We start from the raw sequence: 72,089 nt of genomic DNA, 5'->3' as shown, positions 1-72,089 counted from the left end.
AATCAACATGTCGAACATCATGATTACGGAAGTTTAAATAAGCATAATTCCTTTATTTTGTATCTTATAGCATTTTTTATTATCGTACTTTTAATTATCGCAAATTTATTTACCGTCATTTTAATTATCACACTTTTAATTATTGCATTTTTATTTTATCATCCTTTACTTTACGCTTTAAATTAAGTTGTATTTATATTTAATATTTTACATTAGGTTTTAATTGCGACTTAAGACATAAAATCGACAAACCGGTCATTAAACGGTAAAAACCCCCTTTTATAATAATAATACTACTTATATATATATATATATATATATATATATATATATATATATATATATATATATATATATATATATATATACAAATATAGTTTTAAAAATATAGCGTTAAACTTGGCTAGCTCTCTGCGGAACGAACCGAACTTACAAAAAACTACACTACTGTACGATTAGGTACACTGCCTATTGTAACATCCTGCCTTTTTCCATTTATTTTTCCGTTATACTAATATAAAGTCCGTTATATGTTTATAACATCTCCCGTTGATACGCGTTTTAAATTATCTCGTTTAGGTAATTCCCGCACCCGAGCGAAAGTTGAGGGACTAAACTTGACAAGGGATCAAACCCTTGACTAGGTCAAAGGGTCAAACCCCTTTCACCCATTCATTTCCACCTCCATCTCTCTCTCTTTCTCTCTAGCAAGAACACACACACCCAATTTCCTTTCTCATTCATTCATCATCTAAATCCGGATTAGGGAGCTAGCAACCAAATAAATTACATATTCGTGATCCTCTCTTCATCCTCTTCATTTTGGTACCAACTTCATCTCATTTGGGTAACTTTCTAAAATCACTAGATTTTGTGTTCTTGATGATTTTAACTTATAAAAGTGTTAATTAGTGTCTATGGCTCAAGTCTAACATGAATATATGATTTATATGCTCGATCTCGTTGTTTTAGTGTAACTAGCATGAACTTGAATTTTGGTGTGTTATTCTTGAATTTTGGATGATCATATGTTGTTAGATGTTAAAAGTTGATGTTTTAATTGTGTTACTAGCATCACTAGCTTCAATTTGATGTGTAGGTTGCCTTAGAAAACTTCATGAACTTGATTATTGATTTTGGTGAATTTGGGTTAGGGTTTGATGAACTTGAAATGGACTTTTGATGCATTGAATGCCATGGATTATTATTGGTAAGTGTTTAGTTGGATTGTATGCTTGATTACCTTCGAAACGGCATATCATTCATGTAAATTGGTTGCCCGAATCATAAAATGCGTTTTTGGAACTTGAACTTTGATTATGAACGTTTAATTACGGTTTTTGGTTGTTGTAAGTGGAAGTTTGGTTGATGAATTGTGTTTAGTTGTGTTCCTTGTCAAATTACCTTTCCAACGATATAAGGTGCGAGTTCTAAATGTTAGCGGTTTGTAATTTATGCTTGAAAGAGTTTTGATTTGGGACTTGAACAATTGAGACTGACCAGGTACCAGCGCACGGCTAATGCCGCGGCGCGGCCAGACCATGTCGCGGCGCGACATAAGCCTTGGTCAGGCTCTGACCACCATGTCCAAATTACGAAAAATGTTTGGCATACTACGGACCTCCGATTCACATGAAACTTGTTCTAACATGTTCATATATGATTAAAAACCTCAGAAAAATAGTTCGGAACCCGACCCGAACGTGTTGACTTTCGTTGACTTTGACCGACCAAAGTTTGACTTTTTGTCAAACTTAACCAAATGATTATGCAACCTTCCTAACTTATTTATATACTTGTATCTTGCATGAAACTTGGCAATTTGATTTCACATGCTAAATAATCGAGTCGTAACGAGCCATAGGACTAATTGAACATCTTTGACCTATCGTGTTTACCGTTATTGATACAACCTATTGTTTAGGTCAAGACTAGCATTGTTCTTTGCACACGTTTACTTGTTGAAGTACTTTACTACTCGTGCACTCAAGGTGAGATCATAGTCCCACTTTTAATCTTTTTGAACTTATATTGGGATGAGAAAACATAAACGATTCTTTTGAACTAAGTGAACACAAGAACGGGAAAACAAACATTCTACATACGAGTTTAGAACAAAAATCCTCAATTCGATTATCATTAGTTACACTTGCCGGGTGTAAGCGAGAACTTATATTATATGGCCATATGGGTTGACAACCCTCATCTTTGACGGTTCGCTACCGTCTACGGATGAAATATATTTTCGAGAATCAGTGTTTGTTCTAGCACTAAGTGATGGGGTATACAATGGAAGGAATGTTAAGCTTTGATAATTGGGTGCTCGTGAAACAAACTTTTGGAATGTATTACTATTATTTCATTGATGCAAATCTTGTGGTTCACTTGTACTTACTTACTTAAACCTATGATTTCACCAACGTTTTCGTTGACAGATTTCTATGTTTTTCTCAGGTCCTTGAACGATACATGATACATGCTTCCGCTCATTATTTGATACTTGCATTGGATGTCGAGTATATGTGCATTTCATGGAGCGTCTTTTAACTTTACTTTAAACCGTGTCGCCTAGATTTCATTCGTATTATAACGTTGTAACTTAACTATTGGTTGAACAATTCTTGTAAACTTTGGGAACAATCTTTATTTTGAAATGAAGGCGACATATTTTGGTCAAACTTTGTCTTAAAGACTTATGGCCACGTAACGGGACCTAAGTAGACGGCGCCGTCAAACATGATTTGGTCGGGTCGCTACAGATGGTATCAGAGCGTTGGTTGTAGGGATTTAGAGTTCATTGGTGTCAACCTCGAGTCATAGGGTACATTGGTGAGTCTAGACTACAACCGGCATATAGACTTGAAGTAGGAATTACTTGACTACTTGTGCATTTATACTCGAACGCTTCTACTCATATCTACTCTTAGTTCCTCTTAATCTCACGTTGTTTAATTTGATTGACACGCCACCTTGACTATATGAAATGATGTCGAATGCACATATGAATCAGGGTAATATAATTTCCGGGATTATATTACGGTGACTCATATGAACGTTCCGACATTATGACATAAAGAATTTAAGGCGAGTTGAAAAAAAAAAAAAAAAAAAAAAAAAAAAAAAAAAAAACTTCTCTTTATCTTTATTCTATATCACGGTTAGTATTATTGAGAATACTAATCAATGATATTCTTGTGTCTTGAAGGAACAATGGCTCCTCGTCGTGTACGCCGCAATGAAACTCCCGAACAAGCTCTCGAACGGATGATAGCTACCGCCGTAGATGCGGCCATGGCCGGTCACTCATCCAACAACAATAATAATAACAACCACAACAACAACAACAACAACAATGGAGCCGGAAACTCAAACGAGGGATGCTCCTATAAAGCTTTCATGGGGTGCAAACCTCACACTTTTGATGGAACCGGGGGACCGGTCGTGCTCACCCGATGGTTTGAGCAAACGGAAGCCGTCTTTAGCATAAGCGGTTGTCGGGACCAAGACAAGGTCAAATACTCCACTCACACTTTCTCCGGAATTGCTCTAACATGGTGGAACACCTATGTTCAATCGGTGGGTACCGATGAAGCTCATGCCCTCTCTTGGGCCGATCTAAAGGAAAAGATGATTGTTGAGTATTTTCCGCGCGAAGAAACCCGAAAGCTTGAGGAAGAACTAAGAGCTTTGAAAGCGGTCGGAAACGATCTTAAAGCTTATAATCAACGCTTCGCCGAACTATCCTTGATGTGTCCTAATCTTGTTAACCCCGAATCTCAAAGGATTGAGCTCTACATGCTCGGTCTTCCAAAAAGCATCAAACAAGGGGTGATGTCATCCAAACCCACTACTCATCAAGCCGCTATGAACATGGCTCGCCAACTAATTGAAACGGTTGACGAAATCGTAGTTCCGGCACCTAAGGCCGAGGATAAATCGGGCGGCAACAAAAGAAAGTGGGAACCCTCCCAATCAAGCAACAACAACTTTGCCAAGAAATCTTTCACTTTCGACGACAAGAAGGGTTATGCCGGGAATCTACCTTTTTGCAACAAATGCAACAAACATCACTTTGGCGAATGTAGTAAGTTAATTTGCCACCGGTGCCAAGGAGTTGGTCATAAGGCCAACGATTGTAAAAGTGCCACTCCCGTCGCTCGAAAGTGGCCCAATGCACCAAAGACGGGCACTTGTTACGAATGTGGCCAAACGGGTCATTATAGAAATGCATGCCCAAAGAAGAAAGATAACCCCAATATGCGCGGCCGAGCTTTCAACATAAACACCGAGGAAGCCCGGGATGACACTGAACTAGTCACGGGTACGTTTCTTCTCAACAATTCTTATGTCTCTTGCTTATTCGATTCAGGTGCCGATAAATGCTTTGTATCCAAGACTTTGACTCCTTCTTTTAACACTCCACCTCTTCCATTAGATACCACTTATACCATTGAAGTGGCTAACGGGAAACTATTAAGTGCCGACACATATTACCGGGGGTGTACGATAAACATTTTGGGTAAGGAATTTGAAATTGACTTGATACCCATGGAACTAGGAAGCTTTGATGTAATAATCGGTATGAATTGGTTAGTCAAAACGAAATCTCACATTCTTTGTGATCTTAACGCAATCCGAATTCCTATCGAGAATGGTGAACCTTTGATCGTCTATGGCGATAAGAGTTGCACCGGACTCAACCTCGTTTCGTGTATTAAAGTTAGAAAACTACTCCGTAAGGGTTGTTTTGCGATCCTTGCCCACGTTAAGAAAGTCGAGTCCGATGAGAAGCATATCGATGATGTGCCAATTGTTAGTGACTTTTCCGATGTATTTCCCGACGAATTGCCGGGTCTTCCACCTCATCGACCGGTTGAATTCCAAATCGATCTTATTCCGGGAGCCGCACCCGTAGCACGTGCACCATATAGACTCGCTCCATCTGAAATGCAAGAATTGCAAAGTCAAATCCAAGAACTACTTGATCGAGGTTTTATCCAACCTAGCCATTCACCTTGGGGCGCTCCGATTTTGTTTGTTAAAAAGAAAGACGGATCCCTACGAATGTGCATTGATTATCGTGAACTAAATAAATTGACGGTTAAGAACCGATATCCTCTTCCTCGCATCGATGACCTCTTTGATCAACTACAAGGGTCTTGTGTATATTCGAAAATCGATCTCCGCTCGGGTTATCATCAATTGAGGGTTAAGGGGGAAGATGTCTCCAAAACCGCTTTCCGGACTCGTTATGGTAGTTATGAATTCCTTGTCATGCCATTTGGTCTCACTAACGCACCGGCGGTGTTCATGGATCTTATGAACCGCGTGTGCAAACCGTATCTCGATAAATTCGTTATTGTGTTCATTGATGATATATTGATCTATTCTAAAAATGAAGAAGAGCACGAACAACATCTCCGACTTGTGCTTGAACTCTTGAGACAAGAACGACTATATGCCAAATTCTCCAAGTGTGAATTTTGGTTGAAGGAAGTTCAATTTCTTGGTCATGTTGTAAGTGATCAAGGTATTAAAGTCGATCCCACGAAGATCGAAGCCATTAGTAAATGGGAGACTCCTACTACTCCTACTCACATTCGTCAATTCTTGGGTCTCGCCGGATACTACCGTAGATTCATCAAGGATTTTTCTTTGGTTGCTCGTCCTCTAACCGCTTTAACTCACAAGGGAAAGAAATTCATTTGGGCGACCGAGCAAGAATCCGCGTTTCAAATCTTGAAGACAAAGCTAACCACCGCTCCTATCTTGTCACTTCCCGAAGGCAATGATGATTTTGTTGTATATTGCGATGCCTCGAAACATGGTTTTGGATGTGTATTGATGCAACGGAAGAAATCATTGCTTATGCCTCTCGACAACTAAAAATTCATGAACGGAATTACACGACTCATGATCTCGAACTTGGAGCCGTTGTCTTTGCACTTAAAATGTGGAGACACTATCTTTATGGAACCAAGAGTACTATCTTCACCGATCACAAAAGCCTTCAACACATTTTCGATCAAAAGCAACTAAACATGAGACAACGAAGGTGGATTGAAACCTTAAACGATTACGATTGCGAGCTTCGTTACCATCCCGGGAAGGCAAATGTAGTAGCCGATGCTTTAAGTCGAAAAGAAAGAGCGGTGCCTCTTCGTGTCCGAGCCTTAAACATCACCATCCACACAAACCTTAATAGCCAAATTCGGGTAGCCCAAGATGAAGCTCTCAAGGATGAAAACCTTTCACACGAGCTCTTGAACATTCTCGTCTCTCGATTCGAAATTAGGGAGACCGGACTCCGATATTACGCCGGAAGGATTTGGGTGCCTAGTTATGGGAACCTACGAAGCCTTATTTTAGATGAAGCCCATAAGTCACGATACTCGATTCACCCCGGTGCCAATAAGATGTACCACGACCTTAAACAACTATATTGGTGGCCGAACATCAAAAGGGACGTAGCTACTTATGTTTCCAAGTGTTTGACATGTTCCAAGGTCAAAGCCGAACACCAAAAACCGTCCGGACTACTTCAACAACCCGAGATCCCGCAATGGAAGTGGGAAAGGATAACGATGGATTTTATCACCAAGCTACCAAAAACGACGGGCGGTTATGATACCATTTGGGTTATTGTTGACCGTCTCACCAAATCCGCACACTTCCTTGCCATGAAAGAAACGGACAAAATGGAGAAACTTGCACAACTTTACATTAAGGAGATCGTAGCCCGACACGGTGTACCTTTATCGATTATCTCCGACCGAGATGGCCGTTTCGTTTCTAGATTTTGGCGTACATTGCAAGAAGCGTTGGGAACGCGTTTAGACATGAGCACCGCATATCATCCTCAAACCGATGGACAAAGCGAACGTACAATTCAAACCTTAGAGGACATGTTACGAGCTTGCGTGGTTGATTTCGGAAAAGCTTGGGACAAGCACTTACCTCTCGCCGAGTTCTCTTACAACAATAGTTATCACGCGAGTATTAAAGCCGCACCTTTTGAAGCGCTATATGGCCGCAAATGTCGTTCACCTCTTTGTTGGGCCGAGGTAGGCGACGTGCAAATCACCGGACCCGAACTCATTCACGAAACCACCGAGAAAATCGTTCAAATCCGAGATAGGCTTAGGACGGCCCGAAGTCGTCAAAAGAGCTATACCGACAAACGACGCAACGATCTTGAATTTCAAGTCGGTGACCGAGTAATGTTAAAAGTCGCACCTTGGAAGGGTGTAATCCGTTTTGGGAAACGCGGGAAGCTAAATCCGCGGTATATTGGTCATTTCGAAATCTTGGAGCGTATTGGAACCGTTGCTTATCGTTTAAATCTTCCGCCTCAATTGAACTCCATTCATCCTACCTTCCATGTATCTAACTTGAAAAAGTGTCTTGCCGAACCCGATATCGTCATCCCTCTTGAGGAACTTACTATTGATGACAAGCTTCATTTTGTGGAGGAACCGGTTGAAATTGTGGACACCTCCGTCAAGACATTGAAACAAAGCCGAATTCCGATTGTCAAGGTTCGTTGGAATGCCAAAAGAGGACCCGAGTTTACTTGGGAAAGACAAGATCAAATGCAAAGGAAGTATCCTCATCTATTCGTGAATTCGGAAACGCGAGATCTCGAGGAAGAAACAACGACTACTACGCCTACTTAAATTTCGGGACGAAATTTCTTTTAAGGAGTAGGTAATGTAACATCCCGCCTTTTTCCATTTATTTTTCCGTTATACTAATATAAAGTCCGTTATATGTTTATAACATCTCCCGTTGATACGCGTTTTAAATTATCTCGTTTAGGTAATTCCCGCACCCGAGCGAAAGTTGAGGGACTAAACTTGACAAGGGATCAAACCCTTGACTAGGTCAAAGGGTCAAACCCCTTTCACCCATTCATTTCCACCTCCATCTCTCTCTCTTTCTCTCTAGCAAGAGCACACACACCCAATTTCCTTTCTCATTCATTCATCATCTAAATCCGGATTAGGGAGCTAGCAACCAAATAAATTACATATTCGTGATCCTCTCTTCATCCTCTTCATTTTGGTACCAACTTCATCTCATTTGGGTAACTTTCTAAAATCACTAGATTTTGTGTTCTTGATGATTTTAACTTATAAAAGTGTTAATTAGTGTCTATGGCTCAAGTCTAACATGAATATATGATTTATATGCTCGATCTCGTTGTTTTAGTGTAACTAGCATGAACTTGAATTTTGGTGTGTTATTCTTGAATTTTGGATGATCATATGTTGTTAGATGTTAAAAGTTGATGTTTTAATTGTGTTACTAGCATCACTAGCTTCAATTTGATGTGTAGGTTGCCTTAGAAAACTTCATGAACTTGATTATTGATTTTGGTGAATTTGGGTTAGGGTTTGATGAACTTGAAATGGACTTTTGATGCATTGAATGCCATGGATTATTATTGGTAAGTGTTTAGTTGGATTGTATGCTTGATTACCTTCGAAACGGCATATCATTCATGTAAATTGGTTGCCCGAATCATAAAATGCGTTTTTGGAACTTGAACTTTGATTATGAACGTTTAATTACGGTTTTTGGTTGTTGTAAGTGGAAGTTTGGTTGATGAATTGTGTTTAGTTGTGTTCCTTGTCAAATTACCTTTCCAACGATATAAGGTGCGAGTTCTAAATGTTAGCGGTTTGTAATTTATGCTTGAAAGAGTTTTGATTTGGGACTTGAACAATTGAGACTGACCAGGTACCAGCGCACGGCTAATGCCGCGGCGCGGCCAGACCATGTCGCGGCGCGACATAAGCCTTGGTCAGGCTCTGACCACCATGTCCAAATTACGAAAAATGTTTGGCATACTACGGACCTCCGATTCACATGAAACTTGTTCTAACATGTTCATATATGATTAAAAACCTCAGAAAAATAGTTCGGAACCCGACCCGAACGTGTTGACTTTCGTTGACTTTGACCGACCAAAGTTTGACTTTTTGTCAAACTTAACCAAATGATTATGCAACCTTCCTAACTTATTTATATACTTGTATCTTGCATGAAACTTGGCAATTTGATTTCACATGCTAAATAATCGAGTCGTAACGAGCCATAGGACTAATTGAACATCTTTGACCTATCGTGTTTACCGTTATTGATACAACCTATTGTTTAGGTCAAGACTAGCATTGTTCTTTGCACACGTTTACTTGTTGAAGTACTTTACTACTCGTGCACTCAAGGTGAGATCATAGTCCCACTTTTACTCTTTTTTAACTTATATTGGGATGAGAAAACATAAACGATTCTTTTGAACTAAGTGAACACAAGAACGGGAAAACAAACATTCTACATACGAGTTTAGAACAAAAATCCTCAATTCGATTATCATTAGTTACACTTGCCGGGTGTAAGCGAGAACTTATGTTATATGGCCATATGGGTTGACAACCCTCATCTTTGACGGTTCGCTACCGTCTACGGATGAAATATATTTTCGAGAATCAGTGTTTGTTCTAGCACTAAGTGATGGGGTATACAATGGAAGGAATGTTAAGCTTTGATAATTGGGTGCTCGTGAAACAAACTTTTGGAATGTATTACTATTATTTCATTGATGCAAATCTTGTGGTTCACTTGTACTTACTTACTTAAACCTATGATTTCACCAACGTTTTCGTTGACAGATTTCTATGTTTTTCTCAGGTCCTTGAACGATACATGATACATGCTTCCGCTCATTATTTGATACTTGCATTGGATGTCGAGTATATGTGCATTTCATGGAGCGTCTTTTAACTTTACTTTAAACCGTGTCGCCTAGATTTCATTCGTATTATAACGTTGTAACTTAACTATTGGTTGAACAATTCTTGTAAACTTTGGGAACAATCTTTATTTTGAAATGAAGGCGACATATTTTGGTCAAACTTTGTCTTAAAGACTTATGGCCACGTAACGGGACCTAAGTAGACGGCGCCGTCAAACATGATTTGGTCGGGTCGCTACACCTATAGTGTTGTAGCAAGGTTTAGGTATATCCACTCTATAAATAAATAAATAACTTGTGTAAAATTGTATCGTATTTAATAGTATTTCATAGTAAAAATATAACTATTTCGTATACACCTCGTATAACATCAGTCACTTCATTAACCACGCTTTTTAAATCATTAATATGCGCCACCAGATGGAGTACCATTTGGCGGCGCATAACCTTGGGTTTTGGATTGTGCAGAAATTCTCGAGATCACCCTAAAACAGTCGAACGAGCAAGTCTCTATGAACGTGCTTGCCATTCGAGGTCATCTAGATTCATAAAAAGACATTTTTCCTCGCAAATTCGCACCACGTGCCAAACACCACCGACGGCTCGTTGTGCTTGGTGTTTTGTGTCTTTGGCCAAAATGAAAGATCTATCGTATCTTTTGACTCGTAGCTCCGATTTAGTCACCATTTTTTCAAATCGTGTATTTTTTCGAGATCTATCCGTTGGAAAACTGCCGTAGGCGGTTTGTCCCAAATATTTTTTGAAACGAGACCTAGAAAGCCTTCAATTTTGCCTTTTTATTTTTGACCGTTTTGAATTTCTTTCATATTATTCCTTTTGTGTATGCATGACTTAGCATGGTACATATTATTTTAAGGCCTATTATTTTACTCACAATGTAATTATGTATAACGCATATAATTCTGAATGTAGTGTCACTTCATTAAATACGCATTTTAAATCACCAATACGCGCCGCCAAATGGACTACCATTTGGCGGCGCATAACCTTTGATTTTAGATTGTGCTAAAATTCTCGAGATCACCCAAAAACGAACCTAACATCAAGACTCTCGGAAAGTTTCTTGCCATTCGAGGTCCTTAGGATGCCGAAAAAGACAGTTTACTTATTTTTAATGTTCTCTTTTCAATTTATATCGTATTATTCCTTTTTGTATGCATGACTTAGCATGGTATATTTACTTTTAAGGCCTATTATTTCACTCGCAATGTAATTATATATAACGCACATAATTTTGAATCTAATGTCACTTCATTCAACACGCTTTTTAAATCATTAATATGCGCCGCCAGATGGAGTACCATTTGGCGGCGCATAACCTTGGGTTTGAGATTGTGCGGAAATTCTCGAGATCACCCTCAAACGGTCGAACGAGCAAGACTCTATGAACGTGCTTGCCATTCGAGGTCATCAAGATTTTAGAAAAGACATTTTTCCTCGCAAATTCGCACCACGCACCAAACACCACGGACGGTTCGTTGTGCTTGGTGTTTTGTGTGTTTGGCCAAAATGATAGATCTATCGTATCTTTTGACTCGTAGCTCCGATTTAGTCACCATTTTTTTTAAATCGTGTATTTATTCGAGATCTATCCGTTGGCAAATTTCCGTAGGCAGTTTGTCCCAAATATTTTTCGAAACGATACCTCGAAAGCCTACAATTTTGTCTTTTTTTTCTATTTTTGACCGTTTTGAATTTCTTTCATATTATTCCTTTTGTGTATGCATGACTTAGCATGATACATATTGTTTTAAGGCCTATTATTTCACTCATAATGTAATTATGTATAGCGTATATAATTTTGAATCTAGTGTCACTTCATTAAATACGCATTTTAAATCACTAATACGCGCCGCCAAATGGATTACCATTTGGCGGCGCATAACCTTTGGTTTCAGATTGTGCTGAAATTCTAGAGATCAAAATAAAATGACCCTAAGATCAAGACTCTCGGAAAGTCTCTTGCCATTCGAGGTCCCCATGATGCCGAAAAAAGACAGTTTACTCATTTTTAATGTTCACTTTGAACGTTTTCAATTTATATCGTATTATTTCTTTTTGTATGCATGATTTTGCATGGTATATATTGTTTTAAGGCCTATTATTTCACTCCCAATGTAATTATGTATAACGCACATAATTTTAAATCTAATGTCACTTCATTAAACACGCTTTTTAAATCATTAATATGCACCGCCAGATGGAGTACCATTTGGCGGCGCATAACCTTGGGTTTCAGATTTTGCGGAAATTCTCTAGATCACCCTAAAACGGTCGAACGAGCAAGACTCTATGAATGTGATTACCATTCGAGGTCATCTAGACTCATAAAAAGATATTTTCCTCGCAAATTCGCACCACGCACCAAACATCACTGACAGTTCGTTGTGCTTGGTGTTTTGTGTGTTTGGCCAAAATGATAGATCTATCGTATCTTTTGACTCGTAACTCCGATTTAGTCACCGTTTTTTTCAAATCTTTTATTTTTTGAGATCTATCTGTTAACAAACTACCGTAGGCGGTTTGTCCCAAATATTTTTCGAAACGAGACATCGAAAGCCTTCAATTCTGCCTTTTTTTTCTACTTTTGACCATTTTGAATTTCTTTCATATTATTCCTTTTGTGTATGTATGACTTAGTATGGTACATATTGTTTTAAGGCCTATTATTTCACTCAAAATGTAATTATGTATAACACATATAATGATGAATCTAGTGTCACTTCATTAAATACACTTTTTCAATCACTAATACGCGCCGCCAAATGCAGTACCATTTGGCCGCGCGTAACATTTGGTTTCAGATTGTGCTGAAATTCTCGAGATCACCCTCAAACGACCCTAACATCAAGACTCTTGAATAGTTTCTTGCCATTCAAGGTCCTCAGGATGCCGAAAAAGACATTTTACTCATTTTTAATGTTCTCTTTGGACGTTTTCAATTTATATCATATTATTCCTTTTTATATGCATGACTTAGCATGATATATATATAGTTAAGGCATATATTTCACTCGCAATGTAATTATGTATAACGCACATAATTTTGAATCTAATGTCACTTCATTAAACACGCTTTTTAAATCATTAATATGCGCTGCCAGATGGAGTACCATTTGGCGGCGCATAACCTTAGGTTTCAGATTGTGCGAAAATTCTCGAGATCACTCTAAAACGGTCGAAAGAGCAAGTCTCTATGAACGTACTTGCCATTCGAGGTCATCTAGATTTCGAAAAAGATATTTTTCCTCGCAAATTCGCACCACGCACCAAACACCACCGACGGTTCGTTGTGCATGGTGTTTTGTGTCTTTGGCCAAAATGATAGATCTATCATATCTTTTGACTCGTAGCTCCGATCTAGTCACCGTTATTTTCAAATCGTGTATTTTTTCGAGATCTATCAGTTGGCAAACTTCCGTAGGTGGTTTGTCCCAAATATTTTTTGAAACGAGACCTCGAAAGCCTTCAATTCTGCCTTTTTTCTACTTTTGACCGTTTTAAATTTCTTTCATATTATTCATTTTGTGTATGCATGACTTAGCATGGTACATATTGTTTTAAGGCCTATTATTTCACTCACAATGTAATTATGTTTAACGCATATAATTTTGAATCTAGTGTCACTCCATTAAATACGCATTTTAAATCACTAATACGCGTCACCAAATGGACTACCATTTTGCGGCTGATGTTATGCGAGGTGTATATAAAATAGCTTATATTTTTACAGGAAAAACTATTAAATACGATACAATTTTACACAAGATATTTATTTATTTAGAGAATGGATATACTTAAACCTTGCTACAACAATTATAGGCAGTGTACCTAATCGTACAGTAGTGTAGTTTTTAGTAAGTCCGGTTCGTTCCACAGGGAATCTTTTAATCAAAGCTTAACTCTATATTAGTTTTATTTTATAAAAATACAAATATATATATAAGTAATATTATTATTATAAAGGGGGGTTTTTACCGTTTAATGACCGGTTTGTCGATTTTAAAAACTTAAGTCGCAGTTAAAACCAAATGTAAAATATTAAAAATAAATACAAGACTTAATTTAAAGCGTAAAGTAAATAACGATAATGAAATTGTGATAAATAAAAGTGCGATAAAATAAACTTGCGATAATTAAAAAGTACGATAATTAAAAGTGCAATTAAATACAATAACAATAAATAAAAGTGCGATAATTAGAAGTGCAATTATATATAAAATAAAGGAAATTAAATATGAAATAAAAGAATTATGCTTATTTAAACTTCCGTAATCATGATGTTTGACGTGTTGATTTTAGTTTTATGCCCATGGGTTAATTGTCCTTTATCCTGGATTATTTAATATATCCATCTGGTTTTTGTCCATAACAGTCCATCAGTCATAAATATAAAGTGCGAGTATCCTCGACAAATTATCCTTATACCCGAAGTTAACTATTCCAACTAATTGGGGACTTAAACTGTAACAAGATTTTAATACTTTGTTTAATAATTACACCAGGTTATCGACTGCGTGTAACCCAAGGTTTTAATACTTTGTTATCAATTATGCCAAGTGTCCTTGTACATAATTTCACCCGTATTTTAATAATTCTAGTGACTATTGATCCATTCCCGTGTCCGATTAAATGAACGATTATTCGTACATATAAATACCCCGCTCATCGTGTCCGATCGAGTGTATATGGTTATTTATAGGAACGTCCAATTGTAAATCTTTATATTAAAATTAACAAATTATCATTTAGTTAAACAAATATAAAGCCCATTAATAGCCCATAGTCTAATTTCCACAAGTGTCGTTCTTTTGTCCAAACCCCAATTATGGTACAAAGCCCAATTACCCAATTTTAATATTTTTAGCCCAACATCATGATTACTTCGGATTAAATAAGCATAATAATAACTTAGCTACGAGACATTAAATTAAAAAGGTTGAACATAACTTACAATGATTAAAAATAGCGTAGCGTTACACGGACAGAATTTCGACTTACACCCTTACAACATTCGCTAACATACCCTTATTATTAGAATTAGAATTAAAATTAAAATTAAAATTATAATATATATATATATATATATATATATATATATATATATATATATATATATATATATATATATATATATATATATATATATGTTTACGAGATAGAGAGAAAGATATGGATATATGGTACACCAGAGCTCGTGTTTTATAGGCCTTGTGAACTGAAAAAGTTGGCCATGCGATCGCATGGTTTTTGTGCCTCCAGGCCATGCGATCGCATGGTGGTAGGTGACAGCTCAAAATTCTTGTTTTCTTGTTTGTCGACGTTTTAATTAAATAAATATAATATATAAATAATTATAAGAATTATTTAAATATTATATTATATTTATGTGCATAGTTGACTTGTAATTTTTAGTCCGTTGCGTCGAGCGTTGAGAGTTGACTCTGGTCCCGGTTCCGGATTTTCGAACGTCCTTGCGTACAATTTAATATTTTGTACTTTGCGTTTTGAATCTTGTACTCTTGTAATTTCGAGACGTTTCTTATCAATAATTGGAACCTCTTTGATTGTATTTTGTACTTTTGAGCTTTTTGGTCGTTTGCTTCTTCAATTCGTCGAATCTGTCTTTAATCTTCACCTTTTTTTATTTAAACGAATATCACTTGTAAATAGAACAGTTACAACTAAAAGCTTGTCTTTCTTGAGGGATAATGCTATGAAATATATGTTCGTTTTTAGCATTATCAAATATTCCCACACTTGAGCGTTGCTTGTCCTCAAGCAATATAGTCTTGAAATACTAGAATCACTTCTTTATTCTTCACACTTTGTACATCAGTGATTTCTTTACGGCGGTATAAACAATGGTAGTAACGATGTGGTTTACAGTCCCACATGACTATAAAATTTAGATCCATTAAGGAAATTGGATCTTTATGAAAACATTTGATCTTTTTGAAAATTAAATCTAGCTTTTACCCTAGATAAGTTTTCCGGAATAACCCTTCACCGGTGTTTGCAAAATATTTTTGTGGGTTTGGTGGGTTTCAGATTTGAAAATTTTAGCTCAAAACTTGTGGTTTTGTGTCACCCACTTGCTAACCTTGTATTAGTAAAGCAACACGTCCAGTATACTTGCTCCGAATATTACCTTTCGATAAACTACCGTCCGGTTGTAAAGGAAAGCGTTGAACAAGCAACTGTTAAGGCAATGTCCCCTGACATGCTTTTAATTATGGTCTATAACGTGTCGGATGCAATTACTATCCTTTGTAGGAGCAATAGTAAAGCTCACCCTTATAATTTTCCGGTCTGGCACAAGGTCCTGTCTTTGACCATGCTATGCAACCACCGTTCTTACGGTTGACACCCGATTTGGTTCAGGTGACCTAATGAATTCCAGGTGAATTTCTAGGATTTTACGTTCAATGGTAATGAACACATTGAAAATAGGTTTTCAGAAAACAAATCGGTTTTAATTTTGATCAAAATATTTTCTCGTTCAAGCTCGAGTTTAGATATCATCGAATTCCATGAGTTTGTAATTATCAATCTTTAAAGTCAATCTCAAGGATTGAGTAATATCAGGCTTAAAAGCTGATTTTTAATCTTTAAGAAGATTATCCTTTCTGGGGGTCTGATTCATTAGTCTTATCAAGCTAATTTGCACGGCGCCCTCCCCATTTTACGAGACAGATCCTCTCATGGTTAGGATAAGTTTGACCACATGGCGACCCTGTTTGATGCTGAGGCCCGTGGATTTCCTGCTGATTTTAGAGATGACTTTTCTAGATTTTTCATCAACCTACAGCTGGTCTGGACGACAACTTCATGACCTAAATCAAGAAGCGCGTTTCTTTTTCGGAAGACTTTACTTCCTTTTAACGATGGAATTGATTCATCGTGTAGATCCATCTTTCTTTCAAATATATTACAGTAAATCGGGTAAAACTGTTTAGTTTAGTCCGAAGCAAAAGTATCTTCAATTATTTGTTACAAAAATATGTAACATATGTTTAAGATAACTTGGTAATTTTTCCCACACTTGGCTTTTATTTTCCTTTTTATTGTCCTCTATTCCATTTTAAATGAATTTTAACATTTTGGTTTGTTTCTTAATTTATGTCCTTTCCGAGGTAACAATAATTTCGGTGTTAACACCTAGTTTTATCGTTCATAAATATGTATAAACATGATTTTGAGTTCATTTAATTGAAAATTTTGAAAATTTTTTCTAGAATTGGGTAGTTAGTATATAAGACTAGGGCTGTTCTTTATTATCAGAGAGCACTAGATTCTAATACAACTACTACTTTACTAGTATTTCTAATGGTAACCAAGTGTATAAAGTAAAAATTTTAAAATTCGAAAGAATTTAACCCCTTCCCACACTTAAGATCTTGCAATGCCCTCATTTGCAAGAAATCAGTAACAATTTAAATTATTGAGGGTGATTAGCGTAGAAATGATTAAATTTTACCAAAGTTTCCAAACATATTGGCGTTTGTTTGATGAATGATAAATGGTGCACATCATTTGTTCATTCCTTCTTACTGTTACATCACATTTGTTTTTTGTTTTGTCGTCAAAACTAGCTTTTGCTGAACTTAATGTCAGTCTTTGAAAATGCGCTGTTTTACCCTGTTTTGTACAATCGACAATATACATACATACAAATATAAACATTCATGGCAATTTGAAATGGGATTTAATATCCCACTTTCAAATCCTAAATGTGAAATATTAGTACACAATAATAATAAAAATGATAAAAATTACACAAATATATCCAATAACATAAGTTTAAAGATGAAAAAGTCAAAAGATAAAAACATAACAATCATAAAAATAACCAAATGGAACCAAATCAGTCTGGATATGGGTTCCAGTTCATCTCGTCAGGTGGGTTCCATTGTTGGTTATAGGTGTTCTGATAGGCTTGGTTATAGTCATACCGGTTAAAGGGTGGTCGGATCTCGGGGCTGTGTGGCGGAAAATGAGCATGTTGAGTAGGCACGTAATTATTTGGTACCTGATATGATAGCTGGCTCATGAGTTGGTGCTGATGAACTAACCAGCTATCGTGTTGGCGTCACCTATAATCCTCGTATACTCGCTCGGAGTTCCACTGCTCATACATACTATGGCTGGCCGCGTTCGTCATTGCTTCCTCATCTATACGAACGTGGACGTCAAGAATAGCATTTTGAAAGACATCCCTAATGTCTTCCGCCTCCTCTATTTCCTCGTCTGAGCCTCTCTCTACCTGAGGATGAGATCCCTCATAGGGTACTGCCTGGTTACGTCTACTTTTCAATACCTTAGCACCCACATAAACTTTCAATCCTAAGGGCTCAACATGTTCTCTACAAAGCTGTAATGGACCTCCTTGGTTCCTATCAACACATAAATACTCTCTTAATGAGAGTAACAAAAATACCTCCTCCTATTATACTCCCGTCCTGCATTCCCTCTACCATTTTAGATAAATAAAAAGCAACACAGTAAGGGATATTGACACAGCTTCTAGGATCCCGAATACACTTTAGGTAGAATAAATCATGTAAGATAATTTTTTCTTTATTGTGACCTCTCTGTGTAATCGAGTTAGCCAAAAATCTATGAATAATACGAAGCTCGGCTCTGTCAATATGTGTATAGGAGTGTCCTCCTGCTCGTGTAAAAACATCAAAATGTGACATACGCCTCCAAATGGTGTCAGCGTCAAAGTTGCTATCTACCCTTTCACCATAATGAATCAAGTTTGTACAATCGGGTAGTAGCAACTCACCAGGAGTATATATCTGTAAAGCCCTGGCCATGTCCAGCATGGACATTCTGTACATCCTACAGCCAAGGATAAACCTAAGAAATCTTCTATCATCTATTCTAACTATATTTGTATCAAGTGATACAGTACTCATCAACTCAACACACCATTCCTTATATACAGGTCTACGAATGGTGAAAAGACGTTCCCAATCTGTAAAAGAAGAACTGCCATACCTTTGAACCAAAAGCTGTCTAACACGGTCAGCTAGATGGACCGTTTCCAAAGGGGCCCAATCGATTACCCTTGGCACCTCTACATTTTTTGTTACCAATTTGAATTTGTTCCTTTGATATGTCTCGTAATCTCTCCATCTTCTATCAAATCTCAGATTAGGATGTAGAGTGTGCTCAGGAATTGTTGGGAATTCTACTGGCGGTCTCATCGGGAATACTATGAATTCATCAACAAACTGTACCAGATCATAATAAGGTATATGCTGATCAGGCTGTTGTTGTGGTTCTTGTTGTGGTTCTTGTTCGTGTTGCATTTCTGGTTCTGGTTCTGGTGCTGGTGCTGGTCGTCAAGATGATGATGCTCCTGAACCTCCAGTATCGGCTTTCTGCAAAACACATTAAACACAAAATTTGTGCATCCAAATATGCATTAGTGTTAGCAAAATAACAACTTAAAACAATCACTATAACATGTTAAATCAAAATTAAACTTATACACATTTTCACAATTTTTCACAATTCTACACTTTTCAAATAAGCACATATGAAAATATATACAAAGTTCATAAGCATTTAACTCAAATAACATGTCAAAATAGTCATTACTAATAATTAAACAAGTCTCAAATGGCAAATATATCAAATTAATCAAGTTCATGAATTTTGGACTGAAAAAGTCCACTTTAATCTCTAAAAATCATGTTTAGGATCAATGTTTGGATCATTTAACTATCTAAACATGTTACACTACTCAATTTAGCAATAATTCATTACAAAAATCGGCCATAACCTGTTTATATCAAAAAGCCCCAAATTGCTCAAGAACACAAACCCTAGATTTCTAAAAATTTTGAAGTTTTTGGCTTCAAATCATGTTAAATAGCATCAATCTAGGTTATACATGCATAAAATACTAACAATTTAACACTAATTACACTAGAAATTAACAAAATTGCATTAGGTAAAATATTGGTAATTATCACAAAAACTAGCAAATTTATGAGTTTAGGGGTGTAATTTTTACCATTTTGCTGAAGAATGAGAATCTAGGCATGATTAGAGCAAGAAAAATGACGAATTACGGTGGAAAAATGATGAAATTTGGTGAAGATTTGAGGTATTTTTCGTGTATGTGTGTGTGAAGTGGTAAAGAACACAGCTCGCTGTCTGTTTTGAGTCTGGCCAGATTTTTGCCTCCATGCGATCGCATGGAGGTATAGGGAGAATCCCATGCGATCGCATGGGTGACCGGCTACAGTGATTTCAGGTTTTTTTTTTTTTTTTTTTTTTTAAACAACCTTATACTTTATAAAACATATAAGAAATTAAATTCTAAAAATTTTGTTTTCCTTTAGGAGCGAGGGTGTTTCGGATCGATGTCCTAGTCTGTCCCTAGACAAAATTTTAAAATTTGTCAATTCAAAGCGCGGTTTTAAAAATAAAGATTTTTGGGTTTTTTTTAATGTTTTTGGCATACTTTAATTCAATAAGATTAAAAATAATGATAATAAAATTTCTCGTCCCTCCCTCGGGTAAAGCAATTTCTGTTCAATGACCTAGTCTACAACTTACGATGAATTTTAAAAATCATATTTTTAACTTAGCAAAATAAAGTAAATTTTTGTTTTTAAATTCACACCAAACTTAAATTTAAAATGCATAAAATAAAAAATTCACACCAAACTTAATTAAAAATTCATATTATAAATTCACACCAAACTTATATTATATTTTTGTTTTTATACATACAAACTTATATTAAAAAGATTAATTTTTTCAAATATTTACAATTTTAAATATATTGATTTAAAAAGTTTACAATTTTAATATTAATATATTTATTTTAAAACATGGTAAAAATAAAATTAAAAATCTTTTTGGCTTTTTATCCCACTTTAATCAATCAAATATTATCAAAAATATGCGACTCTCTTTTCGGTAAAGTAATTTCGGTTCCATGACCTAATTTAACTCATGACGAATTTTTGAAATATTTTGGTTGATTGATTAAAGATATTTATACCTTAAGAATAAACGTTAAATTTCGCAGTGATGTAATAAATTTTTGAATGATATCAATAATTTCGGTCGCCAAACCTAATTTTATTCAATACCAATTTAATACTTTATAGCGAACAAATTAGCGTTTATTATCAAAAGGTTAAAAATAAAAAAAAATAAAAAAAAAATAAAAACTGTACAGACTTACCAGTTAGATAGTATTTTTAGTGATACGATCTATCCCACTCATAAGATAGTCGGTTTAATTGGTTTTCCATAGCTACATAGGCGTAACCTCGAGCATTCAGTGTTTTTTCTTCTAAACATATGAACGGTCCGTCTCTGCATAAAGTAACAAATTCGGTGTTTGAATAGGTTTGATTATTTGAACATTTACCTCCATGTGACCATTTTCCGCATTTGTGACATCTTTCTAGGTGTCGTGCTCTTCTTTTCGCTGCGGATTTTGATTTTCCTTTACCAAATTGTAACTTATTATCTTCGCATCTGGATTCTTTTCTTACTCCTTCCAATCTTTCTCTGTTTACTAATACTAGTTCACTTGGAAGTGTGTCATTATTACGTTTAGTGATCAAAACGTGTAGCATTAGACCATGGTTTAGTTCACAGGAAGTCTTCATTTCCTAAAAAAAATAAAAATTCAGAATGAGAGGAGAAGACTAGTTCTTTAGGGTCTGCTAGGGAAAGACCATTCGGGTTCCATTTTCGAGAACTACACGAAAACAGAAAATCTAACTCTAACAGAAATACATATTATCCTTTAAAGACTTGATTCTCCCCACACTTAGTTAGCTGTGGTATCGAAATTGTGATTAACTTCGTTGTCGACTTCCATCGGACTATCTATGTAATGTTTAACTCTGTGACCATTAACTTTAAATTCAATTCCATTTGAATTTATTAATTCTATCGTTCCGTATGGAAAAACTCTTTTGACTATGAATGGTCCAGACCATCTTGATTTCAATTTTCCAGGAAATAGCTTGAATCGTGAATTGAAAAGAAGAACTCTGTCTCCTTCTTTAAATTCTTTTAAACTTCTGATTCTTTTATCATGCCATTTCTTTGTTCTTTCTTTATAGATTAACGAATTTTCGTATGCTTCATGTCTTAATTCTTCTAATTCATTTAGTTGACTTAACCGTAGACGTCCAGCTTCATGCAAATCAAGATTACATGTCTTCAAAGCCCAAAATGCTTTGTGTTCAATTTCTACTGGAAGATGACATGCTTTTCCATAAACGAGTCTAAAAGGTGTGGTTCCAATTGGAGTTTTGTAGGCTGTTCTAAAAGCCCAAAGTGCATCCTCCAATTTTATGGACCATTCCTTCGGATTTGATCCTACGGTTTTTTCTAGAATACGTTTTAAAGCTCGGTTGGTATTTTCAACTTGTCCACTTGTTTGTGGATGATATGCAGTGGAGATTTTATGAGTTACTCCATATCTTTTGAGAACTTTCTCAAGTTGATTATTACAAAAATGAGTTCCCCGATCACTTATTAAAGCTTTCGGTGTTCCAAACCTTGCAAAAAGACGTTTTAAAAAGTTGACTACAACTCGTGCATCGTTAGTTGGGAGAGCTTGTGCTTCCGCCCATTTAGATACATAATCAATGGCTACGAGAATATATAGATTATTATGAGATTTTGGAAATCGACCCATAAAGTCAATACCCCAAATGTCAAATACTTCACATACTTGAATGATATTTTGTGGCATTACATCACGTTGACTTATTTTTCCGGCCCTTTGACAAGCATCACAGGATTTGCAAAGAAGGTGTGCGTCTTTGTAAATTGTAGGCCAATAGAATCCAACATCATAAACTTTTCTTGCTGTTAGTTGAGGCCCATAATGCCCTCATGTTGGTCCTGTGTGACAATGGTTTAAAATTTTACTAGCTTCATCTTCGAATACACATCAGCGTATTATTCCATCTGGACAACTTTTAAACAAATGTGGATCTTCCCAGAAATAGTGTTTTATATCACTGAAGAATTTCTTTCATTTTTGGTACGATAATCCTTTTTCAAGGAATCCACATACTAAGTAGTTTGCATAGTCTGCAAACCATGGAATTTCATTATAATCTATCTTCAATAGATATTCATCAGGAAAGTTGTCTTGTATGGCCGATTCATTTAGAACTTCTAATCCGGAATTTTCAAGACGAGAAAAATGATCAGCGGCGAGATTTTATGCTCCTCTTTTATCTCGGATTTCAATATCGAACTCTTGTAAGAGTAAGATCCAACGGATTAATCTTAGTTTGGCATCTTGTTTCGAAAATAGGTATCTAAGAGCAGAATGGTCGGTATAGACCACCGTTTTTGCTAGAACGAGATATGAACGAAATTTGTCAAAAGCAAAGACAATAGCAAGGAGTTATTTTTTAGTAGTTGTGTAATTTGTTTGTGCTCCTTGTAACATCTTACTAGCATAATATATAGGTTGAAATCATTTTTCAATCCTTTGTCCTAAAACAGCTCCCATTGCAAAATCATTTGCATCGCACATAAGTTCAAACGGTAGATTCCAATTTGGTGTTATCATGATCGGAGCATTAGTGAGTTTCTCTTTAAGAATATTAAAAGATTTGATACATTCATCTGAAAAGATGAATGGAGCATCCTTTTCTAGGAGTTTATTCATAGGAGTGGCAATTTTAGAAAAATCTTTTATGAAACGTCGGTAAAAACCGGCATGCCCTAGAAAACTCCTAACTCCTCTAACATTGGTGGGATGTGGAAGTTTAGCCATTACATCTACTTTAGCTCTATCCACTTCAATTCCTTCCTTTGAAATTTTATGACCAAGAACGATGCCTTCTTTAACCATGAAATGGCATTTCTCCCAATTAAGTACTAGGTTTGATTGTTCGCATCTAATAAGCACTCGTTCCAGATTAACTAGACATGATTCAAAAGTATCACCGAAGTCTGAAAAGTCATCCATGAAAACTTCCATGCATTCTTCTATCATGTCGTGAAAAAACGCCATCATGCACCTTTGAAAGGTTGCAGGGGCGTTACAAAGTCCAAATGGCATGCGTTTGTAAGCAAAAGTACCATAAGGGCACGTGAACGTGGTTTTCTCTTGGTCCTCGGGTGCTATTGGAATTTGAAAATATCCGGAAAAACCATCAAGAAAACAATAGTAACTATTTTCGGCTAATCTTTCCAACATTTGATCAATGAAAGGTAAGGGAAAGTGATCTTTTCTGGTGGCGTCATTTAATTTTCTATAATCAATGCAAACACGTCATCCTGTTACAGTCCTAGTAGGAATAAGCTCATTTTTTTCATTTGTAATGACAGTCATGCCACCCTTCTTAGGCACGCATTGAACTGGGCTTACCCATGGACTATCAGAAATCGGATAAATTAAACCTGCATCTAGCAGTTTAATAATTTCTTTTTTAACAACATCTTGTATATTAGGATTTAGTCTTCGTTGGCGTTGCACATACGTTTTATGACCTTCTTCCATAAGGATTTTATGTGTGCAATACGAAGGACTTATTCCTTTGATATCATGAATCTTCCATGCAATAGCTGGTTTATGAGCTTTCAACACAGAAATGAGTTGTGATTTCTCATTTTCAGTAAGAGAAGACGATATTATTACAGGTAATTCAGATTCACCATGTAAATAAGCGTATTCCAAATGGTTTGGAAGTGGCTTTAACTCTAATTTCGGAGGTTCTTCTATCGATGATTTATATCGATATCTGTCTTCTTCTTTTAGCATTTGAATTTCTTCTGTTGTTGGTTCATATCCATTAACCATTAGTGTAGCTAACATTTCGGCTTCATCAATTGGTTCAGTTCCTTCTCCTAAAGAACATTCTCCTGTTCCTTGTAATTCTGGAAATTCTTCTAACAATTCTGCATGTGAATCTATAGTTTGAATATAATAGCATGTATCATCTGCAGATTGCGGTTGTTGCATTGCTCTATCAACTGAAAAGGTAACACTCTCATCCTCTATACTTAGGGTCAGTTTCTTACCAAACACGTCTATCATTGCTTTAGCCGTGTTTAAGAATGGTCTTCCTAATATGAGAGGAACTTGAGAATCTTCTTCCATGTCCAGAACAACAAAATCTACTGGAAATACTAAAGTACCAACTTTAACTAGCATGTTCTCCATTATCCCTCTAGGATATTTTATTGATCTATCGGCTAGTTGTATACTTATTCTTGTTGGTTTCAATTCTCCAAGGTCTAGTTTAGTGTATAGTGAATACGACATTAGATTTATACTAGCACCTAAGTCTGCTAATGCTTCTATTGAACTAAGACTACCCAGAAAACATGGAATTGTGAAACTTCCTGGATCAGATAGTTTTTCTGGTATCTTATTCAACAGCACTGCTGAACAATTAGCATTCATAGTAACAGCCGAGAGTTCTTCCATTTTCTTTCTATTTGAGATTAGATCTTTCAGAAATTTAGCATATCTAGGCATTCCTGAAATCACATCAATGAAAGGAAGATTGACATTTATTTGTTTAAACATATCCAAGAATTTGGATTGCTCGGCTTCAAGTTTCTCTTTTTTCATTTTACTCGGGTAAGGAAGTGGTGGTTGGTATGGTTTAACATAATGTTTAGCCTTAACTATGTTATCTTCATTAACCTTTTCAACTACCGGTTATTTTTCCTTATCTTGATCAGGTTGTGGTTCTTGTGGAGTAGGAATAGTTTCATCAGAAGTTACAGATATTTCAGGTGGTCTAAGTGTTGTACCACTTCTTGTGATAATGGCTTTAGCTGTTTCATTTCGGGGGTTAGCATTTGTATCACTAGGTAAACTTCCCGGTTTTCTTTCACCTATTAACCTTGCTAGGTTACTTACTTCTTGTTCCAAGTTTTGAATAGAAGCTTGTTGATTTCTAAATGCTTGAGCATTTTGTTCATTCGTTTGTTTCTGAGATGTGAAAAACTGCGTTTGAGTTTCAACTAGCTTTGTCATCATATCTTTTAAATTCGGCTTTTTATCATCGGTTTGTGGTGGTTTGTTTTGAAAATTAGGTCTTTGCTGATTGTAAGTATTATTGGATACTTGTTGATTGCTAGGACCTTGTTGGTTGTTGTATGGAACATTTCGATTATAATTCTGGTTTTGATTGTAGATCGGTCTTGGCGGTTGATAATTATTCTGATAATTATTTCCAGGCCTTTGGTTTAGATATGAAACATTCTCTCTTTGTTCAATTGTTAGTTCAATACTGAGACAATCTTTTGTCAAATGTGGTCCTCCACACTGCTCACAACTAATTCGTATTGAGTGGATATCTTTAGTCATCTTTTCCATTCATCTCTCAACAGCATCTATCTTTGCAGAAATGGAATCTAAGTCATGGCTAGAATCGGCTCTAGCTGCTTTAGATGATCTAACGATATCTTTTTCTTGGTGCCACTCATGTGAGTGGGAAGCAGTGTTATCAATAATTTTGTAAGCATCAGTTTCGGTTTTCTTCATAATAGAACCACCAGCTGCTATATCGATGTCTTTCCTTGTAGTGATGTCGCATCCTTGGTAGAATATTTGTACTATTTGATAGGTGTCTAAACCATGTTGCGGACATCCTCTTAATAACTTTCCAAATCTTGTCCACGCCTCATATAGAGTTTCATTCGGTTTCTGTGTGAACGTAACAATTTCTCCTTGAAGTCTTACGGCTTTAGATGCCGGAAAGAATTGTTTAAGAAATTTTTCAACTAAAACGTCCCATGTATCAATCGCCCCTTCAGGTAACGATTCCAACCAATCTTTGGCTTCTCCCTTTAAAGTCCAGGGAAATAACATGACATATATCTGTTCATCCTCCACTTCTCTTATTTTAAATAGTGTGCAGATCCTATTAAAGGTACGAAGATGTTCGTTTGGATCTTCCTTCGGCGCACCACTAAATTGGCATTGATTAGTCACCATGTGTAGAATTTGTCCTTTGATTTCATAATCTGGCGCATTAATATCAGGATGAGTAATTGCGTGACCTTGGCCAGTGTGTTTAGCTCTCATTCGGTCTTCCATGCTTAAAGGTTCCAGATTTTCCATAATTGAATTTGTTGAATCTGAATCACTAGAGGATTCTGATTTAATGGTTCGTTCCTCAACAATTTCTATTTGAATTATTGGTGGTTCCGGAGGAAAAATTAATGGTTCAGGATCTATGAATCGTCCCTGAATATTCTCCGGATTCTCAATTTTGAGGTCGGGTTCAAAAAATGGATTATCGGAAATTTGAATTGGAGTACTTGGTTGACTGGATGACGATTCTAAAGAAAAATCAACGGCGACAATATTTGCTAGATGTCTTTTTCTGGTTACAGGTGGTGAACGTACAAAAGGTGGTGAACGTCTTGCTCGGTGCATTCACTGAATATCCTATTAGTTTTTAAAAGGAAAGAAAAATTATATAAGTTATCCAATTAATAGACTTTTCTGATTTTGCCCACGTTTCGAATAGCCAAAAGATGCAGCAGAGGGGCAGGATTCGTTTGGTCTCAATATAATTGAGTACTGTTTGGCTCCAATAACCCGGTCCACGTACAAATCCAACTATTACTATGAACCAGAAAATTTTGATGTCTATCAATTTAACCACTTAAATAAATTTTCGTAATTTTAAGAAATTTAGATAAGAAGTAGAGAAAATTCTAAGTCCTAAAAACTAGAATAGCGAGAAATAAGAAAGAAAAAGAGCGCGTCGAAAAAGGTCGAAAAAGAAAAGAAAAAGAGCGACTTATAAAATTTTAAAAACACTCAACTAACCCAACCTTATTACTATCACTAAATTAAAATTAAAATTGCAAATTGAGATTACTAATTGGAATGATAATTGATACATAGGTAAAAGGCGTCGAAAAATAAAAATAAGAAAGTAGCGCGTTGAAATTTAAAAAGGAACTAAAAACTAAAAACTAAAAGTTGCGTCTAAAAATTTTAAAGCTTACAAGTAAAGCTATATCCCAAATGGCAATAACTTAAAAAGAAACTAAAACTTAAAAAGGCGTCGCAAAATTCTAAAGCACCTAAATCTTAGTCTAAAGAAAAAGCACTTAAGGGATTTTACGGCAAAACCTAAAATTCCAGATATAAAAATAACTATGGCGAAAATTATATCTTAAAACTAAATACGAGCGAAAAATACAAAAATTATGCTAAAACAATTAAAAAGATACAAAATATAAAAATATATTAAAAGTTGTAAAAAATTACAATTTTTATAAAAATATTATTTTTATATTATTTATTTTATAAAACTATTAATTTTATAAACTAATTAAACTAAATAATACAAATTAAATATAAAAACTAAAACTAAATAATAAAAAAATACAACCCTAATTAGGGTTTTAAGTTAAATAATAATAATTATTATCCGTAATAAATGCTGATTTCAGTCAATTCTGGCGTGTCTGCATAGCTCATGCGATCGCATGAGTTTTAAGTTACCCGGCTATGCGATCGCATGGGCTAGGGTTTCGGGCCAGACACTGGGCTGCTACAGTACTTGGACTCGAGTGTTTTTATTTATTTATTTTTTTCTGTTTTGCTGTTTTAATAAAAAATTATGTAATATATTTATATAAATTAAATAAAACTTATTTTTTTATAAAATAAAGATAAAGAAAATTTTTATATAACTTACAAACTCTTAAAAATATTTATATTTTTGTTTTTCTTTTTATATTTTTGAATATTTAAAACGTATTTTTACAAAAGTGTATTTTTTTTTATAAAAGTAAACTAAAAATCTTTTTTTTTTATATTTAGCGTTGCGCTTCCGGCTTTTAAGCTAGATTTCGTTCTCCGGCAGCGGCGCCAAAAATATTTGATGTTATGCGAGGTGTATATAAAATAGCTTATATTTTTACAGGAAAAACTATTAAATACGATACAATTTTACACAAGATATTTATTTATTTAGAGAATGGATATACTTAAACCTTGCTACAACAATTATAGGCAGTGTACCTAATCGTACAGTAGTGTAGTTTTTAGTAAGTCCAGTTCGTTCCACAGGGAATCTTTTAATCAAAGCTTAACGCTATATTAGTTTTATTTTACAAAAATACAAATATATATATAAGTAATATTATTATTATAAAGGGGGGTTTTTACCGTTTAATGACCGGTTTGTCGATTTTAAAAACTTAAGTCGCAGTTAAAACCAAATGTAAAATATTAAAAATAAATACAAGACTTAATTTAAAGCGTAAAGTAAATAACGATAATGAAATTGTGATAAATAAAAGTGCGATAAAATAAACTTGCGATAATTAAAAAGTACGATAATTAAAAGTGCAATTAAATACAATAACAATAAATAAAAGTGCGATAATTAGAAGTGCAATTAAATATAAAATAAAGGAAATTAAATATGAAATAAAAGAATTATGCTTATTTAAACTTCCGTAATCATGATGTTTGACGTGTTGATTTTAGTTTTATGCCCATGGGTTAATTGTCCTTTGTCCTGGATTATTTAATATGTCCGTCTGGTTTTTGTCCATAACAGTCCATCAGTCATAAATATAAAGTGCGAGTATCCTCGTCAAATTATCCTTATACCCGAAGTTAAATATTCCAACTAATAGGGGACTTAAACGGTAACAAGATTTTAATACTTTGTTTAATAATTACACCAGGTTATCGACTGCGTGTAACCCAAGGTTTTAATACTTTGTTATCAATTATGCCAAGTGTCCTTGTACAAAATTTCACCCCTGTTTTAATAATTCTAGTGACTATTGATCCATTCTCGTGTCCGGTTAAATGAACGATTATTCGTACATATAAATACCCCGCTCATCGTGTCCGATCGAGTGTATATGGTTATTTATAGGAACGTCCAATTGTAAATCTTTATATTAAAATTAACAAATTATCATTTAGTTAAACAAATATAAAGCCCATTAATAGCCCATAGTCTAATTTCCACAAGTGTCGTTCTTTTGTCCAAACCCCAATTGTGGTACAAAGCTCAATTACCCAATTTTAATATTTTTAGCCCAACATCATGATTACTTCGGATTAAATAAACATAATAATAACTTAGCTACGAGACATTAAATTAAAAAGGTTGAACATAACTTACAATGATTAAAAATAGCGTAGCGTTACACGGACAGAATTTCGACTTACACCCTTACAACATTCGCTAACATACCCTTATTATTAGAATTAAAATTAAAATTAAAATTAAAATTATAATATATATATATATATATATATATATATATATATATATATATATATATATATATATATATATATATATATATATATATATATATATATATATATATATATATGTTTACGAGATAGAGAGAAAGATATGGATATATGGTACACTAGAGCTCGTGTTTTATAGGCCTTGTGAATTGAAAAAGTTGGCCATGAGATCGCATGGCTTTTGTGCCTCCAGGCCATGCGATCGCATGATGGTAGGTGACAGCTCAAAATTCTTGTTTTCTTGTTTGTCGACGTTTTAATTAAATAAATATAATATATAAATAATTATAAGAATTATTTAAATATTATATTATATTTATGTGCATAGTTCACTTGTAATTTTTAGTCCGTTGCGTCGAGCATTGAGAGTTGACTCTGGTCCCGGTTCCGGATTTTCGAACGTCCTTGCGTACAATTTAATATTTTGTACTTTGCGTTTTGAATCTTGTACTCTTGTAATTTCGAGACGTTTCTTATCAATAATTGGAACCTCTTTGATTGTATTTTGTACTTTTGAGCTTTTTGGTCGTTTGCGTCTTCAATTCGTCGAATCTGTCTTTTGTCTTCACCTTTTATTATTTAAGCAAATATCACTTGTAAATAGAACAGTTGCAACTAAAAGCTTGTCTTTCTTGAGGGATAATGCTATGAAATATATGTTCGTTTTTAGCATTATCAAATATTCTCACACTTGAGCGTTGCTTGTCCTCAAGCAATATAGTCTTGAAATACTAGAATCACTTCTTTATTCTTCACACTTTGTACATCAGTGATTTCTTTACGGCGGTATAAACAATGGTAGTAACGATGTGGTTTACAGTCCCACATGACTATAAAATTTAGATCCATTAAGGAAATTGGATCTTTATGAAAACATTTGATCTTTTTGAAAATTAAATCTAGCTTTTACCCTAGATAAGTTTTCCGGAATAACCCTTCACCGGTGCTTGCAAAATATTTTTGTGGGTTTGGTGGGTTTTAGATTTGAAAATTTTAGCTCAAAACTTGCGGTTTTGTATCACCCACTTGCTAACCTTGTATTAGGAAAGCAACACGTCCAGTATACTTGCTCCGAATATTACCTTTCGATAAACTACCGTCCGGTTGTAAAGGAAAGCGTTGAACAAGCAACTGTTAAGGCAATGTCCCCTGACATGCTTTTAATTATGGTCTATAACGTGTCGGACGCAATTACTATCCTTTGTAGGAGCAATATTAAAGCTCACCCTTATAATTTTCCGGTCTGGCACAAGGTCCTGTCTTTGACCATGCTATGCAACCACCGTTCTTACAGTTGACACCCGATTTGGTTCAGGTGACCTAATGAATTCCAGGTGAATTCCTAGGATTTTACGTTCAATGGTAATGAACGCATTGAAAATAGGTTTTCAGAAAACAAATCGGTTTTAATTTTGATCAAAATATTTTCTCGTTCAAGCTCGAGTTTAGATATCATCGAATTCCATGAGTTTGTAATTCTCAATCTTTAAAGTCAATCTCATGGATTGAGTAATATCAGGCTTAAAAGCTGATTTTTAATCTTTAAGGAGATTATCCTTTCTGGGGGTCTGATTCATTAGTCTTATCAAGCTAATTTGCACGGCGCCCTCCCCATTTTACGAGACAGATCCTCTCATGGTTAGGATAAGTCTGACCACATGGCGACCCTGTTTGATGCTGAGGTCCGTGGATTTCCTGCTGATTTTAGAGATGACTTTTCTAGATTTTTCATCAACCTACAGCTGGTCTGGATGACAACTTCATGACCTAAATCAAGAAGCGCGTTTCTTTTTCGGAAGACTTTACTTCCTTTTAACAATGAAATTGATTCATCGTGTAGATCCATCTTTCTTTCAAATATATTACAATAAATCGGGTAAAACTGTTTAGTTTAGTCCAAAGCAAAAGTATCTTCAATTATTTGTTACAGAAATATGTGACATATGTTTAAGATAACTTGGTAATTTTTCCCTCACTTGGCTTTTATTTTCCTTTTTATTGTCCTCTATTCCATTTTAAATGAATTTTAACATTTTGGTTTGTTTCTTAATTTATGTCCTTTCCGAGGTAACAATAATTTCGGTGTTAACACCTAGTTTTATCGTTCATAAATATGTATAAACATGATTTTGAGTTCATTTAATTGAAAATTTTGAAAAATTTTACTAGAATTGGGTAGTCAGTATATAAGACTAGGGATGTTCTTTATTATCAGAGAGTACTAGATTCTAATACAACAACTACTTTACTAGTATTTCTAATGGTAACCAAGTGTATAAAGTAAAAATTTTAAAATCCGAAAGAATTTAACCCCTTCCCACACTTAAGATCTTGCAATGCCCTCATTTGCAAGAAATCAGTAACAATTTAAATTATTGAGGGTGATTAGCGTAGAAATGATTAAATTTTACCAAAGTTTTCAAACATATTGGAGATTGTTTGATGAATGATAAATGGTGCACATCATTTGTTCATTCCTTCTTGTTGTTACATCACATTTGTTTTTTATTTTGTCGTCAAAACTAGCTTTTGCTGAACTTAATGCCAGTCTTTGAAAATGCGCTGTTTTACCCTGTTTTGTACAATCGACAATATACATACATACAAATATAAACATTCATGGCAATTTGAAATGGGACTTAATATCCCACTTTCAAATCCTAAATATAAAATATTAGTACACAATAATAATAAAAATGATAAAAATTACACAAATATATCCAATAACATAAGTTTAAACATGAAAAAGTCAAAAGATAAAAACATAAAAATCATAAAAATAACCAAATGGAACCAAATCAGTCTGGATATGGGTTCCAGTTCATCTCGTCAGGTGGGTTCCATTGTTGGTTATAGGTGTTCTGATAGGCTTGGTTATAGTCATACTGATTAAAGGGTGGTCGGATCTCGGGGCTGTGTGGCGAAAAATGAGCAGGTTGAGTAGGCACGTAATTATTTGGTACCTGATATGATAGCTGGCTCATGAGTTGGTGCTGATGAACTAACCAGCTATCGTGTTGGCGTCGCCTATAATCCTCGTATACTCGCTCGGAGTTCCACTGCTCATACATACTATGTCTGGCCACGTTCGTCATTGCTTCCTCATCTATACGAACGTGGACGTCAAGAATAGCAACTCAAAAGACATCCCTAATGTCTTTCGCCTCCTCCATTTCCTCGTCTGAGCCTCTCTCTACCTGAGGATGAGATCCCTCATAGGGTACTGCCTGGTTACGTCTACTTTTCAATACCTTAGCACCCACATAAACTTTCAATCCTAAGGGCTCAACCTGTTCTCTACAAAGCTGTAATGGACCTCCTTGGTTCCTATCAACACCTAAATACTCTCCAATGAGAGTAACAAAAATACCTCCTCCTATTATACTCCCGTCCTGCATTCCCTCTACCATTTTAGATAAATAAAAAGCAACACAGTAAGAGATATTGACAAAGCTTCTAGGATCCCGAATACACTTTAGGTAGAATAAATCATGTAAGGTAATTTTTTCTTTATTGTGACCTCTCTGTGTAATCGAGTTAGCCAAAAATCTATGAATAATACGAAGCTCGGCTCTGTCAATATGTGTATAGGAGTGTCCTCCTGCTCGTGTAAAAACATCAAAATGTGACATACGCCTCCAAATGGCATCAGCGTCAAAGTTGCTATCTACCCTTTCACCATAATGAATCAAGTTTGTACAATCGGGTAGTAGCAACTCACCAGGAGTATATATCTGTAAAGCCCTGGCCATGTCCAGCATGGACATTCTGTACATCCTACCGCCAAGGATAAACCTAAGAAATCTTCTATCATCTATTCTAACTATATTTGTATCAAGTGATACAGTACTCATCAACTCAACACACCATTCCTTATATACAGGTCTACGAATGGTGAAAAGACGTTTCCAATCTGTAAAAGAAGAACTGCCATACCTTTGAACCAAAAGCTGTCTAACACGGTCAGCTAGATGGACCGTATGCAAAGGGGCCCAATCGATTACCCTTGGCACCTCTACATTTTTTGTTACCAATTTGAATTTGTTCCTTTGATATGTCTCGTAATCTCTCCATCTTCTATTAAATCTCAGATTAGGATGTAGAGTATGCTCAGGAATTGTTGGGAATTCTACTGGCGGTCTCATCGGGAATATTATGAATTCATCAACAAACTATACCAGATCATAATAAGGTATGTGCTGATCAGGCTGTTGTTGTGGTTCTTGTTGTGGTTCTTGTTCGTGTTGCATTTCTGGTTCTGGTTCTTGAAATGTCCCGTTCTTATTGATTAAAAACGTTCCATATTAATTGATTTCGTTGCGAGGTTTTGACCTCTATATGAGACGTTTTTCAAAGACTGCATTCATTTTTAAAACAAACCATAACCTTTATTTCATCAATAAAGGTTTAAAAAGCTTTAAGTAGATTATCAAATAATGATAATCTAAAATATCCTGTTTACACACGACCATTACATAATGGTTTACAATACAAATATGTTACAACAAAATAAGTTTCTTGAATGCAGTTTTTACACAATATCATACAAGCATGGACTCCAAATCTCGTCCTTATTTAAGTATGCGACAGCGGAAGCTCTTAATAATCACCTGAGAATAAACATGCTTAAAACGTCAACAAAAATGTTGGTGAGTTATAGGTTTAACCTATATATATCAAATCGTAACAATAGACCACAAGATTTCATATTTCAATACACATCCCATACATAGAGATAAAAATCATTCATATGGTGAACACCTGGTAACCGACAATAACAAGATGCATATATAAGAATATCCCCATCATTCCGGGACACCCTTCGGATATGATATAAATTTCGAAGTACTAAAGCATCCGGTACTTTGGATGGGGTTTGTTAGGCCCAATAGATCTATCTTTAGGATTCGCGTCAATTAGGGTGTCTGTTCCCTAATTCTTAGATTACCAGACTTAATAAAAAGGGGCATATTCGATTTCGATAATTCAACCATAGAATGTAGTTTCACGTACTTGTGTCTATTTTGTAAATCATTTATAAAACCTGCATGTATTCTCATCCCAAAAATATTAGATTTTAAAAGTGGGACTATAACTCACTTTCACAGATTTTTACTTCGTCGGGAAGTAAGACTTGGCCACTGGTTGATTCACGAACCTATAACAATATATACATATATATCAAAGTATGTTCAAAATATATTTACAACACTTTTAATATATTTTGATGTTTTAAGTTTATTAAGTCAGCTGTCCTCGTTAGTAACCTACAACTAGTTGTCCACAGTTAGATGTACAGAAATAAATCGATAAATATTATCTTGAATCAATCCACGACCCAGTGTATACGTATCTCAGTATTGATCACAACTCAAACTATATATATTTTGGAATCAACCTCAACCCTGTATAGCTAACTCCAACATTCACATATAGAGTGTCTATGGTTGTTCCGAAATATATATAGATGTGTCGACATGATAGGTCGAAACATTGTATACGTGTCTATGGTATCTCAAGATTACATAATATATAATACAAGTTGATTAAGTTATGGTTGGAATAGATTTGTTACCAATTTTCACGTAGCTAAAATGAGAAAAATTATCCAATCTTGTTTTACCCATAACTTCTTCATTTTAAATCCGTTTTGAGTGAATCAAATTGCTATGGTTTCATATTGAACTCTATTTTATGAATCTAAACAAAAAAAGTATAGGTTTCTAGTCGGAAAAATAAGTTACAAGTCGTTTTTGTAAAGGTAGTCATTTCAGTCGAAAGAACGACGTCTAGATGACCATTTTAGAAAACATACTTCCACTTTGAGTTTAACCATAATTTTTGGATATAGTTTCATGTTCATAATAAAAATCATTTTCTCAGAATAACAACTTTTAAATCAAAGTTTATCATAGTTTTTAATTAACTAACCCAAAACAGCCCGCGGTGTTACTACGACGGCGTAAATCCGGTTTTACGTTGTTTTTCGTGTTTCCAGGTTTTAAATCATTAAGTTAGCATATCATATAGATATAGAACATGTGTTTAGTTGATTTTAAAAGTCAAGTTAGAAGGATTAACTTTTGTTTGCGAACAAGTTTAGAATTAACTAAACTATGTTCTAGTGATTACAAGTTTAAACCTTCGAATAAGATAGCTTTATATGTATGAATCGAATGATGTTATGAACATCATTACTACCTTAAGTTCCTTGGATGAACCTACTGGAAAAGAGAAAAATGGATCTAGCTTCAATGGATCCTTGGATGGCTCAAAGTTCTTGAAGCAAAATCATGACACGAAAACAAGTTCAAGTAAGATCATCACTTGAAATAAGATTGTTATAGTTATAGAAATTGAACCAAAGTTTGAATATGATTATTACCTTGTATTAGAATGATAACCTACTGTAAGAAATAAAGATTTCTTGAGGTTGGATGATCACCTTACAAGATTGGAAGTGAGCTAGCAAACTTGAAAGTATTCTTGATTTTATGAAACTAGAACTTTTGGAATTTATGAAGAACACTTAGAACTTGAAGATAGAACTTGAGAGAGTTCAATTAGATGAAGAAAATTAAAGAATGAAAGTGTTTGTAGGTGTTTTTGGTCGTTGGTGTATGGATTAGATATAAAGGATATGTAATTTTGTTTTCATGTAAATAAGTCATGAATGATTACTCATATTTTTGTAATCTTATGAGATATTTCATGCTAGTTGCCAAATGATGGTTCCCACATGTGTTAGGTGACTCACATGGGCTGCTAAGAGCTGATCATTGGAGTGTATATACCAATAGTACATACATCTAAAAGCTGTGTATTGTACGAGTACGAATACGGGTGCATACGAGTAGAATTGTTGATGAAACTGAACGAGAATGTAATTGTAAGCATTTTTGTTAAGTAGAAGTATTTTGATAAGTGTATTGAAGTCTTTCAAAAGTGTATAAATACATATTAAAACACTACATGTATATACATTTTAACTGAGTCGTTAAGTCATCGTTAGTCGTTACATGTAAGTGTTGTTTTGAAACCTTTAGGTTAACGATCTTGTTAAATGTTGTTAACCCAATGTTTATAATATCAAAAGAGATTTTAAATTATTATATTATCATGATATTATGATGTACGAATATCTCTTAATATGATATATATACATTAAATGTCGTTACAACGATAAACGTTACATATATGTCTCGTTTCAAAATCATTAAGTTAGTAGTCTTGTTTTTACATATGTAGTTCATTGTTAATATAATTAATGATATGTTTACTTATCATAATATCATGTTAACTATATATATAACCATATATATGTCATCATATAGTTTTTTACAAGTTTTAACGTTCGTGAATCACCGGTCAACTTGGGTGGTCAATTGTCTATATGAAACCTATTTCAATTAATCAAGTCTTAACAAGTTTGATTGCTCAACATGTTGGAAACATTTAATCATGTAAACATCAATCTCAATTAATATATATAAACATGGAAAAGTTCGGGTCACTACAGTACCTACCCGTTAAATAAATTTCGTCCCGAAATTTTAAGCTGTTGAAGGTGTTGACGAATCTTCTGGAAATAGATGCGGGTATTTCTTCTTCATCTGATCTTCACGCTCCCAGGTGAACTCGGGTCCTCTACGAGCATTCCATCGAACCTTAACAATTGGTATCTTGTTTTGCTTAAGTCTTTTAACCTCACGATCCATTATTTCGACGGGTTCTTCGATGAATTGGAGTTTTTCGTTGATTTGGATTTCATCTAACGGAATAGTGAGATCTTCTTTAGCAAAACATTTCTTCAAATTCGAGACGTGGAAAGTGTTATGTACAGCCGCGAGTTGTTGAGGTAACTCAAGTCGGTAAGCTACTGGTCCGACACGATCAATAATCTTGAATGGTCCAATATACCTTGGATTTAATTTCCCTCGTTTACCAAATCGAACAACGCCTTTCCAAGGTGAAACTTTAAGCATGACCATCTCTCCAATTTCAAATTCTATATCTTTTCTTTTAATGTCAGCGTAGCTCTTTTGTCGACTTTGGGCGGTTTTCAACCGTTGTTGAATTTGGATGATCTTCTCGGTAGTTTCTTGTATAATCTCCGGACCCGTAATCTGTCTATCCCCCACCTCACTCCAACAAATCGGAGACCTGCACTTTCTACCATAAAGTGCTTCAAACGGCGCCATCTCAATGCTTGAATGGTAGCTGTTGTTGTAGGAAAATTCTGCTAACGGTAGATGTCGATCCCAACTGTTTCCGAAATCAATAACACATGCTCGTAGCATGTCTTCAAGCGTTTGTATCGTCCTTTCGCTCTGCCCATCAGTTTGTGGATGATAGGCAGTACTCATGTCTAGACGAGTTCCTAATGCTTGCTGTAATGTCTGCCAGAATCTTGAAATAAATCTGCCATCCCTATCAGAGATAATAGAGATTGGTATTCCATGTCTAGAGACGACTTCCTTCAAATACAGTCGTGCTAACTTCTCCATCTTGTCATCTTCTCTTATTGGTAGGAAGTGTGCTGATTTGGTGAGACGATCAACTATTACCCAAATAGTATCAAAACCACTTGCAGTCCTTGGCAATTTAGTGATGAAATCCATGGTAATGTTTTCCCATTTCCATTCCGGGATTTCGGGTTGTTGAAGTAGACCTGATGGTTTCTGATGCTCAGCTTTGACCTTAGAACACGTTAAACATTCTCCTACGTATTTAGCAACATCGGCTTTCATACCCGGCCACCAAAAATGTTTCTTGAGATCCTTGTACATCTTCCCCGTTCCAGGATGTATTGAGTATCTGGTTTTATGAGCTTCTCTAAGTACCATTTCTCTCATATCTCCAAATTTTGGTACCCAAATCCTTTCAGCCCTATACCGGGTTCCGTCTTCCCGAATATTAAGATGCTTCTCCGATCCTTTGGGTATTTCATCCTTTAAATTTCCCTCTTTTAAAACTCCTTGTTGCGCCTCCTTTATTTGAGTAGTAATGTTATTATGAATCATTATATTCATAGATTTTACTCGAATGGGTTCTCTATCCTTCCTGCTCAAGGCATCGGCTACCACATTTGCCTTCCCCGGGTGGTAACGAATCTCAAAATCATAATCATTCAATAATTCAATCCACCTACGCTGCCTCATATTCAGTTGTTTCTGATTAAATATGTGTTGAAGACTTTTGTGGTCGGTATATATAATACTTTTGACCCCATATAAGTAGTGCCTCCAAGTCTTTAATGCAAAAACAACCGCGCCTAATTCCAAATCATGCGTCGTATAATTTTGTTCGTGAATCTTCAATTGTCTAGACGCATAAGCAATCACCTTCGTTCGTTGCATTAATACACAACCGAGACCTTGCTTTGATGCGTCACAATAAATCACAAAATCATCATTCCCTTCAGGCAATGACAATATAGGTGCCGTAGTTAGCTTTTTCTTCAATAACTGAAACGCTTTCTCTTGTTCATCATTCCATTCAAATTTCTTCCCTTTATGCGTTAATGCAGTCAAGGGTTTTGCTATTATGGAAAAGTCTTGGATGAACCTTCTGTAGTAACCAGCTAGTCCTAAAAACTGGCGTATGTGTTTCGGAGTTTTCGGGGTTTCCCACTTTTCAACAGTTTCTATCTTTGCCGGATCCACCTTAATACCTTCTTTGTTCACTATGTGACCGAGGAATTGAACTTCTTCCAACCAAAATGCACACTTTGAAAACTTAGCGTACAATTCTTCCTTCCTCAATACTTCTAACACCTTTCTCAAATGTTCACCGTGTTCTTGGTCATTCTTTGAGTAAATAAGTATGTCATCAATGAAAACAATGACAAACTTGTCAAGGTATGGTCCACACACTCGGTTCATAAGGTCCATGAACACAGCTGGTGCATTAGTTAAACCAAACGGCATGACCATAAACTCGTAATGACCGTAACGTGTTCTGAAAGCAGTCTTTGGAATATCATCTTCTTTCACCCGCATTTGATGATACCCGGAACGTAAGTCAATCTTTGAATAAACAGACGAGCCTTGTAGTTGATCAAATAAGTCGTCGATTCTCGGTAGTGGGTAGCGGTTCTTGATGGTAAGTTTGTTCAACTCTCGGTAGTCGATACACAACCTGAATGTACCATCTTTCTTCTTGACAAACAAAACAGGAGCTCCCCACGGTGATGTGCTTGGTCGAATGAAACCACGCTCTAAAAGTTCTTGTAATTGGCTTTGCAGTTCTTTCATCTCGCTGGGTGCGAGTCTGTAAGGAGCACGAGCTATTGGTGCAGCTCCTGGTACAAGATCTATTTGAAATTCAACGGATCGATGTGGGGGTAATCCCGGTAATTCTTTCGGAAATACATCGGGAAATTCTTTTGCAATGGGAACATCATTGATGCTCTTTTCTTCAGTTTGTACTTTCTCGACGTGTGCTAGAACAGCATAGCAACCTTTTCTTATTAGTTTTTGTGCCTTCAAATTACTAATAAGATGTAGCTTCGTGTTGCCCTTTTCTCCGTACACCATTAAGGGTTTTCCTTTTTCTCGTATAATGCGAATTGCATTTTTGTAACAAACGATCTCCGCTTTCACTTCTTTCAACCAGTCCATACCGATTATCACATCAAAACTCCCTAACTCTACTGGTATCAAATCAATCTTAAATGTTTCGCTAACCAGTTTAATTTCTCGATTTCGACATATATTATCTGCTGAAATTAATTTACCATTTGCTAATTCGAGTAAAAATTTACTATCCAAAGGCGTCAATGGACAACTTAATTTAGCACAAAAATCTCTACTCATATAGCTTCTATCCGCACCCGAATCGAATAAAACGTAAGCAGATTTATTGTCAATAAGAAACGTACCCGTAACAAGCTCCGGGTCTTCCTGTGCCTCTACCGCATTAATATTGAAAACTCTTCCACGGCCTTGTCCATTCGTGTTCTCCTGGTTCGGGCAATTTCTAATAATGTGGCCTGGTTTTCCACATTTATAACAAACTATATTGGCATAACTTGCTCCGACACTACTTGCTCCGCCATTACTCGTTCCGACACCATTTGTTCCTTTCGTTCTATTAACCCCTGGTCCGTAGACCTCACACTTCGCCGCGCTATGACCATTTCTTTTACACTTGTTGCAAAATTTGGTGCAGAACCCCGAGTGATTCTTTTCACACCTTTGGCATAGCTGCTTCTGATTGTTGTTGTTGTTGCGGTTATTATTGTTGTTGGGATGATTGTTGTAGTTGCTGTTGTTGTTGTTGTTGTTGTTGTTGTTGTTGTTGTTGTTGGTCCGTTTGTTGTAGTTGCGATTGATGTTGCGATTGTTGGGATAATTGTTGCGATTATTGTTGTAATTGCTGTTGTTGTTGTATTGGTGATTCTTATCACCGTTTTCCTCCCACTTTCTTTTGACTTGCTTCACATTGGCCTCTTCAGCAGTCTGTTCTTTAATTCTTTCTTCAATTTGGTTCACGAGTTTGTGAGCCATTCTACATGCCTGTTGTATGGAGGCTGGCTCGTGTGAACTTATATCTTCTTGGATTCTTTCTGGTAATCCTTTCACAAACGCGTCAATCTTCTCTTCCTCATCTTCGAATGCTCCCGGACACAATAGGCACAATTCTGTGAATCGTCTTTCGTATGTGGTAATATCAAATCCTTGGGTTCGTAACCCTCTAAGTTCTGTCTTGAGCTTATTGACCTCGGTTCTGGGACGGTACTTCTCGTTCATCAAGTGCTTGAATGCTGACCACGGTAGTGCGTACGCATCGTCTTGTCCCACTTGCTCTAGATAGGTATTCCACCATGTTAACGCAGAACCTGTGAAGGTATGCGTAGCGTACTTCACTTTGTCCTCTTCAGTACACTTACTTATGGCAAACACCGATTCGACCTTCTCGGTCCACCGTTTCAATCCGATCGGTCCTTCGGTTCCATCAAATTCTAAAGGTTTGCAGGCAGTGAATTCTTTGTAGGTGCATCCTACACGATTTCCCGTACTGCTAGATCCAAGGTTATTGTTGGTATGTAGCGCAGCCTGTACTGCGGCTATGTTTGAAGCTAGAAAAGTACGGAATTCCTCTTCATTCATATTCACGGTGTGTCGAGTAGTCGGTGCCATTTCCTTCAAAATAGTTAAATGGAACAAGTTAATCATACAGAATATTAAGAGTAGTTACTAGTATTTCGTAGCATAATATGAACTCATTTATAAAAGCTTTTTCTTCATATTAGCGTTTTATAAGTTTAAATTCGGGTAGTACCTACCCGTTAAGTTCATACTTAGTAGCTAATATACAATTCAACTACTACAATTCTATATGAAAAACTGATTATAATAATATTTCGCGTTCAAACTTTTATACAATATTTTACAAACTTACAATACCGCTTATTTTACATAAAGCATGAAATATAGCACACAATAACTTTGATACAAGATAGTTGTGAAGATAATTCTAGCTAGTACACAAGTCGTTCAGCAAAGGCAATAAAGACACGTAATTCATACGTCCAGAAACAAGTCATGCATTCTGGTTTTACTAGGACTACTTCCCATCCTTGGTCTTGTGCAACATAACCGTTATGGCCGTTGATAAGACAGCGTGTTGTAACATCATCAAAGGGACAAGGGTTACGTAATGTCCAACAGTCCCGTAATAATCTAAAAACCTCATTTCTTACCCCAATTACCGACTCCGTCACTTGTGGAAACGTTTTGTTTAATAGTTGTAGCCCGATGTTCTTGTTCTCACTTTGGTGAGAAGCGAACATTACTAATCCGTAAGCATAACATGCTTCTTTATGTTGCATGTTAGCCGCTTTTTCTAAATCACGAAGTCCAATATTCGGATATATTGAGTCAAAATAATTTCTTAACCCGTTGCGTAAAATAGCATTTGGGTTCCCCGCAATATATGCGTCAAAGTAAACACATCGTAACTTATGGGTTTCCCAATGTGATATCCCCCATCTTTCAAACGAAAGTCTCTTATAAACCAAGACATTCTTGGAACGTTCTTCGAATGTCTTACAAACTGATCTCGCCTTAAATAGTTGTGCCGAAGAATTCTGGCCGACTCTAGACAAGATTTCATCAATCATGTCTCCGGGTAGGTCTCTTAAAATATTGGGTTGTCTATCCATTTTGTGTTTTTAAACTGTAAAATAGACAAGAGTTAGATTCATAAAAAAAAATACTTATTAATACAAGCAATTTTTACATATATCATAAAGCATAAGCACACTATATTACATATATTACACCACACGAATACAACTATCTTATTCCGACTCGCTCGTTTCTTCTTGTTGGGTTTTGGTTCGTTTTGCCAAGTTTCTAGGGATATATGATGTTCCCCTAATACGAGCCGTCGTTGTCCACATTGGTTTAGAAAAACCTGGTGGTTTAGAGGTTCCCGGGTCATTGTTACAACTTAAGGACTTCGGGGGTTGACGATACATATAAAGTTCATCGGGGTTGGAATTAGATTTCTCTATTTTTATGTCCTTTCCCTTATTATTTTCTTTTGCCTTTTTAAATTCAGTTGGGGTTATTTCTATAACATCATCGGAATTCTCGTCGGAATCCGATTCATCGGAGAATTGGTAATCCTCCCAATATTTTTCTTCCTTGGCGGAAACACCATTGACCATAATTAACCTTGGTCGGTTGGTTGAGGATTCTCTTTTACTTAACCGTTTTATTATTTCCCCCACCGGTTCTATTTCTTCTTCCGGTTCCGATTCTTCTTCCGGTTCCGATTCTTCTTCCGGTTCCGACTCTTCTTCCGGTTCCTCTTCGGGAACTTGTGAATCAGTCCACGAATCATTCCAATTTACATTTGACTCTTCATTATTATTAGGTGAGTCAATGGGACTTGTTCTAGAGGTAGACATCTATCACATAATATCAAACACGTTAAGAGATTAATATATCACATAATATTCATATGTTAAAAATATATAGTTTCCAACAAAAATGTTAAGCAATCATTTTTAAAGAAAACACGGTCGAAGTCCAGACTCACTAATGCATCCTAACAAACTCGATAAGACACACTAATGAAATTTTCTGGTTCTCTAAGACCAACGCTCTGATACCAACTGAAATGTCCCGTTCTTATTGATTAAAAACGTTCCATATTAATTGATTTCGTTGCGAGGTTTTGACCTCTATATGAGACGTTTTTCAAAGACTGCATTCATTTTTAAAACAAACCATAACCTTTATTTCATCAATAAAGGTTTAAAAAGCTTTAAGTAGATTATCAAATAATGATAATCTAAAATATCCTGTTTACACACGACCATTACATAATGGTTTACAATACAAATATGTTACAACAAAATAAGTTTCTTGAATGCAGTTTTTACACAATATCATACAAGCATGGACTCCAAATCTCGTCCTTATTTAAGTATGCGACAGCGGAAGCTCTTAATAATCACCTGAGAATAAACATGCTTAAAACGTCAACAAAAATGTTGGTGAGTTATAGGTTTAACCTATATATATCAAATCGTAACAATAGACCACAAGATTTCATATTTCAATACACATCCCATACATAGAGATAAAAATCATTCATATGGTGAACACCTGGTAACCGACAATAACAAGATGCATATATAAGAATATCCCCATCATTCCGGGACACCCTTCGGATATGATATAAATTTCGAAGTACTAAAGCATCCGGTACTTTGGATGGGGTTTGTTAGGCCCAATAGATCTATCTTTAGGATTCGCGTCAATTAGGGTGTCTGTTCCCTAATTCTTAGATTACCAGACTTAATAAAAAGGGGCATATTCGATTTCGATAATTCAACCATAGAATGTAGTTTCACGTACTTGTGTCTATTTTGTAAATCATTTATAAAACCTGCATGTATTCTCATCCCAAAAATATTAGATTTTAAAAGTGGGACTATAACTCACTTTCACAGATTTTTACTTCGTCGGGAAGTAAGACTTGGCCACTGGTTGATTCACGAACCTATAACAATATATACATATATATCAAAGTATGTTCAAAATATATTTACAACACTTTTAATATATTTTGATGTTTTAAGTTTATTAAGTCAGCTGTCCTCGTTAGTAACCTACAACTAGTTGTCCACAGTTAGATGTACAGAAATAAATCGATAAATATTATCTTGAATCAATCCACGACCCAGTGTATACGTATCTCAGTATTGATCACAACTCAAACTATATATATTTTGGAATCAACCTCAACCCTGTATAGCTAACTCCAACATTCACATATAGAGTGTCTATGGTTGTTCCGAAATATATATAGATGTGTCGACATGATAGGTCGAAACATTGTATACGTGTCTATGGTATCTCAAGATTACATAATATATAATACAAGTTGATTAAGTTATGGTTGGAATAGATTTGTTACCAATTTTCACGTAGCTAAAATGAGAAAAATTATCCAATCTTGTTTTACCCATAACTTCTTCATTTTAAATCCGTTTTGAGTGAATCAAATTGCTATGGTTTCATATTGAACTCTATTTTATGAATCTAAACAAAAAAAGTATAGGTTTCTAGTCGGAAAAATAAGTTACAAGTCGTTTTTGTAAAGGTAGTCATTTCAGTCGAAAGAACGACGTCTAGATGACCATTTTAGAAAACATACTTCCACTTTGAGTTTAACCATAATTTTTGGATATAGTTTCATGTTCATAATAAAAATCATTTTCTCAGAATAACAACTTTTAAATCAAAGTTTATCATAGTTTTTAATTAACTAACCCAAAACAGCCCGCGGTGTTACTACGACGGCGTAAATCCGGTTTTACGTTGTTTTTCGTGTTTCCAGGTTTTAAATCATTAAGTTAGCATATCATATAGATATAGAACATGTGTTTAGTTGATTTTAAAAGTCAAGTTAGAAGGATTAACTTTTGTTTGCGAACAAGTTTAGAATTAACTAAACTATGTTCTAGTGATTACAAGTTTAAACCTTCGAATAAGATAGCTTTATATGTATGAATCGAATGATGTTATGAACATCATTACTACCTTAAGTTCCTTGGATGAACCTACTGGAAAAGAGAAAAATGGATCTAGCTTCAATGGATCCTTGGATGGCTCAAAGTTCTTGAAGCAAAATCATGACACGAAAACAAGTTCAAGTAAGATCATCACTTGAAATAAGATTGTTATAGTTATAGAAATTGAACCAAAGTTTGAATATGATTATTACCTTGTATTAGAATGATAACCTACTGTAAGAAATAAAGATTTCTTGAGGTTGGATGATCACCTTACAAGATTGGAAGTGAGCTAGCAAACTTGAAAGTATTCTTGATTTTATGAAACTAGAACTTTTGGAATTTATGAAGAACACTTAGAACTTGAAGATAGAACTTGAGAGAGTTCAATTAGATGAAGAAAATTAAAGAATGAAAGTGTTTGTAGGTGTTTTTGGTCGTTGGTGTATGGATTAGATATAAAGGATATGTAATTTTGTTTTCATGTAAATAAGTCATGAATGATTACTCATATTTTTGTAATCTTATGAGATATTTCATGCTAGTTGCCAAATGATGGTTCCCACATGTGTTAGGTGACTCACATGGGCTGCTAAGAGCTGATCATTGGAGTGTATATACCAATAGTACATACATCTAAAAGCTGTGTATTGTACGAGTACGAATACGGGTGCATACGAGTAGAATTGTTGATGAAACTGAACGAGAATGTAATTGTAAGCATTTTTGTTAAGTAGAAGTATTTTGATAAGTGTATTGAAGTCTTTCAAAAGTGTATAAATACATATTAAAACACTACATGTATATACATTTTAACTGAGTCGTTAAGTCATCGTTAGTCGTTACATGTAAGTGTTGTTTTGAAACCTTTAGGTTAACGATCTTGTTAAATGTTGTTAACCCAATGTTTATAATATCAAAAGAGATTTTAAATTATTATATTATCATGATATTATGATGTACGAATATCTCTTAATATGATATATATACATTAAATGTCGTTACAACGATAAACGTTACATATATGTCTCGTTTCAAAATCATTAAGTTAGTAGTCTTGTTTTTACATATGTAGTTCATTGTTAATATAATTAATGATATGTTTACTTATCATAATATCATGTTAACTATATATATAACCATATATATGTCATCATATAGTTTTTTACAAGTTTTAACGTTCGTGAATCACCGGTCAACTTGGGTGGTCAATTGTCTATATGAAACCTATTTCAATTAATCAAGTCTTAACAAGTTTGATTGCTCAACATGTTGGAAACATTTAATCATGTAAACATCAATCTCAATTAATATATATAAACATGGAAAAGTTCGGGTCACTACAGTTCTGGTGCTGGTGCTGGTCGTCTAGATGATGATGCTCCTGAACCTCCAGTATCGGCTTTCTGCAAAACACATTAAACACAAAATTTGTGCATCCAAATATGCATTAGTGTTAGCAAAATAACAACTTAAAACAATCACTATAACATGTTAAATCAAAATTAAACTTATACACATTTTCACAATTTTTCACAATTCTACACTTTTCAAATAAGCACATATGAAAATGTATACAAAGTTCATAAGCATTTAACTCAAATAACATGTAAAAATAGTCATTACTAATAATTAAACAAGTCTCAAATGACAAATATATCAAATTAATCAAGTTCATGAATTTTAGACTTAAAAAGTCCACTTTAATCTCTAAAAATCATGTTTAGAATCAATGTTTGGATCATTTAACTATCTAAACATGTTACACTACTCAATTTAGCAATAATTCATGACAAAAATCGGCCATAACCTGTTTATATCAAAAAGCCACAAATTGCTCAAGAACACAAACCCTAGATTTCTAAAAATTTTGAAGTTTTTGGCTTCAAATCATGTTAAATAGCATCAATCTAGGTTATACATGCATAAAATACTAACAATTTAACACTAATTACACTAGAAATTAACAAAATTGCATTAGGTAAAATATTGGTAATTATCACAAAAACTAGCAAATTTATGAGTTTAGGGGTGTAATTTTTACCATTTTGCTGAAGAATGAGAATCTAGGCATGATTAGAGCAAGAAAAATGACGAATTACGGTGGAAAAATGATGAAATTTGGTGAAGATTTGAGGTATTTTTCGTGTATTTGTGTGTGAAGTGGTAAAGAACACAGCTCGCTGTCTGTTTTGAGTCTGGCCAGATTTTTGCCTCCATGCGATCGCATGGCGGTATAGGGAGAATCCCATGCTATCGCATGGGTGCCCGGCTACAGTGATTTTTTTTTAAACAACCTTATACTTTATAAAGCATATAATTAATTAAATTCTAAAAATTTTATTTTCCTTTAGGAGCGAGGGTGTTTCGGATCGATGTCCTAGTCTGTCCCTCGACAAAATTTTAAAATTTGTCAATTCAAAGCGTGGTTTTAAAAGTAAAGATTTTTGGGGTTTTTTAATGTTTTTTGGCATACTTTAATTCAATAAGATTAAAAATAATGATAATAAAAGTTCTCGTCCCTCCCTCGGGTAAAGCAATTTCGGTTCAATGACCTAGTCTTCAACTTACGACGAATTTTAAAAATCATATTTTTAACTTAGCAAAATAAAGTAATTTTTGTTTTTAAATTCATATTATAAATTCACACCAAACTTATATTATATTTTTGTTTTTATACATACAAACTTATATTAAAAAGATTAATTTTTTCAAATATTTACAATTTTAAATATATTGATTTAAAAAGTTTACAATTTTAATATTAATATATTTATTTTAAAACATGGTAAAAATAAAATTAAAAATCTTTTTGGCTTTTTATCCCACTTTAATCAATCAAATATTATCAAAAATATGCGCCCCTCTTTTCGGTAAAGTAATTTCGGCTCCATGACCTAATTTAAATCATGACCGTTTTGAATTTCTTTCATATTATTCCTTTTGTGTATGCATGACTCAGCATGGTACATATTGTTTTAAGGCCTATTATTTCCCTCACAATGTAATTATGTATAACACATATAATTTTGAATCTAGTGTCACTTCATTAAATACGCATTTTAAATCACTAATACGCGCCGCCAAATGGAGTACCATTTGGCGGCGCATAACCTTTGGTTTCAAATTGTGCTGAAATTCTCGAGATCACCCTAAAACGACCCTAATATCAAGACTCTCGGAAAGTTTCTTGCCATTCGAGGCCCTCAGGATGCCGAAAAAGACATTTTACTTATTTTTAATGTTCTATTTGAACGTTTTCTATTTATATTGTATTATTCCTTTTTGTATGCATGACTTAGCATGGTATATATTGTTTTAAGGCCTATTATTTCACTCGTAATGTTATTATGTATAACGCACATAATTTTGAATCTAATGTCACTTCATTAAACAAGCTTTTTAAATCATTAATATGCACCGCCAGATGGAGTACCATGTGGCGACGCATAACCTCCGGTTTAAGATTGTGCTGAGATTCTCGAGATCACCCTAAAATAGTCGAACGAGCAAAACTCTATGAACGTGCTTGCCATTCGAGGTCATCTTGATTCCGAAATAGACATTTTTCCTCGCAAATTCTCACCAGGCATCAAACACCACCGACGGTTCATGGTGCTTGGTGTTTTGTGTGTTTGGCCAAAATGATAGATCTATCGTATCTTTTGAATCGTAGCTCCGATTTAGTCTCTGTTTTTTTTTCAAATTGTGTATTTTTTTAGATTTATCCGTTGACAAACTACCGTAGGCGGTTTGTCCTAAATATTTTTCGAAACGAGAGCTCGAAAGGCTTCAATTTTGCCTTTTTTCTATTTTTGAACGTTTCGAATATCTTTCATATTATTCCTTTTGTGTATGCATGACTTAGCAAGGTACATATTGTTTTAAGGCCTATTATTTCTCTCACAATGTAATTATGTATAACGCATAATTATGTATAACGCGTATAATTTTGAATCTAGTGTCACTTCATTAAATACGTATTTTAAATCACTAATACGCGCCGCCAAATGGAGTACCATTTGGCGGCGCATAACCTTTGGTTTCAGATTGTGCTGAAATTCTCGAGATCACCTCAAACGACCCTAACATCAAGACTCTTGAAAATTTTCTTGCCATTCGAGGTCCTCAGGATGCCGAAAAATACATTTTACTCATTTTTAATGTTCTCTTTGAACGTTTTCAATTTATATCATATTATTCCATTTTGTATGCATGACTTAGCATGATATATATTGTTTTAAGGCCTATTATTTCACTCGCAATGTAATTATGTATAACGCACATAATTTTAAATCTAATGTCACTTCATTCAACACGCTTTTTAAATCATTAATATGCGCCGCCAGATGGAATACCATTTGGCGGCGCATAACCTTGGGTTTCAGATTGTGCGGAAATTCTTGAGATCACCCTAAAACGGTCGAACGAGCAAGAATCTATGAACGTGCTAGCCATTCAAGGTTATCTAGATTTTGAAAAAGACATTTTTCCTCACAAATTCGCACCACGCACCAAATACCACCGACGGTTCGTTGTACTTGGTGTTTTGTGTGTTTGGCCAAATTGATAGATCTATCGTATCTTTTGACTCGTAGCTCCGATCTAGTCACCGTTTTTTTCAAATTGCGTATTTTTTCGAGATCTATCCGTTGACAAACTGCCATAGGAGGTTTATCCTAAATATTTTTTGAAACGAGACCTCGAAAGCCTTCAATTTTGCCTTTTTTCTACTTTTGACCGTTTTGAATTTCTTTCATATTATTCCTTTTGTGTATGAAAGACTTAGCATGGTACATATTGTTTTAAGGCCTATTATTTCAATCACAATGTAATTTTATATAACGCATATAATTTTGAATCTAATGTCACTTCATTCAACACGCTTTTTAAATCACTAATACGCGCCGCCAAATGGATTACCATTTGGCAGCGCATAACCATTGGTTTCAGATTGTGCTGAAATTCTCGAGATCACCCTAAAACGAACCTAACATCAAGACTCTCGGAAAGTTTCTTGCCATTCGAGGTCCTCAGGATGCCGAAAAATGACAGTTTACTTATTTTTAATGTTTACTTTGAACGTTTTCAATTTATATCGTATTATTGCTTTTTGTATGCATGACTTAGCATGGTATATATTGTTTTAAGGCCTATTATTTCACTCGCAATGTAATTATGTATAACGCACATAATTTTGAATCTAATGTCACTTTATTAAACACGCTTTTTAAATCATTAATATGCGCCGCCAGATGGAGTACCATTTGGCGACGCATAACCTTCGGTTTCGAATTGTGCGGAAATTCTCGAGATTACCCTAAAACGGTCGAACGAGCAAGACTCTATGAACGTACTTACCATTCGAGGTCATCTAGATTCATAAAAAATATATTTTTCCTCGCAAATTCGCACCACGCACCAAACCCCATTGACGGTTCGTTGTGCTTGGTGTTTTGTGTCTTTGGCCAAAATGATAGATCTATCGTATCTTTTGACTCGTAGCTCCGATTTAGTCACCGTTTTTTTTTCAAATCGTGTATTTTTTTGAGATCTATCCGTTGACAAACATTCGTAGGCGGTTTGTCCCAAATATTTTTCGAAAAGAGACCTCGAAAGCCTTAAATTCTGCCTTTTTTCCTACTTTTGACCGTTTTGAATTTCTTTCATATTATTCCTTTTGTGTATGCATGACTTAGCATGGTACATATTGTTTTAAGGCCTATTATTTCACTCACAATGTAATTATGTATAACGCATATAATTTTGAATCTAGTGTCACTTCATTAAATACGCATTTTAAATCACTAATACGCGCCGCCAAATAGAGTACCATTTGGCAGTGCATAACCTTTCGTTTCAAATTGTGCTGAAATTCTTGAGATTACCCTAAAACGACCCTAATATCAAGACTCTCGGAAAGTTTCTTGCCATTCGAGGCCCTCAGGATGCCGAAAAAAGACATTTTACGTATTTTTAATATTCTCTTTGAACGTTTTCTATTTATATCGTATTATTCCTTTTTGTATGCATGACTTAGCATGACATATAGAGTTTTAAGGCCTATTATTTCACTCGCAACGTTATTATGTATAACCCACATAATTTTGAATCTAATGTCACTTCATTAAACAAGCTTTTTAAATCATTAATATGCGCCGCTAGATGGAGTACCTTGTGGCGGGGCATAACCTTCGGTTTAAGATTGTGCTGAAATTCTCGAGATCACCCTAAAACGGTCGAACGAGCGAGACTCAATGAACGTGCTTGCCATTCGAGGTCAACTAGATTTCGAAAAAGATATTTTTCCTAGCAAATTCGCACCACGCACCAAACACTACCGACGGTTAGTTGTGCTTGGTGTTTTGCGTGTTTGGCCAAAATGATAGATCTATCGTATCTTTTGACTCGTAGCTCCGTTCTAGTCACTGTTTTTTTCAAATCGTGTATTTTTTCGAGATCTATCCATTGACAAACTGCCGTAGGCGGTTTGTACCAAATATTTTTCGAAACTAGACCTCAAAAGCCTTCAATTTTGCCTTTTTTCTACTTTTTACTGTTTTGAATTTCTTTCATATTATTCCTTTTGTGTATGCATGACTTAGCAAGGTACATATTGTTTTAAGGCCTATTATTTCACTCACAATGTAATTATGTATAACGCATATAATTTTGAATATAGTGTCACTTCATTAAATACGCATTTTAAATCACTAATACGCGCCGCCAAATGGACTACCATTTGGCGGCGCATAACCTTTGGTTTCAGATTGTGCTGAAATTATCGAGATCACCCTCAAACGACCCTAACATCAAGACTCTCGGAAAGTTTCTTGCCATTTGAGGTCCTCAGGATGCCGAAAAAGACATTTTACTCATTTTTAATATTCCCTTTGAACGATTTCAATTTATATCGTATTATTCCTATTAGTATGCATGACTTAGCATGATATATATAGTTTTAAGGCATATTATTTTACTCGCAATGTAATTATGTATAACGCACATAATTTTGAATCTAATGTCACTTCATTCAACACGCTTTTTAAATAATTAATATGGGTTTCAGATTGTGCAGAAATTCTTGAGATCACCCTAAAACGGTTGAACGAGCAAGACTCTATGAAAGTGCTGGCCATTCGAGGTCATCTAGATTTCGAAAAAGATATTTTTCCTCGCAAATTCGCACCACGCACCAAACACCACCGACGGTTCGTTGTGCTTGGTGTTTTGTTTGTTTGGCCAAAATGATATATTTGTCGTATCTTTTGACTCGTAGCTCCGTTCTAGTCACCGTTTTTTTTCAAATCGTGTATTTTTTCGAGATCTATCCGTTGACAAACTGCCGTAGGCAGTTTGTTCCAAATATTTTTTGAAACGAGGCCTCAAAAGCCTTCAATTTTCCCTTATTTTCTACTTGTGACCGTTTTGAATTTCTTTCATATCATTCCTTTTGTGTATGCATGACTTAGCATAGTACATATTGTTTTAAGGCCTAATATTTCACTCACAATGTAATTATGTATAACGCATATAATTTTGAATCTAGGGTCACTTCTTTAAATACGCATTTTAAATCACTAATACGCGCCGCCAAATGGAGTACCATTTGGCGGCGCATAACCTTTGGTTTCAGATTGTGCTAAAATTCTCGAGATCACCCTAAAACGAATCTAACATCAAGACTCTCGGAAAGTTTCTTGCCATTCGAGGTCCTCAGGATGCCGAAAAAAGACAGTTTACTTATTTTTAATGTTCTCTTTGAACGTTTTCAATTTATATCGTATTATTCCTTTTTGTATACATGACTTAGCATGGTATATATCGTTTTAAGGCCTATTATTTCACTCGCATTGTAATTATGTATAACGCACATAATTTTGAATCTAATGTCACTTTATTAAACACGCTTTTTAAATCATTAATATGTGCTGCCAGATGGAGTACCATTTGGCGGCGCATAACCTTGGGTTTCAGATTGTGCAGAAATTCTCGAGATCACCCTAAAACGGTCGAACTAGCAAGACTCTATGAAAGTGCTGGCCATTCGAAGTCATTTAGATTTCGAAAAAGACATTTTTCCTCGCAAATTCGCACCACGCACCAAACACCACAGACGGTTCGTTGTGCTTGGAGTTTTGTGTGTTTGGCCAAAATGATAGATCTATCGTATATTTTGACTCGTAGCTCCGATCTAGTCACCGTTTTTTCCAAATCATGTATTTTTTCAAGATCTATCCTTTTACAAACTGCCGTAGGCAGTTTGCCTCAAATATTTTTCGAAACGAGACCTCCAAAGCCTTCAATTTTCCTTTTTTTTCTACTTGTGACCGTTTTGAATTTCTTTCATATCATTCCTTTTGTGTATGCATGACTTAGCATGACACATATTGTTTTAAGGCCTATTATTTCACTCACAATGTAATTATGTATAACGCATATAATTTTGAATCTAGGGTCACTTCTTTAAATACGCATTTTAAATCACTAATACGCGCCGCCAAATGGATTACCATTTGGCGGCGCATAACCTTTGGTTTCAGATTGTGCTGAAATTCTCGAGATCACCCTAAAACTAACCTAACATCAAGACTCTCAGAAAGTTTCTTGCCATTCGAGGTCCTCAGAATGCCAAAAAAAGACAATTTACTTATTTTTAATGTTCTCTTTGAACGTTTTCAGTTTATATCATATTATTCCTTTTTGTATGCATGACTTAGCATGGTATATATCGTTTTAAGGCCTATTATTTCATTCGCAATGTAATTATGTATAACGCACATAATTTTGAATCTAATGTCACTTCATTAAACAAGCTTTTTAAATCATTATTATGCGCCACCGGATGGAGTACCATTTGGCAGCGCATAACCTTGGGTTTCGGATTGTGCAGAAATTCTCGAGATCACCCTAAAACGGTCGAACGAGCAAGACTCTATGAACGTGCTTGCCATTCGAGGTTATCTTGTAACGACCCGGATTTTTCCGATCGTTTTACACTTATAAGATTAATATTTACATAAATTAAACCTTGCCAACATGATAAGCGATCTAAATTGTTGAGACTTATGTTTTTGAAAAGAGTTTTACACAACGTTTGACCGTCCAATTTGACCGATGATATCACGAACTATATAACATACGATAATTATACGTTTGTGTATATATATGTATTTTTATATATTTAACATGATCTAAGAATGTTTTAACATCTCATTGTGTACTAATAACAATGAGTTATAAGTATATTTTGAGACTACTAACTTAAGTTTTCAAAACGATAACTATATGTGAAGTTCTTCTACTTAAATACTTAAAACTTATAATGCTTATACATGTATCGTATAGATATGTATTTTATCACTTTTAAAGGATTTATATACATAAAACAATATAAGTATATTTACAAAAGATAGCTATATTTGAATCCTCATTCCGTTTTCTCAAGATTTTTATACGTATATCTAGGGTATATGTACCCGTATCATACCCAGCTTCTATACGTATTTACTATTGGTATATACACATCACAATCACTTTATTAGCAGCCATGAGTCAGCCAATTTTGGATCTTAGCATGCAGGATTAATCAATTTGGCATATTACAAGAATTTTGCACAATATTACAAATTTATACATCTTTTCACCACCATTTATACTCCATTCCAATTTAATTTTTACTACACATTTTCTCTAACCAAAAACACACTCTTAGGAACCTTAAGTGTTCTTCACAATCTCAGCAAATAACCATGAAGATCTAGCTTCAAAAACAAGCCTTAATCATCATAATAAATTCCTTACAAGAAAACTTCAATAATCCTTCCAAAAATACAAGTTTACTTCCAACCTTTTGATCCAACTCCACCACTCTTTTGGTTTTAGGATTTTTCTCATCTTTTACAGTAACTTTGTTCAAGTAACTTGAGGTAGTAACCTTGTTCATAACCTTATTCGATTCATATTTATATAGCTATCTTATTTTGTGTTGTAAAATTTTAACAACAAGAACATAGTTTGAATGATTTCAAACTTGTTCGCAAACTAAATAGATCCTTCTAACTTAACTTTTAAAACACTTCAAGACCTGTAATATATTATAATGATATGCTAACTTAACAAGATATAACTTGGTTTTACAAAGAACATCTTAAAAACTGAATCTACGTCGTCGGAGTGCAACCGGGGGCTGTTTTGGGTTGGATAATTAAAAACCATCTTAAGCTTTGAATTGGAAGTTCATGTTCTAGAAAAACGATATTTCTTATGAATATGTTAACACATAAAAATTTCATGGTTTAACTCAAAGTGTAAGTATTTTTAGAAAAATGATCATTAAATGTTGATTTTATGATGGAAAATGATCACTTTCATAAGTTTCACCAAAGTTTGACCTATAACCTGTGATTTTGAATACCACCTAAGGTATTTTCAGTTCATATTCTTAAAATTTGACTCGGTCCAAGGAAGTGGCAAGTTGAACCAACAAAAACGGAGTTGTAATGAAGAAACTACGACTAAAACAAGATCGGGTATCCGAAGCTAGTTTAGCTACGAAAATATTTGGAGAAAAATTAAATTAATCATATATTTCTAATTAATATGATATTTCATATATATTTACTTATGATTTGATTTTATATATTTCAGGACCACCCGTAAACAATACGAGAAGATTAATCATAAGACCTCATGATTGTACGCAACACATCATTTGACAACACGGTACTTTATGTACGCAACACGTCACTTGACAACATGGTACCATGGGTCGAGATTAATTCTGATCAATACGAATACAATGGGGTCTTTATTTATTTTATTTAAGCAACTAATTGTGGACCACTAACATCGGACTGCTAACTACGGACTAAGAAAATATTAAAAGTATTAAAAGTATATATATATATATATATATATATATATATATATATATATATATATATATATATATATATATATATATATATATATATATATATATATATAACGATTACTTAAAAAGAAAATATGTTGATATATTATATATATGGTTAGGTTCGTGATATCAATCGGAGACCAAGTCGTGTTATATATCTTCAAGGAAAAAGTGAGTATATAGTCCCACTTTTAAACTCTAAATATTTCGGGATGAGAATACATGCATTTTATGATTTACGTTATGGACACAAGTGATTAAAAATATATACTCTACGTTGAGTTGTACCACTGGCATACTTCCCTGTAACTTGGTAACTATTATTTACATGAGGTATTGTAAACGCGAATCCTATTGATAGATCTATCGGGCCTGACAACCCCAACCGGACTGGACGACCAGTATTCAACGGTTGCACAGTACTTCGTTTCGGTAACTACACTTGGTACGGTGTAGTAAGATTTCATAATAAAGGGAATATGCGACGTTGATTAAATGTTAAGTATGGTTATCAAGTGCTCAACAACTTAGAATATTTTTATTAAAACATTTATATATGAAATCTTGTGGTCTATATTTATAACGCTGCCGGCATTAAACCTATATCTCACCAACTTTATGTTGACGTTTTAAGCATGTTTATTCTCAGGTGATAACTAAAAGCTTCCGCTGCAACATGTTGAATTTAAGCAAGATCTTGAGTATGCATATTTGTGTCAAAAATAAAACTGCATATCGGAGGATTTGTAATGTAAAATATGTTGGAATTCGTATTGTTATTATCACATGTAAAGTTTGTAAGTCTAAGATTATCGCTAAACGATAATCATTATTAAGTTGTTTAAACCTTGTATTTGTAATAAAAGCTATGGTTTGTATTGTAAAAACTAATGCAGTTTTTGAAAAATGTCGCATATAGAGGTCAATACCTCGCGACGAAATCATATGTTATTGTATTCGTCCTTATGGTTAAGGTCGGGTTATGACACATCTAGATTCATATAAAGACATTTTTCCTCGCAAATTCGAACCACGCACCAAACACCACCGACAGTTCGTTGTGCTTGGTGTTTTTTGTCTTTGGCCAAAATGATAGATCTATCGTATCTTTTGACCCGTAGCTCTGATTTAGTCACCGTTTTTTTAAATCGTGTATTTTTTCGAGATCTATCCATTGACAAACTGCCGTAGGCGGTTTATCCTAAATATTTTTCAAAACGATACCTCGAAAGCCTTCAGTTTTGCCTTTTTTTTTTCTTTCTATTTTTGACTGTTTTGAATTTCTTTCATATTATTCCTTTTGTGTATGTATGACTTACCATGGTACATATTGTTTCAAGGCCTATTATTTCACTCACAATGTAATTATGTATAGCGCATATAATTTTGAATCTAGTGTCACTTCATTAAATTGTGTTGAAATTCTCTATGTCACTTCATTTTAAATCACTAATACGTGCCGCCAAATGGAGTACCATTTGGCTGCGCATAACCTTTGGTTTTAGATTGTGTTGAAATTCTCTAGATCACCCTAAAATGTGATGGCCCCGTCAAAACATTTAACGGCTCCGTCACTTGGTCCCACAGCTTGATCGGACTTAAATGAATTAAATAAACAACATTGCATTCTTTTATTCAAAAAGTTTCCCAAAAAGGAAATTTAACAAAATATGTAGTTTAACAAACCCAACATATTAAATAACTAAAGTTGACATAAAACATTGTCAACAAACCCACAAATTTAAATTATTCAAAAACAGAATGCAAGTTCAAAGTTTCATAATTGTTTAATAAAATCTGCCCAAATGAATGCAAACTCTTCTAACACAGAGGAAGTATCAAACAAACTCAAGTACCTGTGAAAACATGCGAGTAAACTGTCAACAAAAATGTTGAGTGAATTATAGATTTAAATAATTGAATAAACTTTAGACCACAAGATTTACAATGTTAGAAAACATTAAACGTTATTCCATTATCAATGAGTCACCTGGTAACCACTTAACCCATTATTTACCCTTGCCAAACACAATAAATATTATACACCGAACAGTGTATCTACAACAAAATACGAAGTACTAAACATTCCGATTATAAATTGCTAGCGCGACTAGCTCGAAATGGGGTTGTCAAACCCGATAGATCTATCCGTAGGATTCGCGTTCACCAGTAGAAACCAGTGATTACAGTTACCAGACTAGAGAATATTTTTGTTCAACTCATAATGAATAATTTAAATTTAATTGTCACTTGTGTCTAAACGTAAAATAAATTGCATGTAATCACATCCCAAAAATATACTTTGAAAAGTATATAAAAACGGGACTATAACTCAGCTTAATAGCAAATGAAGTAACCACACAAATAAGCGAACAGCAAACGAAGTAAAGTGATCAGGAATGATCACAACGCCGACCTATAAATAAAGCAGGGCGATATAAATAACTAACTTAGGTCAAGTCTTAGTATGATAGCTATTGTACATATTGCAAGTAGACACAGAACAATACTCAACATGCATCGATTTGATCAGAACAGCGTACGGACACACACTTTCTATTTTTAGAAAGTTTCTAATTTTAGCAGGTTTCCATTTTTGGAAAATTTCTATTTTTGGAAAGTGTCTATTTTAGGAAAGTTTCTATTTTAGGAAAGTTTCTATTTTAGGAAAGTTTCTATTTTTGGAAAGTTTCCGAATTTAGAAAGTTTCCATATTTAGAAAGTTTCTATTTTTAAAAAGTTTTTAAGTTAGGAAAGTTTCCTTAATTAGAAAGTCAACAAAAGTCAACTGAAAGTCAAAGTCGACCGAAAGTCAACTCAAAAGTCAACTTTGGTCAAACATAGTCAACATTAATTTTAAAAGTGTAATTTGTAATAATAATATAAGTTATAATGTTAATTAAAGTTAAATATGTATAATTATGTCATAACATAAGTTTAATTAAATTAAATTGAATTATTAAAGTTAACATAAGTTTAAATGATATAATTAATATAACATAAGTATTTAATTAATTAATTAAATATTAGTCATAATATAAGTATTATTAATTAATAATAAATTTTAAATCATATCATAAGTATTATTAATTAATAATGAATTATTAATCATATCATAAGTTTCTCATTATAATTATTAAATCATAAGTATTTACTAATTAAATTATAATTAAATAATAACTAAGTCTTATAATAATTAAATAGTTAATTAATCCTTATTATAAGTCTTATAATAATAATCTCATAATATAAGTTTAATACTTATCATAAGTATTTTTCATTAATAATAAAAGTATTATTAATCATAAGTTTAATTAAATGTTTAATTAAATCATAATTAATTAATAAATGATATAATAAATATATATCATAAGTCTTAAATTAAATTAATTACTTTTTATATCATAAGTAATTTATTAATAATGAAATTCATTATTTATATCATAAGTCACAATTAATAACCATAAGTTTTAATTAAAAGTTAATCGGGTCATAACTTGAGCCCCGGGAATCAGTTTTCGGCGAGCCTTATATATATATCTTTGCCTAACCAACCCACCTGACACCTTAATGTGCTCAAGAACATCCCAAGAACAGTCACCAAGTGGTGACTTACAGCCCTTAATCAGTTTGGACCTTTAATCCGCTCAAAAACGTGTTTTAGTCATAACGGGTGATCCGTGGCTCGGATTTCGATGACCCGAACATGAAAGTTCATCCCATCATCAATCCTAACACACTAATACACCCTAAGGACTCTAAAAATGGTCACAAAGTCAGACCACACCTGGTTCAATTCGTTTTTATATTTTAATCTCAATATAACACCATTTTAATCATAACTTATGTTCCGGGAATCGAAACTGTAGAGACCCGTCCTAATCCATCCGGACGAAGTCCATATTGATTATAAACGATTTACAACAGTTAATTACATCGCGAGGTACTTGACCTCTATATGATACATTTTACAAACATTGCATTCGTTTTTGGAAAAGACAATCTTTCAATTCATCGAAAGTTAACGACATGCATACCATTTCATAATATATCTAACTATAATTAACTTAATAATAATCTTGATGAACTCGATGACTCGAATGCAACGTCTTTTGAAATATGTCATGAATGACTCCAAGTAATATCTTAAAATGAGCAAATGCACAACGGAAGATTTCTTTCATACCTGAGAATAAACATGCTTTAAAGTGTCAACCAAAAGGTTGGTGAGTTCATTAGTTTAACTTAATTAATCATTTCATAATTTTAATAGACCACAAGATTTTATATTTCCATTTCTCATAAACATACGTCCCATGCATAGAGAAAAAATATCATTCATATGGATTGAACACCTGGTAACCGACATTCACAATATGCATATAAGAATATCCCCATCATTCCGGGATCCTCCTTCAGACATGATATAAATTTCGAAGTACTAAAGCATCCAGTACTTTGGATGGGGCTTGTTTGGCCCGATAGATCTATCTTTAGAGTTCGCGTCAATTAGGGTGTCTGTTCCCTAATTCTTAGATTACCAGACTTAATAAAAAGGGGCATATTCGATTTCGATAATTCAACCATATAATGTAGTTTCGATTACTTGTGTCTATTTCGTAAAACATTTATAAAAATTGCGCATGTATTCTCAGCCCAAAAATATAAAGGGTAAAAAGGCAAATGAAAACTCACCATACTGTATTTTGTAGTAAAAATACATATGACGTCATTTAACAAGTGTAGGGTTGACCTCAGATTCACGAACCTATATCAATTGTATTTCTGTTAAAACATATAATAGAAATCTCATAATTTCATTTATTAATATATATTATTTTTATTTATTTTTGCAATTATATAAGATTTATACTAGAAAAACATATACTTTATTTTATATCTTAAATTATATGTTATATATATTTATATATGTTAGTTTATGTTAAAATAGTAATTTAGATAGTTTTATGATATATGTATAATTTTAAATAATATCTATTGTAATGAAAATAATAATACTAATAGTAACTTTAGTGATAATAAAAATAATATTAAGGTTGCAAATGATAATATAATAGTAATAATAATAATAATAATAATAATAATAATAATAATAATAATAATAATAATAATAATAATAATAATAATAATAATAATAATAATAATAATAATAATAATAATAATAATAATGAGAACTACCTTATAAACCTTTTCTAAAAATAATGCAATCGTCCAGGCTAGAACCCGTGACCTCTTGGATATACAAGACACACTTAACCACTCGTCTGTTTCCACTTTTCTGAACTAAAACCCAATCCAAAACCATTTAACCCGTTTTGTTTTGGCCCATCAGTAATTAATCAACCCAACATGCAAAATACAACACTCAGCCCAAGTTACCAATAATACGGCCCAATGAAATAAAATCTTAACAGCCCGCTAGCAGAAATTAATGAGCCCGGTTTTGATTTAAGTTTTATAAAATGTCACGTGAATCTTCAACTTTATTACGATGTACAACACATTTATCATCCTCCATGGAATCAAACAGGAAACTGTTGTAGCTGCAGGAGCTACTGTTCGGACAACAACAATAACAATAGTAATCAGGTGAAATAGCGGCTGCAGTTGCAGCTTCTTCATTCGGTTTTCGAGGTTATGGTTTGAATATAACAAAAAGATGGTGGTGACGTAACCATGGTGATCGAGTGGGCTGTGATGGCCGTAATAGAAAATCATAGTAACAGCTACATACGGGGTTGTTGAAAGTCACAGTTTGCAACGATAAACAAAAAAACAAGCAGAAGGTGTTGGAGGTTACGGTTGAAAAAGAGAAGGAGGGAGAAGAAAAAAAATGAAGTAACATGGTAGTTGATGGTTTTGTTATTGAGTTGTCGTCATTAAATGGCAAGAAGCAGCACATCGGTCGATCAATCGATGATATTTATATCAAGCAGAAATAGAAGTATACGATGGTAGCAGTGGCAGTAATCTTCATAGTTTAAAACACTTTTAAGTAACGGTGACTGCAACTCGTGGTGTTTTGATGGTTTCGAATGGCAACCATACAACACAAGATAGGCAGCAGCAGGAGCAACAAGAAAATGAGGAGAGTGGTTTTGGGTTTTGATTATGATTTCTTCATGGTGGTAAATATGATCGAACGGTGGTGATATATTTTTATTTTTGTTTGAGTTTGATTATTAATACAGGCGAGTATAGCAGGTTTCAAATGGTGGGTTTGATGTTTGCGAACACAAGTTGTGGTAATTCAAATGGGTTGGACCGGTATTTAGGTTGCACCCGACTACGGACTAGTAGCAGTTTAAAATGATTAACGGAAGTAATATTCGATGGTGTGAGTCGACCATAGACTTAATAGGAATAGTGATCGGGTAATGATTTATTTGGGTTGGTGATCAATAGAAGTAGAAGACAATGGGTTCTTCGGTCGTATATAAAAAATATAGAAGTAGAAAAAAGGAAGAGCAGCAGTAGCAACGACATAAATCATCATCATACTTACCGTGTTCATCCCTACCTTTTCATTGGGTTATCATCGTCACCATCTTAGTCACTGGGTAGTAGTTTAATCAAATTAATGGTGTTGGTTCTGTGATATTGCAAAACGAAAACAACATGGGACGGTGGTGTTAAATTAGTGGTTCGGTTACTTTATCACTTTTTTAAGTTATATGCACACTACTTTTACTATATTAATAATCACACAACTGTCCCACTATCGAAAAAGGTTGGCAAGTGGGTATTATTGTTTGGTACATGTCGACAAAGAAGGAAAACCAACTATAACAGCTGGCCATGGTTCGGTTTTTAAAAAAAATATATATAATACAAGTAAGGTATTGAGTGGGTTTACTTATTAGAAACATAGAAAAATATAAGATGGTAGATGGTTGATATCTATCTCATATGCATATATTGTATGTATATATTGTATGTAATTAAAGAAAAGGGTGGGTCATTGAATATTAAACATAAACAAGGAAACAATATTACAAAAGTGAGTGTCCGGTATTTGAAGTATCAATTAGTAAAGAACACAAGATTAGTGATGCTTTTAGTCTATATGTAGTGTTTGTTTATATATGACAATAAACATATGTCTATATCTATAACTTAATAATTAGTAGTACTAATATGTTATTAAATTAGAATGTGGGATGTTAAATCGTAATGGAATCAAAAGAACACAGGAGTCGCCTCAACTTATTAACTCACTATTTCATTCCCGGACTAAATTCGAAATCATAAAATATATATTTACTATACTTTATTTATATAGATGTGGTTTAAATAATAATTATTATAATATTATAGTTTTATTTTACATAATTAATTTTAATAACAACAACATATAATATTTCAAGTTATATTATCATTTATTATTTAAATATATATACACATATCTATTTACAATTAATTGTTCGTAAATCGTCGGAAATGGTCGAAGGTCAATCAAATATTTGAACATCGTTCCAATGTTTTCTAGACTCAACATTACATACTTTGCTTATCGTATCGAAATCATATAAAGATTAAGTTTAAATTTGGTCGGAAATTCCCGGGTCATCACAGAAATAACATGAATCCGGAGTCTAAAATTAATGTCTTGATAAGAGGAACTCATATAGACACTTTAATTTCACTTTTATATCAGTTATATTTCCAGAAAACAATAATCAAACCGCTGTCCCAAAACAATCAAACCGAAAACATATTAAATCGTGCATTTCTACGCATACAATCAACAATACAATAACATTTAATCATCATACTACTAATATAACATGTAAAATCAGAAAAATAAATGAAAAATTGAAAAGCTAGAGTTAGAGTTTATACCCTAATCAAGAATCAATAGATGTTATCGCGTAGAGATCGAAGAGAGGAACATGATTATATGTATGATTGATTGATCCAAGCTAGCAATTGATGAAGATGATGATGTTTGGTGGTGGTATGGCGACGGACAAGGGAAGGGAAAAAGGGAGAGAGCAAAAATGTGGAGCTAGGTTTAGATGTGTAAAAATAAAATGAGATGTAAGTTACAAAAAAATGAAAAGCAAAAGGGAGTATACTCCCCTCCCATGAATCGGCTGAATGGGGTGAGTGGGGTGGGCCCCACTAGCCCAAAATATTAAATGTTAAATAACTTATGGCCCGAATTCCCGATCGAAAACCGAAACGCGAAAACACGGCTACGCGATTGAAAATTCGGAGATATAATAAATACGCGACGAAAAATATATATAAATACTATATATAATCATATGACATTAAAATATCATATTTAAAATAATTAGGATTTAAAAATCCTAAAAGCTCGACCGTTGGTTTGAAAACCGAAAAGATTCGCCGGATAAAAATCCGCGATTCGTATAAACGTACAATTTAAAATATGAATACAAATATTCATTTAACACATAATAATTAATATATATATTATTACAAAAATTATAATATAACTCATAGAAATGACGTGGCACGAATAACAGTTAACGGTCATTAAATAATTAACGGTAAAAGTTAACGGAAAAAGTAGGGTCGTTACATAAAATGACCCTAACATCAAGACTCTCGGAAAGTCTCTTGCCATTCGAGGTCCTCAGGATGCCGAAAAAAGATAGTTTACTCATTTTTAATGTTCACTTTGAACATTTTCAATTTATATCGTATTAATCCTTTTTGTATGCATGACTTAGCATGGTATATATAGTTTTAAGGCCTATTATTTCACTCACAATGTAATTATGTATAACGCGCATAATTTTGAATCTAATGTCACTTCATTAAACACACTTTTTAAATCATTAATATGCGCCGCCAAATGGAGTACCATTTGGCAGCGCATAACCTTGGGTTTCGAATTGTGCGGAAATTCAATACATGGAAAATGTCATGAACGGCACTGAGTTCTTGTGGCAATTTCAAACGATAAGCCACGGGTCCAACTCTCTCAATAATCTCAAAAGGTCCAACAAAACGAGGACTCAACTTTCCCCTTTTACCAAAACGTATCACGCCCTTCCAAGGCGATACCTTCAACATAACACGATCATTGATAAGGCTAAAAAGGAACATATATTTCATAGCATTATCCCCCAAGAAAGACAAGATTTTAGTTGCAATTGTTCCATTTTCAAGTAATATTCGTTTATATTAAATAAGTGCGAAGACAAAAGGCGAAAACGACGAATTGAAGACACAAAGGTCCAAAAAGCTCAAAAGTACAACATACAATTAAAAAGGTTCAAATTATTGATGAGGAACGTCTAAAAATGACAAGAGTACAAGTTACAAAACGCAAAGTACACGATATAAAATAGTACGCAAGGACGTTCGAAAATCCAGAACCGGGACATGAGTCAACTCTCAACGCTCGACGCAACGGTGTAAAAATTACGAGTCAACTATGCACAAGAATAAAATATAATATTTAAATAATTCATAATAAGAATAATATTAAATAATAAATAGTTGTTAATTGAGCATAGTTAAGGGGTCATAAGTGAAAGTTTGAATTCAAAATTCGTCTATAAAAGAACGAATATCGATTATAGATCTATCCCAATTCTCTCTTTCTATCTTTCTGTAAACATATTTATATATATTATAATTTTAATTTTAATTTTAGATAATAATAATAATGGTATGTTAGCGAATATTGTAAGGATTTAAGTCAGAACTCTGTCCGTGTAACGCTACGCGATTAATCATCACTGTAAGCTACGTTCTTCCTTTTTAATTTAATGTCTCGTAACTAAGTTATTATTATGCTTATTTGAGCCGAAGTAATCGTGATGTTGGGCTAAAATATTAAGACGGGGTTATTGAATTTTGTACCATAATTAAGATTTGGGCAAAAGACCGACACTTGTGGAAATTGGACTATTGACTATTAATAGATGGGGGGTATTGAGTGACAACTCATTGGAGTCTGTCGAACCTATCTTCAAATTAATTAACCTAATAATTAATAATGATTATGGTTGTCCTATTTAGTGACGTTGTCCTATTATAATCATTTAATTAATTATTCGGGTTGGGTAATTGATTATTCAAACTGATCAAGTGGGTAAATTAATATTCATATCTAATCAAAACAGGGGTGGATTACATACAGTGATAACTGGTGTAATTGTTGACAGAAGTGATAACTGCGTCACAGTTTAAATCCTTAATTAGTTGGAATATTTGACTTCGGGTATAAGGGTAATTTGACGAGGACACTCGCACTTTATATTTATGACCGATGGACTATTATGGACAAAAACCAGATAGGTATCAAATAAACCATGATAAAGGACAATTAACCCGGGTAACAATTAATTAAAATCAAAACGTTAAACATCATGATTACGGAAGTTTAAATAAGCATAATTCTTTTATTGTATTTCTCATCGTATCTTTATTTACTGTCATTTTATTACTCGCAATTTTATTTACTGTCATTTTATTTATTGTCATTATTTTACGCACTTTAATTATCGTCATTTATCTTTGCGCTTAAAATATAGAATCGACAAACCGGTCATTAAACGGTAAAACTCCCCTTTTATAATATATTACTACTTATATAATTATATATATTTTGTATAAATATAGTTGTTAAAAATATAGTAAGTATCACCAGCTCCCTGTGGAACGAACCGGACTTACTAAAAACTACACTACTCTACGATTAGGTACACTGCCTATAGTGTTGTAGCAAGGTTTAGGTATATCTCACTCTATAAATAAATAAATAACTTGTGTAATTTGTAACGTATTTTGTATTAAAAATAATAGTATATTTCGTACCCTCACGCTACATCATCAAGGTATTGGCGCCGCTACCGGGGATCGCCGAAGCGAAACGCTATATAAAAAAAGGAATCTAGACAACTAGTTACCTTATTTTAAGATATATTTTGGAAAAAAAAATTAATAAGTAAAATTATAGCATCAAGTATAGGTAATTATAAGTAAAATCACGTGTTCGAAATAGTATTTATAGCAAGGTTGTAAAACTCGCGACTCGGGGAGAACTCGGATATTGACTTTCATTGACTTTTTATTATATATGTTTTAATATACATATAAGTATCAATATTAGACTTCTAAAATAATATAAATTTATGTTTTCAAATAACAACGATAAAGGACACTGGTTAAAAGTCACCGAACATTGTTTCTTTAATGAGTATAACCCCCCAAGGTATTGTATTATAAGATATATTGTTTTGTTTTACTACTACATATTTCTACTTTTAATTTTTACTCTGTATTATATTACGGAGTACTTTACCTTACTTTACTATTAAAAATAAAATATCTAAACTTAGTAGACCATGACATGACATACCCTTTACAGCTGTAAGGTACTATCAACAGGTACTATCAACTATACAGTAATATTTATCACATACTCACTCATCACTTTTACTTTATTATCTTTCTACCCATCTTCTTCCATCTACTACTTCCTCAACTTGTGAAAATTTGTTGGAACTAAACTGAAAAAAGTCATCGGAATCAACATCTTCAACTTTCTTATCACTGACTTTTTATGGCCTTATTTCGTACCTACTCGACCACCTCACACCCTTTATAATCTAAATTGTAAAAAAAAAAAAAAAAAAAAAAGTGTTAATGTCCCAATCACAATTTCACCCACTTGACAAACGAGAATACTTATCTCCCATTCTTCAAATTTCTTTGCCTTTTGATAATTAAAAGCATTCTCAATTAATCATTGAGCCACCCACTTCCATTTTCTTCAGCCCACAAACGGACCTCTTCAACCCAAGTGGCATAGCTACTTGTAAAGCACTGGGTCAATTGACCCCATTCATTTCACTCGAAAGTCATTACATATGTATGTAAGTAATGTATACAGAATGTGACTATGAGCACGTGACCCCTTCCCACACTTAATTTATATTTGTAAAAAAAAAAAATTAAAAAAAAAAATTATATTTTTAAGATTTTGTCTATAAAATTAAAAAAAAATATATTTTAAGTTTTATTACCTTTAGTTTTTTTTAGACTATAGTCACAACTTTTAGTATTAAATTTAGTTTTTTTTGCCGTAGTTATTTTTATACTACCAGATTTTTAGGATTTGCCGTAAAATCCCTTAAGTGCTTATTCCTTAGACTAAGTTTTAGGTGCTTTAGAATTTTGCGACGCCATTTTTCGCGCTATTTTCTTATTTTTATTTTTCGACGCGTTTACCTATGTATCAATTACAATTCCAATTAGTGATCTCCATTTGTAGCTTTAATTTTAAGATAGTGATCGTTATAAGGTTGGATTAACCGCGTGTTTACAAACCACTCTTCGTCTTTTTCATTTTTCGACACTTTTCGACGCGCAATCTTTTTCTCTCTTATTTCTCGCCATTCTAGTTTTTAGGACTTAGATTTTTTTCTACTTCTTCTCTAAATTTCTTAAAATTATGAAAATTTATTTTAAGTGGTTAAATTAATAGACATCAAAATTTTCTGGTTCGTAGTAATAGTTGGATTTGTACGTGGACCGGGTTATTGGAGCCAAACAGTACTCAATTATATTGAGACCAAACGAATCCTGCCCCTCTGCTGCATCTTTTGACTATTCGAAACGTGGGCAAAATCAGAAAAGTCTATTGATTGGATAACTTATATAATTTTTCTTTCCTTTTTAAAACTAATAGGATATTCAGTGAATGCACCGAGCAAGACGTTCACCACCTTTTGTACGTTCACCACCTGTAACTAGATTAAAACATTTAGCAAATATAACCGCCGTTGATTTTTCTTTAGAATCGTCATCCAGTCGACCAAGTACTCCAATTCAAATTTCCGATAATCCATTTTTTGAACCCAACCTCACAATTGAGAATCCAGAGAATATTCAGGAACGGTTCGTAGACCTGAACCATTAAACTTTCCCCCGGAACCACCAATCATTCAAACAGAGATTGTTGAGGAACGAACCATTAAATTAGAATCCTCTAGTGATTCCAATTCAACAAATTCAATTATGGAAAATCTGGAACCTTTAAGTATGGAAGACCGAATGAGAGCTAAACGCACTGGCTAAGGACACGCAATTACTCATCCAGACATTAATGCGCCAGATTATGAAATCAAAGGACAAATTCTACACATGGTGACTAATCAATGCCAATTTAGTGGTGCGCCGAAGGAAGATCCAAATGAACATCTACGTACCTTTAATAGGATCTGCACACTATTTAAAATCCGAGAAGTGGAGGATGAACAGATATATCTCATGTTATTTCCCTGGACTTTAAAGGGAGAAGCCAAAGATTGGTTGGAATCGTTACCTGAAGGGGCGATCGATACATGGGATGTTTTAGTTGACAAATTTCTTAAACAATTCTTTCCTGCATCTAAAGCCGTAAGACTTCAAGCAGAAATTGTTACGTTCACACAAAAGTCAAATGAAACTCTATATGAGGCGTGGACAAGATTTGGAAAGTTGTTGAGAGGATGTCCTCAACACGGTTTAGACACTTATCAAATAGTACAAATATTCTACCAAGGTGTCAACGTTGCTACACGAAAAGACATCGACATAACAGCTGGTGGTTCCATTATGAAGAAAACCGCAACTGATGCTTACAAAATTATTGATAACACTGCTTCCTACTCACATGAGTGGCACCAAGAAAAAGATATCATTAGATCATCTAAAGCAGCTAGAGCCGATTCTAGCCATGACTTAGATTCCATTTCCGCAAAGATAGATGCTGTGGAGAGACGAATGGAAAAGATGACTAAAGATATTCACTCAATACGAATTAGTTGTGAGCAATGCGGTGGACCACACTTAATGAAAGACTGTCACATTGAACAAACGATGGAACAACGTGAGAATGTTGTCTACATGAACCAAAGGCTGGAAAATAGTTATCAGAATAATTATCAACCGCCAAGGCCAAACTTCAATCGAAATCAAAACATTCTTTACAATCCAAAAGGACCCGACAATAACTCGCATAACCAACAAGATCCGAATAACCAACCAACTCAAAACAACACTGTCAATCAACAAAGACCTGGCTTGTATAAACCACCACAACAAACCGAAGAGAAAAAGTCAAATCTGGAAGAAGTGGTATTTAAGCTAGTTGAATCTCAAACACAATTTATTGAAACTCAAACTCAAACGAATGAGAGGTTTGATCAGTCATTTAGAACTCAACAAGCTTCTATTTTGAATCTAGAAAAACAAGTAGGTACTCTTGTTAGATTGATGAGTGAAAGGAAACAAGGAAAGCTACCGAGTAATACTGAAGTAAATCCTCGGAATGAAAATGTTAATATGGTTTCAACAAATTCTGAAAAACCAGCATCAGAAGATGGGAAGGTTTTAGATGAGAGTAACAATGAAGAAGTTACACCACCACCACCCGAGTATGTAAAGCCAGTGGTGGCACCATACAAACCACCCATCCCGTTTCCAAGAAAAGGAGTTGAGTATGAGCAAGTAATAGGTAATAAAGTTTGTGATACCTCTGGAAAGAAGAAGGAGAAGAATAAAAAAGTGCAAGAAACAAAAACAGTAGAAGTAAACCCGGTGAAGACAGTTCCACCAAATCCTCCACCTAGGGTAGGTGATCCGGGTGAATTTATTGTTCCTTGTCTACTTAGTGACTGTGTCATGTATGATGCACTAGCAGATTTAGGTTCAAGTGTGAGTGTTATGCCTCTTTCATTATATAAGAGATTAGGTGTAGGTGAGTTAACTCCAACGGATATGAGTGTTCGACTCCTTGATCAAACCATTAAGCACCCAGTTGGAATTGCTGACAACCTACCCGTTCAAGTAGGTAATTTAACCTTTCTAGTCGAATTCATTGTCATTGACATAGAAGAGGACTCAAAGGTTCCTCTAATTTTAGGTCGACCATTCTTAGCGTCCACCGGGGCGTTATTTGATGTAAGAAAGGGTAGAATGACACTTAGTAATGATGAGAAATCGATCACCTTTATGATTCGACAGTCTAAATATCCGCAAACCAAAACCGTTGAACCGACAAAAACGATTGGTAAGAACCATGTTGTTT

Source organism: Rutidosis leptorrhynchoides, chromosome 1, assembly GCF_046630445.1.
Source record: "Rutidosis leptorrhynchoides isolate AG116_Rl617_1_P2 chromosome 1, CSIRO_AGI_Rlap_v1, whole genome shotgun sequence".
NCBI lineage: Eukaryota > Viridiplantae > Streptophyta > Magnoliopsida > Asterales > Asteraceae > Rutidosis > Rutidosis leptorrhynchoides.
This window is presented reverse-complemented; position numbering follows the sequence as displayed.